This window comes from Nelumbo nucifera, chromosome 3 (genome assembly GCF_055504915.1).
Source record: "Nelumbo nucifera cultivar China Antique chromosome 3, China Antique-T2T, whole genome shotgun sequence".
NCBI lineage: Eukaryota > Viridiplantae > Streptophyta > Magnoliopsida > Proteales > Nelumbonaceae > Nelumbo > Nelumbo nucifera.
The window spans coordinates 44,829,964-44,902,052 of record NC_142651.1 but is presented as its reverse complement, the minus strand read 5'-3'; the positions used below and the strand labels follow the sequence as shown (position 1 = coordinate 44,902,052).

Genomic DNA, 72,089 nt, shown 5'->3' with positions numbered 1-72,089 from the left:
GCACCCGGTAATGCCTCGTGTGTAGGGACGTGGAAATTGGGGTGTTCATTCTTCATTGTACGGTTCAAACCGTAAAACCAAATTGAACCAAATCGAATTTGCGCTTTGGTTCGGTTTCATAATTTTGAAAAATAGGGTTTATGGTTTCGATTTGGTTTATTAAATTTTATAAACCAAATCAAACCATAAACCGTTTTAATATAATATAATACTATATACATCGAATATTTTAGAATTTAAATTATAAATATATAATCAAAGTATTTATTTTAATCATGGTAATGCCTCCATGAATTCACAGGTTAATAACACAAATTTCTCTTGGATTTCTCTACAAATGCATTGCAAACCACAAATATTTGTGTGGAATCCTTGCGCATTTTCTTAAACAACACAATGTTTCAAATGTGTGGTGTTGAGTGCATTTGTAACACATACAACACACTATAATTTTATTATATATGTCATCGTCTGCACGGTGAAACCCAATTTCTTTATGCCATGCCTATCTCTACAAACGACAAGTGTCAATGGCTACGAAACCCTATCAGATGCAAGACATGGCAGTAATATGTACTGATGATACTAGCAGCTGATGTGTTTGTGTTTCTTCTCCTCCGAAGCAGTTTTACCAATTTTTTCAGCCCTCTTTTGAGCAGGCGAACGGTGTGGACCAGTAGAAGAAGGCCCATGAGACTCAACCACACAATGATCCCAATCTTCAACTTACAAAGCATACCATATTCAGATTCCAGTGCCAAGGCATCTAATGACTTAATGTAGGTTAAAGCCATTGCTGTGATGGCGACCCACATGGTCACCATCAGAATCCACACAATAATCCTGTGTCTCATTGGTAATCCACTTATCAGCAGTAGAATTATGCTTAGAGAGGCTATTAATCCTGCTGTGTTAAAGTTGATGAATTCATGGAATACGTCTGAATACATATCAGCCATCACAGAGGTTCCTGCAAGTTGTGATATATCTTCATTGTTTTCTTGCCAAACTCCACCCGGAGGATTAATTCCTGCTTGAAAGGCCATGGTTGCAATAAGCGATGCAACCACCATTAATGTACCCCGCTTCTTTTCCACCCAGTCTTCGTGGTTTTGAGGTTTTTTCCACAATTTGAAATCCTGTTGTCTTTCATGGATTACTTGATCATCATGTTGTGCAGCTAGAGGGATCTGTACTATGGGATGTGTTGATGTGGTGTGATGATGGGTTGTTGGAGGTATATCTCTGAATCTTAGAGCCCCGGCACCTCGAAGAGCCTCTTCCATGTCCATATCCATCAAATCTCTAGGACCATTTGTTAAAACATCCAAGGATGTGAAGGAGTTGTTATTTACAGAGTTCACTTTAATGGCTGCTTTCTCAAGCAAAAACCTTACCATCTGTACTTTTTTTTTTTGGCACACATTCTCATCTTGGACGGGTATTAAAGGTAAGTAAATTTTTTTTGGGTCATTTATTAAAACACCTCCTATAGTTACATGATTTTATTAAAACTTATGCTATAGTTTGTGTTTTACTAAAGCATTCCCTATTTATAGTTTATAATCAATTTACTTAGTCAATCTTCCATTAGATGAAAGTGGAAAATGGCAGTTTTAACCCTAACATCCATTCAAATAAATTTAATCAAAAGAAACTAAAAAATATATCAATTTTGCCCTTGATAAAACATGGATAACCACTATTTTTCTCTATTTGATCAATTTTGCTTTCTATACAAAATTGTGTTAGGGATACTTTTGGAATAAACAACCATCGATCCATACCTTTGAACATTTTCCACTCAATTCAGGGGTGCTTTTGGAATAAATAACCATGGGTCCCTGCCCTTGAACATCTTTCACTTGGTTTAGGTGATCATGTTATTATTTTCAGATGGCAAAACAAATAGTTAGTTTTTAATGAAAACTATAAGTTTAAGTAAAATGTAAAACTATAAGGGATGTTTTAGTAAAATACAAACTATAGGATAGGTTTAAGTAAATTTATAAAATGATATATAAGGAGTGCTTTTTTTTTATATGTTCTGAAGGGTTAGACAATGGGAGGCATAGACCATCTCCCCCAACCCATAACCCACCCCACCCCTAAAAAAAAAAAAAGGGTGGACGCCGGATTCGATCCCAAGTGAGCTGCATAATGTTTGATAAGGACTTGAGTGCTTTTTACATTAGCAAAAGACACGATTACATAGGAAGGAATAAAATTGCTTGACAATTAAATAAGAAAAAAATTGGCATTAATTCTCTTCTTATATTAACCATATTTTTATCGTAAATAAAGAAAAATATAAGGCTACAACTTGGATTGGATTAACCCGAACCCAACCCAAAAAAGTCAAGTTGGGTTGGGTTGCATACCACTATATATACTACTATTTTATAATTAAAATTTATTAATTTCTTTTCCTGAATAATAGGACGGGTAGAATCTTACTTTTGGCTATATAATTTGATTCAATGCACCTAAGCCAAGATTCTTTACGTAGATTTTCTTTCTTAAAACTCTCTCATGTTTCTCTTCTTACTTTTCTCTTTGTTAGTCATGCTGGCGTATGTAAGGGCTCTTCTAGTAGTAATCAAATTTTAGGAAAACTCGAAACTATTTGATTAAGATTTTAAGTGCAAAACCATATTCAATTCTTTAATATATACGGGCTGACTCAAAAATCCACCAGCAACCCGTTATAGGATTTTGGCTAGTGATTCAAAAGAACATTAGAATCTCATTAATTTAAGGCTATATATATGATTGTATAAACTTCTGTTTTTGAATACGCATATATATGACAAGTGTTACTTTGAAAACAAAAATCAAAAACAGTTTTAAGCCCAAAACACAAATCCTTCTTTATGCTTTGTGCTTTGTAGAAAATTTTATACAGAGATCGAGGTCCCTGGTGGTGAGCTACCTGGTGACAAGCTCCCTGGTGGAGAGCTACCTGGTGACGAGCTCCCTGGTGGTGAGCTACCTAGTGACGAGCTCCCTGGTGGTGATCTACCTGGTGACGAGCTCCCTGGTGGTGAGCTACTTGGTGACGAGCTCCCTGGTGGTGAGCTACTTGGTGACGAGCTCCCTGGTGGTGAGCTACCTAGTGACAAGCTCCCTGGTGGTGAGCTACCTAGTGACGAGCTCCCTGGTGGTGAGCTACTTGGTGACGAGCTCCCTGGTGGTGAGCTACCTAGTGATGAGCTGCCTGGTGTAGCGCAACCCGACTGCCCTCTGCATGAGGTGATCTCCTCTCCTTTGCAGGCGGCGGGAGCTGAGGGACCTGTGAGAACTCCATTTTTTCATTCTCTCCCCCTTGTCTTTTGGGGTCGGAGTCCTTATATAGTGGTGTCTGTCAAATCAGGCATAACAGCCTGTCAAGTCAGGCGTAACTGCCTCTGTCTCTCTGTCGCAGCCGTTACTGCCAGAGCTGAGGTGGCGGGTGCAGGTGGCTGTTGTAGAGTATGGCTCTGCCAGTCAAGGGACAACTCTCAGGACTGGCAGGCACGGCGCCACCTAGCGAGGAACGTGGGCGCAGGTCTCCGGATCTGTCAGGTACGGTTGTCAGGCAGGAGATCTTTATGCGATACGCCGAGCTGCCCCTAAGTGGCGAGCTCTTCGTAAGACGCCAGGCTGCTTGCGGAGTGGCCTGCTGCCTGTGGCGAGCTGCCTATGCCGAGCTGGGGAGAGCTATGCTGGGCTCCCTAATGGCGAACTGCCCGGGGGAGAGCTATGCCGAGCTGGGGAGGGCTATGCTGAGCTGTTTGTGGCGAGCTCTGCCGAGCTGCCTGTGACGAGCCATGCCGAGCTGTTTGTAAGTGGCAAGCTCTGCCGAGCTGCTCGAGCTGTTTGTAAGTGGCAAGCTCTGCCGAGCTGCTCGAGCTCCCGAGTTGCCTAGTTGTCAAGAGGCTGCACTTGGTTTGCATGAGGTGCTAGGTGTCACAATTTCACTAGAGGGCCAAATCCGCCCTCATCAGTTTCTTATAATCATAAAAACCTCCCTTATATTTTCACTTTAACAAAAACCTCTCCTGAATTTTAAAAGAATTCGGCAAAAACCTCCCTTCTAGCAATGACCTAGACGGAAAACATCAGACCGGTGCGTCAATTATGTTCTAAATTCCCATTTTACCCTTTTGCAAATTAGTTTGCATACATTTTTACTACAATACCCTTGTTGACCTCTTATCCTCTTTATCTCTCTCGTCAACCTCTTTTATCCTCTATCCTATCCCTGAATTCTATCGTCTAAAGAGGAGGAAAGCGGCATTTCTTTCAATCTTTCATCCAAACCCAAGTGGAACACAACCCTTGCCTTTTCTCCCTGTACAACTTTTTTTGCCGATTTCTTCCTCCTCTTTCAATCTCCCATGAATCTGTAATTTTGTGTTCAATTATGTTTCTCCTATTTATTGCCCTACTTGACTTAGAAAAGAATCTATTTATTGAAGTATAAAATTTAATGTGTTTTGGAGGTATGGACCTGTTAAATGAAAAATCTTCAAACTAGCAGCTGTTTGTGCTAATGGAATGTTGTTTTTAGCACAAAATTAATTAATGTTCACCATTCATTGGCCTGGCCGCTTGGCATTGACAACTCCAAGGTGATGCAAGATACTTATGGTGGGGAACAGGATGATATTGATTATTCGTATGAGGTTTCTGTAGCCAACCATCCACCATTACCAGTCAAGGAAGCTAATGGGAATGAGGGCTCATTCTCATGAGTTTTTTTTTTTTGTACACGGGTTTCCAAATCATAAAGCACATAGTGTGTTGTATATTTTTAGCCCCGAAATTTTCTATATGCAGGTTTCTAAATCATTCTTCTCTATAAATGCATCATTGTAAGTCATGTAAATAGACTTCACTTCTAGGAAGGAAATTCTTTCCAAAATTGGGTCATTTAAATTGAAAAACATCTCATATAGCCATAATCTACTCTCGCAACTGAAGCGTTCTCTCTTCCAAAGTTCTGTGATTCCAAATTTCAACTGAGATAAAGAAAACAAAGCAAGATGAATGATTTGATAACAAAACCCTTCCTTAGTGATAACGTAGACGTCGTCCATGGGCCCATGCATACCTACATAGCCTCCAAGCCCATTTACCAGAACCAAATTCTATGGGCTCTTGTATATAACTAACTAGGATAATCTTATTCCTACCCAAGATAAGAATTATCCTAAACAACCTAGGATAATCCTAATCCTATCCTAGATAAATCACAACGAACCCAAATAAGCTCTATCTCTTGTAATTCTCATCCTATGTAATCCTACTATAACTCAATCTCTATAACTATAAATAGGGCTGGTTCACCCCTCATCAATGCAGGTTAGCCTATTATTCCTTGAGCTTGTTTTCTCTTTGATTTATTGCTGTTATTATTTAATTTTCTTTGTCTATTTTAACTTGGTATCAAAGCCATGTCGACAAAGACAGGCACACATGGTAGCAGCCCAGCAGCCTCCAACAATAGCTCATCCACAAGTAGTGCACTCCCTTCAATCCAGAATGTGACTCATTATCTTCCTATCAAACTTGGAAGTGACAATTATCTATTGTGGCATGCCCAATTCCTTCCCATTCTTCGACACCACCACCTGTTGGAGCTTGTAGAAGGGAAGAAGAAACCATCGCCTAAAGTTATACCCAATCCAAATGGTACAGGGATGATAGTGAACCCTGAATTTGAAAAATGAACTGATATTGACCAGCTTATGTTGAGTTGGCTGATTTCCTCTCTCACTGAAGGAGTTATGGCGCAAGTGGTAAGTTTGTCGACATCATCAGAGGTATGGACTTCCCTTGCTCACAGTTATTCCACCCACTCCCGGTCCAAGGTACTGTAGTTGCGGAGACAACTACAAAATCTTAAGAAATGTTCTTTCTCTATTTCTGCATATATACAAAGTGCAAAGTCTATTGCTGATAGTCTGTCTACAGTACCTGAACCAGTTCCCAAATCCAAATTGGTACTTTACATTTTATCTGGCCTAGGGAGTGAATATGAGTTAGTGGTTACAACACTAACAAATCGGCTAGATACAATAGATCTTGGTATTGTTGATATTATGGGAGCACTTCTAAACCATGAAAGCTGTCTTGAGGACCTAGCTCTTGCGTCAGATCCTCGAAGTGCGAATCTTGTAGGCGTCTCTCCTAAGAAAAATAATTTTCAGAAGCCCCCACAATAGTTTTCACCAAATTTCAACAACAACAGAGGTAAGGGGCGTGGTTGTGGCTCCCCACAATATAATCATCAATCCTTCCAAAATCAGACACAACAATTTTCTGGAGGACGTGGAGGTAAAAATAATATTACTTGTCAGATTTGTAATAAATTTGGACATAATGCCCTATAGTGTAGAAAGGTGAAATACCTGCAATGATTCTTCTGCATTTCATGGAGGGGTAAATACCCTTCATAACCAGTATGAGAATAATTTTGATCCCAACTGGTATCCAGATTCTGAAGCTACTCATCATATGACTCTAGATCTAGACAATCTGCAAAGTCACACTGAGTATACTGGACCAGATCAAGTAAAGGTTGACAATGGTCAAGGTTTGAATATTCATCATACAAGATCTTATTCTATGATTTTTAATCAGCATGCTTTCTCTTTGAGAGATATTTGTCATGTTCCCTCCATTTGCAAGATCTATTATCTGTTAGTCGATTTACCATAGATAATAATTTATTTTTTGAATTTCACTGTGACTGTTGCTATGTGAAGGACTATACGGGGAGAATCATACTTCGAGGAGCTAGTAGAGACGGTCTATATAGCTTTCCTAGGTCAGCCACAATCTCTCCTGAAGCTCTTCTTGGAGAACACACCTCTCTTCATGGTTGGCATCTTCGTCTTGGTCATGCAGCTATGCGTAATGTACGACAAGTTGTTTCAAAGTTTGGTTTTTCATTTATTCGTTCTAGTGTTAATGAGTCTGTTTGTGAGTCCTATCAAAAGGGCAAGAGTCATAGAATGCCCTTGAAATCATCTAGTTCTCAATCTAAGCATCCATTAGATTTAATTTTTTCAGATGTATGGGGACCTGCTCTTGTTAAGTCGAATAATGGATTTTCATATTATGTCCTATTTCTAGATGATTTTTCAAAATTTTCTTGGTTGTATCCTATTGCTCAAAAATCAGATGTATGTGATGTTTTTATTAAATTTAAGACATGTAGAAGTTTTGTTCAATAGCAAAATCAAGGTATTTCAATTAGATTGGGGTGGAGAGTATCGCTCTCTCCCGGTACTTGGACTCACAAGGAATAACACATCATTTTGCATGCCCTCATACACACGAATAGAACGGATCAGCAGAACGAAAAAATAGACTTGTGGTCAAATCTGCCTTGTCTCTACTAACCTCCTCTAAGCTCCCCTTCTCCCTCTGGGCTAATGCAGTAGAAACTACAGTTTTCTTGATAAATCGATTGCCAATAGGGGTATTGCATGGTATGTCTCCTCATGAGAAACTCTTTCAGACTTCACCTGATTATTCTCTACTGCGATGGTTTGGGTGTGCTTGCTATCATTTTCTGCAGCCCTACAACAAAAATAAGTTTCAGTTTCGGTCCCTTCCATGGTACCTCTCACAAAGGGTACCGATGTCTCCATGCTCCTTCAGGGCGTGTTTTCATTGCCCACCATGTTGTATTTGATGAAGATTCACTTCCAGAAATTGCTGAAACAGAACCAAGCCCAACTCCTACTCCTATAGGAACTTTTATTTCAATACCGGCTTTGCTACAAACTACAACTTCAGCCGTATCTCCTGCCTCTCAGTCTCCTTCTGCTCCTGAATTCAGTTCTACTTCAGCAACCACCTCTCTAGTTTCAGGACCATTGGAGCAATCTTCATCTGCTCGGCCACAAAGGTATTGAAGCATTCAAGACTTACTAGAGTCTATAGCACCAATTTCGTAACCAATTTGCACTCACTCCATGCGAGCCTAGTTAATGAGCGGGACCCTCCCCTGGTCTCAACTTGTGACAAGGTACCTAATCCCTTCTGCTCTTGTCTCTCTCCTCCAAGAACAAGAACCTAAACACTTTAATCAAGCTATCAAATCGCCAAAATGGCAAGAGGCCATGCAAAAATAATATCAGGCCCTCGTTAAAAATGACGCCTGGCACTTAGTTCCGTATGATCCTTCCATGAATATTGTTGGAACTAAGTGGATATATAAAATAAAAAAGAAGGCTGATGGAACCATTAACCGTTATAAAGCCAGGTTGGTCGCTCAGGGTTTCAGTCAGGTATCGGCCCTTGATTACTTTGATACTTTCAGTTTGGTTGTAAAACCAGTGACTATACGAACAATCCTCTCTATTGCTCTTGCGCAAAACTGGCCTGTTCATCAATTAGATATTGACAATGCCTTCCTTCATGGCATCATGGATGAAAACATTTATGTTTATCAACCAAAGGGCTTCATTGATCCCATGTGTCCCACTTATATATGCAAATTGAAAAAGGCTCTCTATGGCCTCAAATAAAAACCGCGAACCTGGTATTCACGTTTGAGTTCTATCATCAAACAGATGGGATTTCGCAACTCGGCTGCTGATCCATCTCTTTTTATTTTCTCCTCCAACAAATTCACTCTCCTTCTGCTGGTATATGTGGATGGCATCATTTGGACTGGCACCTCTACTGCCGCCATTAGTAACTTTCTCAAATCACTCTCTATAGTTTTTCCATTGAAGGACTTAGGGTCCTTACACTATTTTTTTGGGAGTTGAACTAAGTTGCAAATAAGACAGTTTGGTTCTCTCACAGCAGCGTTACATCTTGGATTTACTTCGTAGGACCAATCTCGAAGGGGCCAAACCTGCGAGTTCACCCATGTCTACTTCTAGTCATCTGTCCAAAGACTCAGGTGATCCATTACCTAATCCCACGAAGTATCGTAGTATTGTTGGAGCATTATAGTATGTCACCATCACACGTCCAGATATTTCCTTCGTAGTCAACAAAGTTTGCTAGTTCCTTCACTCTCCCACTGATGAGTATTGGACAACTGTCAAACGAATCCTTCTGTATCTCAAAGGAACTCTCACTCACAGTCTCCTTTTTCGAGGGTCCTCATCTTGGCAGTTGACGGCGTACACAGGCACCGATTGGGCTAGTTGTCTAGATGGTCAACGGTCTATAGGAGGGTATGTTGTTTACCTTGGCTCCAACTTGATCTCTTGGAGCTCCAAGAAACAACCCACTATTGCTTGCTCCATCATCGAATCCGAATTCAGGTCTCTTTCCAACACACTCACAAAGTTGTTATGGATTCGGTCTCTGCTACGAGACATTGGCTTTCTAGCCCCTCCCCTATTATATGGTGCGATAATATGGGTGCTACCCACTTGGTCTTCAACCCTGTTTTCCATGCTCGCACAAAACATGTAGAGGTTGACTACCATTTCCTACGAGATTTTGTCACCAAGAAGCAGCTTTAGATTCGGTATATTCCCATAGCAGAGCAGATCACTGACATCTTCACTAAGACACTTTCCACAATCCGTTTTACTTCTCTTCAGGACAAGCTTCTTGTTACCCCATTCAGCTTGTAGAGAGATGATAACGTAGATGTCGTCCATGGGCCCATGCATGGCCCATGCACACCTACGTAGCCTCCAAGCCCATTTACCAGAACCAAATTCTATGGGTTCTTGTATATAACTAACTAAGATAATCTTACTCCTACCCAAGATAAGAATTATCCTAAACAACCTAGGATAATCCTAATCTTATCGTAAGATAAGATCTATCCTAGATAAATAACAACTAACCCAAATAAGCTCTATCTCTTGTAATTCTCATCATGTGTAATCCTACTATAACTCAATGTCTGTAACTATAAATAGGGCTGGTTCACCCCCCATCAATGCAAGTTAGCCATATTATTTCTACAAGAAAATTGACCTTTAGCAACAGTCCAAATATTGTTCTAATATAGAAAAAACTGTTGCCAAATGTTTTACTTACAACTGAACGAGCCGTAGCTAGTGAAGCCGTTGTTAAAAGTGTTTTGCAACAATCATTTGTTGCTAAATATGTTTTTTACAATAGTGAAGCCAATCGTTGGCAAAATTAGTGTTTTGCAACAACCGTTTCCAACCGTTGCCAAATAAATTGTTTTAGCAACAATGTATAAAAACGGTTGCCTATATAGTTTTTTAGCGACGACTGATTACTTATTGCCTAATGGCACCTAACAATTATGTTAACCATTGATAATTGTAAATTTACAACAATTGAATAATTGTGTCTAACAATCATCTTATACAATGATTAAGTTAATTGTCGCCAATTGTAAATTAGTAATAACTGAACAATTGTTTCTTATAAATATTTATGGCAACAATTTTTATGAATTGTTGTTGAATTAACAACAATCTAGCACTTGTTACCTTAAGGTTTCATACACAACAATCAAGTCAATCGTTGCTAATTGTAAAATGGCCACAATTGAATAAATGTTTCTCATAAATATTTGTGAACTGTTGTTGAATTACATCCCAACTACATTTATACATAAATGTGTTAAAAAATATATTACAATTTTCAAATTGCTATCTTAAATAATGCAATTAACACAGAAATTTAGTCCATTGTATCCACCCACATATTTAAGAGAAGACTGGTAACAACAAGGCAATTAATTCATCCATTGCATAGAGAGCAATTCAAATAAAAACGAGCCAAAAAAGGGGGTAAAGAGGAAAATCAAAATGACAGAGAACAAAACACACAAGAGAAAGAAGAAAGAAAAAGGGTGGTCAAATATAACCTCGAAGACTTCTCTTCCATCATCAGCTTTCGACCATCTTTATCGAAACTCATCATATCCTTTTCCTTCTTTTGAATTGAACCCTTTTCTCTATTAGCTATCTAAATTTGTCCATCATAAAAAATTATAAGATGCTCCTCTTTCTAATTTGTCGTAATCTCTCAAGTGCAGTTCTAATATTTGGCTTCTTGGCTTGGGCTGCTCTTAATTTGCATTCATTATTTTTCTATATGAGCTTGTTTAAAATTTATAACTTATGTATATAAAATTTATAGCCGTAAGGAGACAGGAAATACAATCCTAGATACAACCACAAAAACATGATCAGAATAACCAACATGTACAAACATTGTGATACAAGAATCCTGTTTTGGAACAAGATGTTGCTAGCAATAAAACTTATGAAATGGTTTTTCCATGTCACCACAAGCTATATTAATTATAAAAAAGAAAGAAAAATAGAAGTTAAAAGCCAATCAAATTTGTCAAACAGGGTCCAAGGGTGTGGTGAACCATTTCTATTGGAGGCCTAGTTGTCAATATCTTATGATTTATGATAGGATTTATATTTCAAATTGTGAAGACCATGGCTTTCAATTCAAATTTTGTATTTGAAAAAAAAAAACTATTCACAATTAGTTTTTAAATATTATGATCCATTTTACAAGTCTTATGATTTATGAAATTCATGAATTCAAATCAAATCAATTTTTTATTCCTCTGCTTATCTTAATATTCATTTAGGGTCTCTAGTTTTAAAAAATCCTTACTAAAATATGATTTCTTTAGGTTATGTAAGACCCTATTTAAAAACCTTATTGAGTTTATTTTCCATTATTTGTGGGTAATATGAAATTGTTCTAATGCTTCTAATGTATACTTAGTAAACTTGGTTGTATTAAGTGCACATATAATAGCAATGAGTTAAAATAGAGTAAAATTAGTTACCTGTCTATGTATATTTAAATGTTTAATATATGTGTTCCTAATTTTTTGATAAACTTCTAAAAATAATTGTTGGTCTTATCTCTTCTGAATTACAATTTGCGATACAATTAGGTTCTATTCAAAAGGGATATAAAGAGAAAAAATGGAACTTCCTACGAACAAAATCTCTACACGTTAACCTTTGAATTCATTTAGGACAATATCCTAATCCATTAAGAAGCGAAAAATAGCATCCATAGATGCACAATAAAGGCCTAAGGAACCATTGACCGAAAAATAGCATCCATAGGACCTACTAAACCAGATGGTCAAGGAAGAACCCCTTTCCATATCTATAGGAGGAGCAGCTTTAGCATATTCAAATTAGAAAACAATACTTCATGAAAACTAAGTAGTTGGGGGTTTCAGGTGTTATAAGCTGCAGCCATTCATAGCCGTGGGGATAGGTTGTGGTTCAATTTGTTGTCCACATGACATGTTTAGTCACAATCATGTCAAACTATAAATTCAAGATAACAACCTAGTGGCATTACTGATACGATGGCTGATGATGTAGCTTTGATAACTATTCCATCTTTTAGTACCTATTTATTTTGGGGGCCACCACAAGGCTGAGGAATATTATATTTCCTTGAATGCAGCACTCAAAATGATCAAAAAGATAGTAGATCATCTCCAGAAACGTAAGCAACCTTTCATATTAACCCTCTATTTGGATTTTATCTACTTCTCAAATCATCTGGAATTCAATAATGTGGGTTTCTCCTTTGTGCAAATAAAACACCAATAGTAACAATAGGTAGAACATCTATAGACAGACTATTCTCATAAGACAAAAATGACAAAACAAATGCAAAATTGATAGCAGAAAAAAAATACTTAATGTGGAATGCCTGCAAAACCCCCTCCAATTAGAAATGGAATGCTTGCAAAATCCATAGAGTTTCAAGAAAATAAAATACTTTGCTCATCGTTTTCTCCATTTCCAAGAAATAAGCGGTGGAAGACTGAAGGAGTGAACCTTTTATATGACAGTCAAGATGGAAAGCAATACTACAAACTCAGCCTAACTCACTCGACTTGATCTCAAGCTTGGGTTCGAGACCAAATCTTAGGGTGGGGCTTGGGTTGACCACAAACCCAGCCTAACCCACTCGACTTGCACCCCTAATTAGTACCTTTCCTTGGGCAGATTTTGATAATTAAAAATCTAATTTCTTGTAATGTTAATATATAATTGGGGTTGAGGTGGGGTAGGGAATCTTTATCTCCACCAGTGCAATCTCAATTCCCAACCCTACGGGTAGAATCTTACTTTGGCTAATTTGATTTAATTAATTCTGGTAAGCTAAGATTTCTTAAAATTTTCTCATGTTTCTCTTCTTACTCTTCTCTTTGTCAGTCAAGCTGGCGTATGTAAGGGCTCTTCTGGCAGTAATCAAATTTTAGTAAAACTCCAAACCATTTGGTTCAGATTTTAAGTGCAAAACTATATTCAGTTCTTTAATACGGGCTGACTCAAAAATCTACCAGCAACCCGTTCTAGGATTTGGGCTAGTGGTTCAAAAATTATTAGAATATCAATACTTTAAGACTATGATTGTATTAGCTTCTGTTTTTGCACTTTGGGTTGTGGTAAACATATGTGTTATACACATATAATAACAACTGTTACTTTTATAAACAAAAACAAAACAGTTTTAAGCCCATAACACAAATCCTTATTCTTTGTGCTTTGGGGCTTTAAAAATACAAATCCTGAAACTTATCTCCGAACACAACCTAAATTACTATATCCCAAAGATGTTACGCAGCTGGTAAAAGCATTTCCTTTTTTTTTTTGTACTGATCAAAATTCCCACCATCAAGATCTTTTTCTTTTTCATCCCCAAGCTTTACTTTACTATGTTTGGTTTGAAAGAAAAAGTAGGGAAAGGTGGGCAACCACCTTAAAATTTATTAACCATTATCAAAATTAAAAAAAAAAGAAAAGAGGTACTCCAAACCTAAAGTGTACAAAAGGAAGGCCCAAATTATCCTCATGATGAAGAAGCAATCTCACGGTTTAAAATGATTAAAAACTTAGAGCCCATTTGGCGTATTTTTCTGTGCGATCTTTTGGCTGTTTATAAGTCGGGAAGACCGATTTTTGGTATTTGGCACGCAAAAGATCTAGCCATCAAAAGACGAAACACTAAAAAGACGTGAAAAGCCCATTTTAGACTGATTTTGGGAAGCTCCAAACGAAGCTTTTCACGTCTTTCGCGTTTTATTCTCGCACGAAAAAACGCACATCTGCCAAACATACTTTGGACTGCTCAAATTTTCATGCAAAAGCTCAATACATCTTTAGATTGTCAGAACTACCAGAAGATTAATCTTCCCAAAAAAGTGCGCCAAACAGTCCCCTAATTAAATTGGTGCTTTAATTTCAACACCACTGGTATTTTGATTGGTGTGTTCTGTAAATTTTATACAGAGAGGTTTGAACTTAGAAGGTGATCCAACCATCATACCTCAATCTGATTGTTGGCTACTGCAAGATGGAGAATAGCGTTGCCATCATCATCATCCTTAGAGTTCACAAAATCAACATCTCCAATTCCAATTAATCCCAGCAACAACTCCAACACCTTCAATTGCCCATGCTTCACACAGAGATGTAGAGTTGTCCCTCCACAATCCACCAACACCCTCGAGATCACTTCTGGTCTTGCTTGAGCAAGCACCTCCACCACCTCAGCTTGGCCTTTCATGGCTGCCAGATGGAGAGGCGTTTCCCATCTCGATCACGAGCAATACAAACATCTATCATTCCCGTCGGCAGCAGCAACTCCTTCACGACTTCAACCTGGCCTTTTGCTGATGCCAAGTGTAAGGGTGTGTGACCTTGTGATCCATCTGGCCTCAAAGCAAGTTTAGGCTGGTTTGATAGAAGCACTCTAACGAAGTCGACGTGTCCAAGCACCGAGGCTATGTGTAAAGGAGTCTCAGTGATGCAAGCTTCAATACCTCAGTCAAGAATGAGTGGATCCTCTTAAGCGATTGAAGCAAGGAACGTACGTTCCCTCTTAGTGCGGCTTCACTAAGTCTTCTGTCCATTCTCGATCTCAATTATTGATTGTTCAAACAAGTACTACTCTCTTGTTGGTTGTGGGAATTTTTGTTATAATTTAATGCCTTAAATAGATGATTTGTGGAAACGTTACCATCTACATACTAGCGGAGACCCGTGCGATGCACGGCATTTATTAAACGAAAGTTAAATAATGAAAAATATCATTTACTAAAATATTCCTTATAGTTTTATAAATTTATTAAAATTTATCTTATATTTAGCATTTTACTAAAGCACCACTTATAATTTATAATGGATTTAATCAATTTTCCATTAGATGATAGTAGAAAATGACGATATTGATCCTAATATTGATTTAAATAAATTTAATCAAAAGAAAATAAAAATAAAAATACCATTTTCGCCCTTAATAAGATATGGGCAACCACTCTATTGGCTATATTTGGTTAATTTTGTTTTCTGTACATAAAAAAAAAGTGCTAAGGGTATTTTTAGAATAAAAATCATGGGCCTAATGGCAAAACAAAAACTCCTTAATGAAAGGTTGATTAAGTAAATAAGTTGTAAAATATATGGGATGTTTTAGTAAAATGAAAACTATAAAGTACGTTTAAGTAAATGTGTAAAACTATATGGTGTGTTGGAAAGGCAACGTGGCGGGGATCATATTCCTTGTCCCCGACCCCAACCTCGATTTTGATATTAGCCCCGATCCCTGACGGGGATGGGTTCCCCGTGGGGACCCAAATCCCCAAAATGTTTTCAGATAATAGTATTTTTTAAAATAAATAAAAAATTTAAATTGTAAATAATGTTTTAAATATGTTCTGATATATTTGCCATATTTATTAGTCTAAAATGTTTTAGATCCTAAATCTAATTTTTAAATTTATTTTTTAATAATTGCATTGTAATTTTTAAGTGGGTTCGGTTTTCACAAAAGGATAGTCGATTTCAGCTGACCAACTCCCTTACCTGACCAGGTCAAATTGGTTAGCCAAATAGCCTACGACCGAGCCGAACCAATTATTGAAAATATATTGATAAATAACAATAGTTTAATCTCCAATAATTATTGAAAATTTATAGCAAAAATACACAATTATTGAAAATATACTGATAATGAAAATTACAATAATTACAGAAATTACAAAAATACAATAAGTACTAAAAATATATTAACTTAGTAAATAAATAGTATAATCTCAAATAATAGTTTAATTTCTAATAAATATTAATCAATAACAAAAATACAATAAATATAATAAGTACAATAAATTAAATTTAAAATTTTCAATAATAGTAATTTAATCTCCAATAACTATTGAAAGTTTTCTGTTAAATAACAAAACAAAATAAATTTATACATAACCATTGCAAATACATTTATCACAAAAAATGACAAATAATTACTGAAATACAATAAATATTAATTTTAGTATATGTAATTATATAATAAATACATATTAAAAGTTTAAAATTATTATTAATAAATATTAAGTTTGTTGAAAGTTATTTTCTCGAATTATTATTTGAAATAAGTGAACTTAATTATTTACAATATTATGTAAAAATATTAGATTGCTATTAATTTTAATATTATGTTATAATTATTTTTCTACTTTATATATATATTTTTTAAATTTATTACATAATTTATTTATTTTAACTATTTAAAATCTAGTTATGTTAAATATTTTTTTTTTATTTAAAATGTTTAGTTATTTAAATACTTAAATTATATGTAAAATATTTAAATTTCAAAATATTAATTATTTATTGAATTTAATTATCCACAAAATTATAATTTATACTGTTATTACATAATTTCATTATTAATTTTGTAATATATTAAATTCTTATTAATTTCAATATTATGTTATAATTATTTTTCTACTTTGAAGATGTTTTTTTAATTTATTACATAATTTCGTTATTTTAACTATTTAAAATCTAGTTATGATAAATATTTAAATAATTTATAAAATATTTATATTTTTTTGTTATTTGAGTTTTATTTATTTAAATCTATTACATATTATTAAATATTTGAAAAACATCTAAATTGATAATCCAGAAAAACATAATTTAAATTGTTACAACATAATTTCGTGATATATTTTTTAAAAATATAAAATTAGTTTTTTGTGTTTTTAATATATATTTTAAAGTTATTATATAATTTTGTTAGAATATTTAAATAATTCTTAAATTTTTTAATCGAAACTTTCTTTAGATAAATTTAGATAAAAAGTAGGGGAGAGGATAAATAGGAATTAGAGATAATTTAGAAGATAAAAATGAGTTAGAGATAATTTTGAAAAAAGTGGGGGAGGTAGTTTAGGAGAAATTTTAGGATAATAGATTATTTAGGTTATTGGGAAAGTGCATCTCATTGGTTGTTTAAAAAATGAAAAGGAATTAAAAAATAAAAAAAATTCAAAAAAAAGAAAATTTCTAGACTTCCTTGTTTTAATATATATAGATTACATATTTTCATTCTTAATTTTGTAAAAATATTAAATTATTATTAATTTCAACATTATGTTATGATTTTTTACTTGCATAATTTTGTTATTTTAACTATTTAAAATATAGTTATTATTTAAAATATTTAGTTATTTAAATGTTTAAATAATATATAAAATATTTAAAAAATACTCTTTATTTGAATTTAAGATATTTATTTATTAAAATGTTTAAATAATTAAATATTTTTCTATATAATTATTTAGTTATTTTTAGTATTTATTATTTAAGATATTTAGTTATTGAAATAATATTTTATTTTTTAATATTAAGTTTTTATTATTTGAATAACATTTAATTTGAATAATCTGGAAAATCATAATTTGTATTGTTAGTACATAATTTCGTGATAAATTTTGTAGAAATATGAAACTATTAATAATATGAATATTGTTAAGTCTATTATAATTATTTTTTGTGTTTTAATAAATATTTTAAGGTCATTATATAACTTTTTAAAATTTAAAATTTTTAATTGAAACTTTTCTTTATAAAGAAATAGATAAAAAGTGGCAAAGAGGATAAATAGGAATTATAGATAATTTGGAGAGAAATTATCTAGTAAATTAGAGATATGTTAGGAGATAAATAAGATTTGGAGATGATTTTGGAGAAAGTGGGGGAAGTAGTTTAGGATAAATTTTTGGAGAAGAGATTGTTGGGGAAGGAGAGCATCTCATTGGTTTCTTAAAAAATGATATGGAATAAGAAAATTCAAAAATTCAAAAAAATGAGAAAATTTCTTGACCGCTTTGTTTTAATATATATATTTAAAATTATAAAAAAATATTTTTATTTATTATATATGAATTTGTATATAATAACAGTAATTAATTTTTTATTTTGATATTTAAAAAAAAACAAAGTAGAATCGAATTAAATTCGAATCTCATCCGAGTACAATAGGATTCGAATTCGAATCCGAGTAATTCAAATTCGATCGGATTTAAATTTGGATGAAAGCTTTCAACAATCGGATCGGATTCGTATTACGCTGAATCCGATCCGATTACGGCGCTATTCGTTAGTCGGTGCTATGATATAAGTATGGTGAGGCAGCATATATAGTATGACACTGGTGAACTTGTAACCAATGAATCGGTATCATAAAATGATAACAATCAGGTGATATTTTATCAAAATTCAAGGGCGGGATTTTGATTGGTCAAAGCACTTCCGGTATCATGTATTTCCGGCAGCATAGATCCTCTCCCTTTTAGAAATTAGAGGAGGCGAACGATCGTTGCGCTCTCTGCCTCTCGCCATGAAGCTCAGGGTAAGATGTTTAGAATCCAAGGAGACATTTAGGATCGAAACACCGTCTCCTTGCTCTCTGCAAGACCTCAAAAGTGCAATTAGCGAGAAGGTCTCGTCTCTCCCTGAGACGTTACACCTCTCCTTAAACAGGAAGGACAAGATCGATGATTCTTCTCCTCAAGCATCTCTCCAGTCTCTCGGCATCACCTCTGGAGATCTGATCTTCTACACTCTCAACCCCAATGATTTCTCGTCTGAAACCCTAGTTCACACACCAACTACGCGTGGAAGCCCGCAAATTCAGGCAAGTACACCTTCTGATGTCCATCTCGAAGAGAAAACCCTAAAGCATCCAGAAGTTTTGCAATCCCAAATTCATGATATCAATTCCAAAGAAACTCTAACACTACCTGAGGATCATCCACAGCAAGGAGAAGCCATGGATATTTGTGAAAATTTTAATGAAAAACCATTCGATATGGAAGATGTTGATGTCGACGAATCTGTCTTAGTGGGGAATTCTTCTTCTGTTCCTTGCTTTTTGAGAAAGGTCCTTAAAGAGGATGTTGCCAACGCGGAGAGCGGTCGTAAGCTCCTAATTTTGGCCGTTCATGCGGTTTTGTTGGAGTCCGGGTTTGTTTGCTTCGGTTCTGCATCTGCAAAGAAGATTGATGGAGTTCATCTTCCGGAAGGATGGGCATCCATGTCTACTGCTGTGCGTGTACATTACACACTTCCCGATCTCTTGGTTTCTGGATGTGACGTTCTGGAAACCGTTATTTTGAAGTTTCAGACTTTGGGGAAATTTGTTAATGTTTATGGGTCTTTAACCACAAAGGGTTCAGGTGTTTATGGTCTATCTTTGGATGAATCGCGTTTTGTTCCGTCAATGAATTTTGTGTGGACAATTTGCAACTCCCAGAGTGGTGTCATCGACAAAGATGGTTCTTCTAAATCATCTCATGAAAAGGAAGTCTTTGAATTCTGGAAGCTAGTGAAAGATGGGCTTGCATTGCCACTCCTCATTGATCTATGTGATAAGACTGGATTGGATCCTCCACCATGCTTCATGCGCCTTCCGACTGAACTTAAGGTACGGGTATTGGAGTTACTACCTGGTGTTGATGTTGCCAAGTTTGGTTGTGTTTGTTCAGAGATGAAATATCTTTCATCGAATAATAATCTATGGAAGCAGAAGTTCGAGAAAGAGCTTGGACTCGGTGATATGGAGGGAATACAAGGAGGGGGAAATTGGAAAGAGAGGTTTTCTATATGTTGGGAAAGGAGGAGGAAGAGAAAAGGGATTAAAACCATAAGAGAACAGCGCATCGTGCCAGAGAGACCACGTCCATTTGGGTTCCCATACTTCCCTGTGAGGAGAGACCCTGTTCCCTTTGGGGTTCCTCGTATTGTAGGAGGTGATTATGACATGCTCCCAGGTTTCGGTGCTCCTGTTCCTTTTGGATCCGCTCGAGATTTTCCGCGGTTTCCTGCACGGAGAAACTTCTCACCTCATTGTAACTTCCGTGGATTTAATGCTTAATCTAGCACCTTATGGTCTCTTATGCTCTAACTGCGTAATCTCTTCATCCTGTTGAGCTTCTTGTAAGGTGAGGGTGAGAGTTGCTGCCTAGGTACTCTATACCAGTGTCAGATATAGGTATTGATAATTATGTTCTTATCTACTGGATTTTCTACAAGAAAACAGAATGAATCCTACATTTCGATCTGCAATTTTCTATATATATATATATGGATGAGTCATTGAACCCCAACTTAAATGGCAGGATCTGTCTGCTAGTACTGATGGCAATGTAAATATTTTTGAAGCATTTGTTGTTTATAATACATAAATAAGTCACCTTTCCTGGTAATTAAATAGGATTCTTTAAGATGCTACATTGTATTGTGCATATATGTTTTGATTCTTAGCTCTAAATCATTTTCTTGCCAACAGATACAAGTTTGTATGCACAATCTTTTTTTCCTGGGTTCAAATTTCAAATATGGAAATAGATGGCCATTTACACATGTAACTGTTATTTCGTCAATCTAGCAATAGAGATGTCAATTTTTGTGAACAAGATATGGAGTTGCCTTGGAAATTTTGCAATGAATAAGTGCCAAACGATGAAAATTGAAAAATGGATGGAATGGAAATCCAGACCAAGGTTTTCACCTTACTTTCTGAATGCATTAAACTTCAAAACATTCACAGAGTGATCTCTACTTCAATCCTTTTTCTAATATCAAGTATCAACAGAAGACTAAGCTATGATTAGCATTATCGGTTGTCCTGTGATGACTGATGATACCTATACACTTGGCCATTTTATCACCATGCCAGCAGGTTCTGTCGCCACTTCTCCCTTTCTGTATCTAGGTTGTGATCATAGTGACCCAAAATAGGGCCTACTACCAGCAGTATTTCAGCCTGCATGTCCAAGTGCCAAGCTCTCAGTTGACTGGTGATTTCTCTTTCCCTGTGTTCTTTGGTCTTAGGCTCTTAGCTATGATAGAGATACTCAAAAAATAAAGAAATAAATAATAGTTCTGTTTTAAACTCTGAAAGGAATCACAATGGACTATTAACTTTGGCCATCAAATTTTTTAATTTTGTTTCCTTTGCTATTTACATCCAAAAAAAAAAAATGTAAAGGGACGGGAAAACAGTGCTCTTTATCTCTGTATTAAAAGGATCTAAATGATAGCCGAAATATTTCACACACACACAAAAAAAAAAAAAACCTTACATCCAATTTACAGAGAAACAAGCACAGCCTTACTGATAAAAAATGCCCTTTATCTCTCTATTTCTGGAATATGCAGAAATGAGTCGATATTTTAACAACGGCAGTTATCATGTAATGAGTAATGACTTTTCGGAGGTAAAAATTTACATCTTCATAGAGGCATGTTAATTAAGGCTTTGGAGTGACAAATGACAATTCGGAGCTGTAGCAGGAGTTTATATTTTGAATAACTTCAATAGATATATAATTTTGAGTGGGAGACCTGGTGGATTTCTAAACCATCAATTTTGATCATTCCCGCTGCATTTGGGTATGCAAAAGGCCGGTCTTTGTATTATTCCAAGTCACTAAGCTGAATAGTAACTATACTAGCGGAGGGGCCCTGCTTTGCAGGGGCTGGAATGGAACCGTTGATATGTTGATCCGTTGATTCGGTCTTTAGCTAAAAATTGTTGAATCCGTTAATGATCTATTGACCTAACTAGTCGAACTATTGACCCGTTGATCTGTTCAATGGTTTTTGGTTGTTTTTAATTTTTTTAATCGGCCATTTATGCAATCGATTCCGTTTTATCCTAATCTTGGCTCGTAGCAAAAAATCGTTGAATCGTCAACAATCCATTGACCTAGGCAGTCAAACCATTGACCCGTTCAATGGTTTTTGTTTTTTTTTTTATTTTTTTTAATTTTTATTATTAGAATGGGCCATCCATTCAAACTGAAAAGTTAAACCGTTGACTCGAAAACCGATGGATAGAACGATTCCGTTTTCAGGTTGTATAAGTCACACGCTCCAATGACGTAACACGTATGGTAATGCTTAATGGACCTTACACACTCAATATTTTGCATGTAATTTTTGTTGTCAGAATGGGTCATCTGTTTTTTTTATTATTTTTTTAATTGGAAATTGTCTAAGCAACCAGTTTCGTTTTACCCCAATCCTAGTCCCTGGCCAAAAACCATTGAATCGGTCAACGATCCATTGATCTGAATGGTCGAACCATCAACCCATTGACCCATTCAATGGTTTTTGGCAGTTTTTTTTATTATTTTTTTAAATTTTGTTGTTAGAATGGGTCGTTCGTTCATCGGATGGTTGAATCATCGACCCGAAAATCGGTGACCAAAACGGTTCCATTCTTGGGTTGTATGAGTCACACGCTCGAATGACATAACATGTATAATACTGCTCAATGGACCTCACACACTCAATTTTTTGCCTGTAATGTTTGTTGTCGGAATGGACAGTCCGTTTGAATTGGACAATCAAACTGCTGACCTGAAAACCGGTGGCCAAAACGGTTTCACAAATTTTTGCTTATAATTTTTTGTTGTCAGAAGGGGTCGTCCGTTCAAACCGAATGGCTGAATTGTTGATCCAAAAACCGATGGCCAGAAAGGTTTTGTTTTCGGGTTGTATGAGTCATATGCTCAAATGACATAACACGTATGATACTACTTAATGAACCCGAAAACTAGTAACCATAATGGTTCTGTAATTTTTTTACTTGTAATTTTTGTTGTCAAAACGGGCCATCCATTCGAATTGAACGGTCAAACCGTCGGTTGTCAAAACATTACTAACAACATTTATCAATAATAGTAAGTAATTATATTATTTAATTAAATAGTCATTAATGATAGTTTTAATAATATTATTTAGTTATTTTTAATATAACAGTAATTATTAAATTTATGAATAGGATTTATTAACAATATTTATTAAATTTCTAATTACTAAAATTAAATTAAATTAACAGTATTTATTAGTAATAGTCAGTAATTATAATATTTTATTAAATAATCAATAACAATACTTTTAATAACATTTTTAATTATTTTGAATATAACAATAATTACTATATTTATTAACAGTATTTATAATTTTAATTTAAAGTAAGATTTAAGTAAATATATATTTATTAATAATATTTATAATAACAGTAATTATTAATTATAATCACTAATTATATATTTATTAAATTACTGTAATAATCAGTAATTAAATTATTATCAGTAATTAATTACTGTAATTAGTAATTAAAGTAAAATTTAAGTAAATATCTATTTATTAACAATATTTATAATAACAGTAATCATTAATTATAATCACTAATTATATATTTATTAAAATACTGTAATAATCAGTAATTATTATTACAGTAATTAATTACTATAATTAATAAGTAATTATTGTTATTAATTAATAATTAATTACTAGAAATGTATGCATGTTATTACACTATTAATTAATAGTTATTATTATTAGTTAGTAATTAATTAATAATAATTATTATTAATTAATAATTAATTACTGAAAATGGATGCTCGCACGTGGGATATACTCGTACGAATAGATTCCATTTCCTGAGTGCAGAGAGCACCCATATCTTTTAATATATGTATATATGATGATCATTTTTCTCAACTAATATGCGTTTTTTATAACTTTTCTTTGCTTGACTCCGTATACAATATATAGTAAAGTAATATTTCCTTATCACAGAGACCCGTTCAGCAATTTTATTCATTTATTAGTGGGAACCTATGGGCTTTATGTTAAGCAAAGTTGAGGAAGGAATTCTATATATGACATTTCCAATTAGGAACCCATGTAAGACCAATTCAAGCATTATTTATTTATTTATTTTTTGGTTGTGTCTAGTTTATCTTATTGAAATCCTGCTAGTTGCAGTTTAGTGAAAGTCATCAATTTCCTATGTTCTAGATAAATTTGTATTATTTTTTTATTTTTTACTGATAAATAATATTTTATTAACTTTTAAGTTTTATTGACTTATTATTAATTTTGTATTACTTTTAGGTAAAATCATGAAAAAACCTCCTATTATAACAATACTATAAACCTCCCTAACGTTTTGACCCTAACAAAAACCTCCCCTATAATTTTGAAAAAAATGTGAAAATATCTCATGTATCTTGCCTTTTCATTAAAAAAGATGTTGAAATTACCAAGATGTCCTTATCATTGTTAAGGCATTATCATTCACAATTTAATGTTTCAATTTTACCCTTCACTAATTTACTTTGTGTGGCAACTTTCAAAGAGAAATTCTCCCTACTCGGAATCAGGTAAAAAGGCTAAAGTGAAAAAAGAAAAGGAAGTGGGTCTTTTCTTTACAAGGTATTTTAATAAATTTACATTTGAATGAAGTTGGCTAAGGATAACTTTTGTATTTATAAAATAATGCATTACATCAGTGTTTTCTATTTGGAAAAATAACAGAAGGAAGGTATTTTCACTTTTTTTCTAAGCACTAGGAGATGCTTTTGTTAATGTTGAAACACAAGGGAAATTTATAGGGTTGTTAGAAAACCCAAGGGAGTTTTATAATAATTATCCCTATTTTTGAATGGAGTTTATATTGATTTTAAATTAATTGAATTAATTTTAAAATTAATAAATCTGTATTAATCATTTGTTAATTTTTACTAACTTGTATTTTTATTAATCCTTATAAAAATTAGTTAATTTTATTAAGCTTTTATTTTTCAAAGGAATTTTAGTTACTTTTAAATTAATAAAAAATAATTATAAAACAAATAATTGTTATATAATTGTGTATTAATTTTCAACTCAATTTGATTCGGACAGTCGAAGAATTTGAATCATCATCTGGTCCTATTTTTCAATTCTGGATTTCCTAAAACCCGCTATTGTCTCAAAAACTGTGTAGACTTGGTTTAAACCTGTTCGACTTGGGCAATTAAACTGTTGACCTGGTTAACTTGGTCACATGTTCTGATTTTTATAAAAATAGAAATAAATTATACCTAAAATAAAACACACAAACACGAGAGAGAGAGAGAGAGAGAGAGAGAATTAATGGTGAGAGATAAAAAGTCTTAAAGGTGATTAGCCACTTGAGTAATTCTGTTTAATTTTAGAAATAAAAAAGTTCAACAAAATCCACAAAGAAAGATAGATGGCAATTTATACTACCTTGTTTTAATATATAGACTAGAGAATGACCCCTTGTACTATGTACGTGATTAGTATTTGGATATTTTTTATTTATGTATTCTGATAAATTTTATTTGAAACCCATTTTTTTATGTTTTAAATTTAGGTTATTATTTTATTTGATATTTTCATATATAAATTTGCTATTTAATTTAATAGATTAAATCGAGTTTTATTTCTAAATAATAACCTACTTTATGGATCCTATATTATTTGAAATGCTTTTATTTTTTTTCCTCTTAGTGGAGTTAATTATTACTAACATTTTTAAGGGTACATGTAATTACCATTTGATGCTCATAATTATTTGAGAGGATAAACACATCTATGAGAAAAGAAGCTTTTGTTTGGAAGTATTTCTTTTTTGGTAGACACTTTTTCTTGACGTCATCCATGCCCAGAAAGTGAGAGTATCCAATTTTAAGATGCTCTTTCTTGAGAAAATAAGATGACACTTGTTTGAAGGAAAAGTTCTGTAGTATTTATTAATTAATTAATTTATTTTTTATTTTTTTGCAAGCACAATGGGTGGGGGGGGGATTAGCTAAATGCCACACGCTGTCAAGTAGGTTGTGGGAGCAATTGTAAGATTCCTCGTAAGCTTCATTCCCATGTACGAGTGCTTTTAATAGAGATTGATGGGGGTGAGTTAAAATTTTTCATTTGTTTTATTTGACTTTATATTTCGTGTCCTAACCCCTCTTCTTCTCGGGTTCTCCCTTCCTCTTCCACCTCCACTCTCTACTGCACCCTGTTGGTCACCATCAGGAATCCCCTCGCTGGTTGTCTTCAACCTTCACCACCGGTGCCCTCCCTCCCTCCCTCAGTATCTAGTCCTTGGATCTTGTTTGTTTTGCCACAAAGCTCAGGACATACGATCCTATGATGAGTAGTTCATTGGAGCTCAAACTCTTAAAGAGTTTCACACCTAGTCAAAACTTTTCCAAATAGACGGGAAAAGCATGCGATCTATTGTAGAATTCTTGTCACATCTAGACGGGAAAAGGTTCCCTTGAATATATTTTTTTTGGTAGGAAAGTTAAAATTCATAAAACTAAAGCAAAATTGCAATGGGGTTGGAAAATCCACCAAATTTGCTACCAAAGAGGGATCGTACCAGTATAGACACTTGACTCTGTTAGCCATTTTTTTTTCTAGATTGTGATTTTGCATATTACTTTCTAGCCTAGAGAAAGAAAAAGATAAACCCAGTTCCTTAAATCGTCCAAAATATCTTTACAAATAAAAAAGGCATCATGGGGCCCAGGAAGACTCTTTGAAGCCAGGGCTTGCACTAAGAGTTTGTTGTCGCTTTCAATCACAAAAGGACCTTGCAAATTTTCTTTGCTAACTTAATTCCTTTAAGGCAAGCTATAGCTTTAGGTTGAAGAGGTGATGCTACTGCAGAAGGACCAAAGATAATTGCTTCACAACAACCGACATGATTTCTGATTATGGTTCTAAAATCTGCCTTGCCTTCACAAACTAAACTTTCATCCACATTGATCTTCAAAACATTTATCTTTGGGGGCTTCCACAAAAAAACTGGCCTTTCTTCTTTAAGTGCCTGCAAAGAACCTTACCATTTTTTCAGCAAAATCATCATCCTTTCCTTCCAGGCCCTGATAAAGGATACAAGAGTTAAGTGCGGGTTAGGAGTTTCATTTTCAAAAACACATTTATTTATGCTCTTCCAAATTGTCTAAAGTAATAGAGCCTAATAGTTTAGCGGCTCTTCCTTCCTCTCTTTCATTTGACTGCAAATTACAATCCACTCTTCGGACCAACTTTTAAAATCATTTGATGCAAATTCTGAGTTACAGCAAAAAATGGAACCAAACCAAAGTTTCTTGGCATGGTCACATTTGAAAAGAGCATGCATAATTGTTTCTAGTTCCTTGGGACAAATTTGCTATATATTAGAATGTGAAATATTTCTTTTAGCTAAATAAACCTTGATTACTATTGCATTCCACAAGCATTTCCAAATGAAGTACTTGATCTTTGGGTCTATTTTTAGCTTCCATAACTCCTTCCAAGGCACTTTGCTTTGATTGGTGTTTCTAAGAAATGACTGATCTTCAGTTTGCATCTCAAACCTTTCCCTGCTTGCAAGGAAATAGGTTGACTTTATAGTGAATTTTCCAGTTGCACTTCCTTTCGAGATTAGTTTGTCCTCCCAATTACCAAAAGCCAAGGGAATTTTTTTAATTTGATTTTTCAGTTTCTTTTGTGAAGCATTCCCTAATGATATCTATGTTCCAGTATCTTCTTTCTTGATCTATGAGATCCTTTACCCAAGTAGGACCATTACTTCTTGGATTCGGACCCATTAGCCTAAAATCTGGGGAATCCTTTAACCAAGGATCTCCCCAAATTTTAACATTTTCTCCTAAGTTAACTTCCCAAAAAGCCCATTTCTTAAGAATTTCTTTTCCAGCTAAAAGACTTTGCCACCCCTAGGACCCTCTATCAAGCAAGTTATCATTTAGGAAATTTTTTTCCTTTTAAATATTTTGCTTTCATCATTATGCACCACAAGTTGTTTCCTTTTGTACAAAGCCTCCAAGCAAGCTTTGCTAGAAGGGCCTTTAAATCCCAAGCCACCATCATTTTTATTCTTGCTTATGATTCCCCATTTAACCCAATTCGCTTTTTTCTGCTTTGCTTGTGAACCCTATCAAAATTTTCTTTGAGATTTTTCCATCTCATTATAAATAGATTTTTGTTATCAGAAAACAAACATAATATAATTCGGGATGGCAACTACTACAGATTTTAGGACTTCTTTCCCTCCATTTGAAAGAAGAAGTTCATGCGAATTGGATGTTTTGGACTGAGTTCTCGTTGTCAAATGGTTGAATAGATCTTTCTTTGATCTTCCCACAGTTGTGGGTAAACCAAATAGATTTCCAGGATGATCCACCTTTTTGATTTTTAGTCTTCTAGCCAAAAGTTTTTGCTGAAAAAAACCTCAGACTTTGAGAAGTTTACTTATTGGCTAGAAGACTTTTCATATATAGTTTGATTGCCTACACCATATTTTGAATTTTAGATGGGGTTGCCCTCGTGAAGAGATAGCTGTCATCTGCAAAAAAAAAAAAAAGGGGGAAATTATTGGGCAATCGCTGTTTAGTTTCACACCTGAAATCCTTTTCTACAAAACAAGGTGATGAAGGTGAGTAGAGAGTGCTTCAGACACAAAGAGGAATAAATATGGGGATAATGGGTTTCCTTGTCTGATTCCCCTTTCTGGATGAAAGGTTCTACCCAGAGAGCCATCAATCAAGATTTGGTAAGACACTATTGAAATACACTCTAAGATCCAATCTACCCATTTATTGCCAAAACCTAGTTTTCTTAACACCCTCTCTAAGAAGCTCCATTTCACTTTGTCATAGGCCTTAGTCATGTCTAATTTTAGTGCCATCCAAACTTTCTTGCCCCCTGCTTTTCTCATAAAATCAATTATTTTATGGGCAATTAGGATGTTATCATGGATTTGCCTACTTGGGATAAAAGCACTCTGATTTTCACTGATTAATTTGTGCAATAGAGGTTTGACCCTATTAACTAAGATCTTGGCTATGACTTTATAAATAGTGTTGCAAAGGCTGACGGGCCTAAAATGAGTTGCTTCTATAGGGTGTTTGACCTTGGGAATTAAGGCAATGAAGGTCTTGTTAAGGTCTCTATTTAGGTGGGTAGTGCTAAAAAATTCTGAAATAGCTTTGCAAAGATCAGGACCTACAATTTCCCAATGTTTTTGGAAGAAAATATTCTAGAAGCCATATGGACTTGGAGTTTCTAGAGGAGCCATTTGGAACAAAGTTTCTTTGATTTCTTCCTCATTTATTTCCCTCTCTAACCAACTGCTTTCCTCTTCAGATATTTTCCTACTCATAGTTTCTAGGATCTCTTCTGGATCATGTACTGTTGATGATTTGAAAATGCTCTCAAAGTGTTGTGTTAGAGCTTCTTCTATTTGGTCTTCTTCATCAATCCAAACTCTTGGATCTTTTTTAAGACTAAGGATCCTATTCTTGCTTCTCATTTTCATGGTTTGTGCATGGAAAAATTTTAGATTCTTCTCCCCATGTTGCAGCCAATTCACCCTAGATTTTTGAGCCCACATTTGTTCCTCTCTCATGAGCTAAGTTTCCAATTCAGATTCTAGGATTTTGATCTTTATCTCATTCTTTGTGCTTCCTAAGTTCAATTCAGCTTCTATTTATTTTTTCGAACTTTCAATTTTGTGATGGACATTCCCAAAGACCACTTTGTTCCAGTGCATTAAATTTTGTTGCAGGCTTGAGAGATTGCTTTTAAATTTGTCTTGTGTTGACCCATTTGGTTTCTCTACCCTGCTGATTTGGACAATTTCCTTAAAACTCTCATGGGTTAACCACATCTATTCCATTCTAAAAGGCCTCTTCCTTCTTATAATTCCTTCAGTGTTACTAAAATTGGATAATGGTTAGATCCCATGGAGAGAAAGACTTTTACATGGGCTCCTTTGAATTTATTCTTCCAATTTAGATTGCTTACTGCTCTATCCAGTTTTGCTTATACTTTTCCCCTCCTCTCTTATTTTACCATATAAATTTGATTCTATGGATTTTTACTTCTGATGAACCACAACCACTGAGGAAACTCTTGTTAGAATTTAAGAGGGCATAATTACAAGGTTCCCTCCTTCCTTGTCTTGTTTGTTGAAAAAAAAAATTGAGGTCTCCACAACACAGCCAAGGTCCCCTAACTAGAGTGGACAGGAATCCCCCTTCATTCAGAAAAATTCTCCTTTTGTGCCTCTTTGGCTCTCCATAGATAAAAGTACAAAACCATTTGCCTCTCTCCTCACAGATTTTAGCATGAATAAAATGGTTATAATCAGCAAAGAGGATCTTGCTGATGATCCCTTCTTTCCAAAAAAGAACTAAACCCCCTTTTAGCCCCTCTGCATCACTACCCCAACAGCTCCAAGATTTAAAAAAACACAGCTTCTTTCTGCAATTTAAATAGGCCTCAGATAGGGTGATCCATTATATCCTTTTCCATCGTAGGTATATGGAAGTTCTTACTCAACTTTTGCATTAAACAACCAATTCAAACAATATAGAAGGTGTAGAGTTATGCAAACAAGGTACTCCAATTACTAACTTTTTTTTTTCCTGATGATTGCACTATATTTTGCAAAGTAGACTTAACACAAGCCAAAGCCCTGACCCAAGTTCTTAAGCCCTTTGAAGAACTCTCAGGACAGTAGATGAACTATGATAATTCTAGTGTGGTGTTTTGTAGAAATGTCCTTAAAGCAGCACCAAAATTCCTTTGTCAAATCCTTAAAATTAGAAAACCACTGTTGGGATCTAAGTACCTATAATAAATTAACATTGAACACCAAATGCCAACTTTTCCATCAAGAATTGTTGGATTGCATACGGTAATAGTCCTCTGTCAAGTGGTTGCTTTCCTACGGTAATAGTCCATTGTGTCAACTCATTTCTAATCAGCCTATCTAAAAAAAAGCACGACAAAGCTCCCTATGGTGGAAGGAGGGGTTCCAAAACCAAGCAATAGTGCACCTCACCATGTCTTGAACCTCAAAGTAGCAGATTTGCTTCATCTAGATGGATCATGGAATTTGTAAATATTATACCAAGTTTTTGAGACTTCTATACATCATATTACTTGGACACCAATTCGAATGGATAGAAAAAATGACATTGTGGTATGGTCGAGGAATAATTTAGGCACTTACACTGTCACACAGTGAGATCAACATATAAATATTTCTTAAGTGCTTTATTATCTTCATCATATCTACTCATTTCAATTGAAATCTACTATGGAGGCTTAAGATGATTCCCTATTGTTTCCAAGTCTTTACTTGGAAAGCACTATGGGATCGATGGAATATTTAGTTAAAGCAAAATGATCAAAATGGATTCCAATACAAGATCAAGCCTGTTGTCTTTGTAAGTCATAGAGGGAGACTTTTTCCATACCTATTTTTTACATGCATGCCCTTTCACATAGGGGTGATAATTGGACTGGATTTGGTCGAATCCGATCCAATACATCCAATGCGAGTCCATTACAAATGGACATGGTCCAATCCAGTCCGATGAATATTTTGGACCATTTTGGACCGGTCCAGAGATTGTCCAATCTGTTCAAATTCCTGTTAATTTAGATTGGTTTCAACTCAAACCTGGTCCATTAGTTGGCACCTATGTTCTTATCTTCTATCAATGAACCAATGTCTGGTTCTATCCAATATAAATTCATCATGGATGGACCAGGTCCAATCTAATATGTCATATTGGTCCGTCCAAATTGATTTTGACTTGGATGGTGCCCAACCCAAAACCGGTCCATTGACACCCCAACTTTTACATGAGTTGTTTGGTGTAATGCACAAATTGGCATTACAAAACCTCTTCTTTAGTTGGATAGGCTCTTTGAGATCACATTACGGCAAACAAGAGAATGAGAGATCTCCTGCAAAACTCGATCGCCTTCATCCTCCAATGCACTTCCACCAATTTAACCATTGTTAAAGGAGCCATGTTGGGCAGCAGACAGCTATGGTGAGTCTTAGTAAGCGCCTTGGAATTAGCAGCTTCGAATACTAATCTTACCAAGTTGAGCATTCACTCTGACTCTAAAACTTATAAACCTTTTGAATAACAAGAATGATAACTATGACATGGAAAGAGCAACTTCATTGATTTCACATCAACAATCTAATCAAGTATTTCCGATCAATATATAGTTTTTTTCTTTTCATGTTAATAGAACGCAGAACCGAGTTACTCACATTTTTGCTTATTTTAGCTTGTAAGCTACGATTCTGTATTCAACTGTCAATTTGTTCTGTTTTTTAATGAATGAAGATGCTGCTTTTTCTTTGAAAATAAAAACGAGAAGAGTCAATGTCCATAAAACCCCATCAGAAGAAAAACAATACTGCAGTAATATATGTAACTTTTGATTGGGTTTCCTTGCTCATTGGCACAGCTTGCATTGTCTGTAGCGGGTTGGGAGTCGAAACAAGGAGCTTTTACTTTCAAAACATTATGGAAGGATTCCCGTATTACAACACACTAGTGCAAGATGTTTCATTCAACAAACCAACTAATTAGCACACGTAAGACGTACACAGACAACCGAAAAGAAGGGATCAAGGTAGGTAAAAGCAAAAGAGTCACACACCGAAATGCACGCGTTTAGGTTTAGAGGGAGAAACACATGCATAAACCTGCTTGCATAGTTTGTTAAACGTTGATGCTCTGATTTCTTTTCCTCCGAAGCAGTTTTACCAATTTTTTCAGCCCTCTTTTCAGCAAGCGAATGGTGTGGATCAGGAGAAGAAGGACCATGACGCACAACCACACAACAACCACAATAACCAACTTTTTAAACATAGTTTCGTAATCAGATTCTGATGCCAACCCATCTAACGACATAAGGTAGGTTAATGTCATTGCTGTGATGGCGATCCACATGGCCACCATCAGAATCCACACAAAAATCCTGTGCCTCATTGGTAATCCACTTACCAGCAGCAGAATTATGCTCAGAGAGGCAATTAATCCCAATGTGTTGCAGTTGACAAACCTATGGAATGTGTCTGGATACATATCAGCCATCACAGAGGTGCCCGCAGTGTGTGGTGGTGTGATAGCATTGGTGCTATTATCACTACTATCTTGCCAAACTCCACCAGGAGGATTAACTCCTGCTTGAAAGGCCATGGTTGCAATAAGCGATGCAACCACCATTAATGTACCCCGCTTCTTTTCCACCCAGTCTTCGTGGTTTCGAGGCTTTTTCCTCAATTTTGAATCCATTTGTCTTTCATGGATTACTTGATCATGTTGCGCAGCTAGAGAGATCTGTACTACGGGATGCGTTGATGTGGTGTGATGATGGGCTGTTGGAGGTATATCCCTGAATCTTAGAGCTCCGGCACCTCGAAGAGCCTCTTCCATGTCCATATCCATCAAATCTCTCGGACCATTTGTTAAAACATCCAAGGCTGTGAAAGAGTTGTTGTTTACAGAGTTCACTTTGATGGCTGTTTTCTCAAGCAAAAACCTTACCATCTGCACATTTTTTTTCTTTTCCACCATTACATTCTCATCTTGGAAATGTATTAAAAGCATGTATAATGAAGAATTTCTGTCTAAATCATTAGATCTAGGAGAGATGAAAGTTGAACTGCATAACAACATACAGCAGCTGAAAAGATTCACAATATTTGGTAAGGACCTGATTGCTTGTTCCATTAACAAGAGATACGATTACATAGGAAGTAATAAAAATGCATCACAGATTCACAGTTGAGGGAAATTGTCGAAAACTCACTCACCATGACTTCTCAGCATCTCTTAAGTTCACTATAACTTTTCAAAACATCCAGGAAATTAACCCCTTATCAATGAATGAGTTTTTGTTTTGCAAAACTAAACATCCCTTAAAGCACCGTTAGTGTTCATGACCAAACTGCCCCTGAACAGTGAATCAGCCTTATTAAACATATTTTATGACTAAAATGCCCTTAAACACCTAACTGCCTTATATATAAGATTTCTATTCATTGAGAGACGATTTGCTCTCATTGTGCTGCTTGCAAGTATTCTAAGGAAACTAAAAAAATGGGTTTTGAGTCGAATAATAACAGGGATATTTCTAAAATATTAAAAAATGGGTTGAATATAATAAAGGGTAACTGATACAGTTAGTCTGTTTAGAGTGAAGTTAGTGATGACCTGGGGTTCGTTCGACGTTTTGAAGAATTATATATGGTGAGTTTAGAAAAAATGCTGAAAAATCATGGGGAATTTTAAATGATTTTCCTAAATAAAAAAAACTGACATTAATTAATTCTCATCTTATATTAACTATATTTTTAACATAAAAAGGAAAAATATTTTCTAACTGGATTAGTTATAATTTATTCATTAAATTAATATTAAATGGTGTTATTTGCAAAATTATTAATAGAAATTAATGGAATTTTAGGTTGTTGAGTTTTAAAATTAATTTTTGTTAACATAATATGTATGCGTGTAGTGAGCAGTCAACAGACATTGATGTGTATCTGACTTTGAAGATCTTGGCCTCTTGGGCTTGATTTGTAATCACATAACCTCTTAATCTAGAGAATGATAGGACGGTAGAATCTTACTTTTGGCTAATTTGATTTAATTAATTCTGGTAAGCTAAGATTCTTTATGTAAGATTTCTTTTCTTAAAATGCACTCATGTTTCTCTTCTTGCTTTTCTCTTTGTTAGTCATGCTGGCGTATGTAAGGGCTCTTCAGTTCTTCTGGTTGTAATCAAATTTTAGTAAAACTCCAAACCATTTGGTTCAGATTTTAAGTGCAAAACTATATTCAATTCTTTAATACGGGTTGACTCAAAAATCTACCAACAACCCGTTGTAGGATTAATTTTGGCTAGTGGTTCAAAAAATTATTAGAATATCAATAATTTAAGGCTATGATTGTATTAGCTTCTGTTTTTGCGCTTTGGGGTTGTGGTAAACAAATGTGTTATACACATACAATAACAACTGTTACTTTTAAAACAAAAATCAAAACGGTTTTAAGCCCACAAAACAAATCCTTCTTTGTGCTTTGGGGCTTTAAATAAACTTATCTTCGAATACAACCTAAATTACTATCATGGTGTTTTTTGGGACTGATTTTCAAGAAAAAACGCTTATACTTCTAAGACTCATTTTTTAGAAAAAAACGCTTCTATCACGTAGGTAGTGAGTAATACTATGCTGTTTGATAAGGTGATTTTCATCACCCTTTTTTCATGTATGTACTGACAGGTAAGCACCACATAGGATATACATCAGTCAACCGTTGGGAAAAACAATTCACCGATGCATGAAATGCCAAATTTGGCGTTTTATGCAACGGTGGGATTCCGATTTTTGAGGCATGTACCCGATTTTTTAATAATCGGCTGAATTGAGACGCCTATATGGATCCGATGTGACACCATTTTTTTGAAAAATAACCATGGTTCCAAACATCCCCTATATCCAAAAGGTGTTACCCAGCTGGTAAAAGCCTTTCTTTTTTTTTTTTGTATTGATCAAAATTCCCATCATCAAGATGTTTTTTTTCATCCCCAAAGCTTTACTTTAAGCCTAGTGGCTTAAAATTTATTAACCATTATCAAAATTATAAAAAAAAAAAAGTACCCCAAACCTAAAATAAAATGTACAAAAGGAAGGCCCAAATTATCCTCATGATGAAGAAGCAACCTGACATAGTCTAAAACGGTTAAAAACCTAGTTAAATTGGTGCTTTAATTTCAACGCCACAGGTATTTTGATTGGTGTGTTCTGGAAATTTTATACAGAGATCAAGGTTTGAAGTTCGAAGGTGATTCAACCATCATACCTCAATCTGCTTGTTAGCTACTGCAAGATGAAGAACAATGTTGCCATCGCCATCCGTATGGTTCACAAAATCAACATCACCAATTAATCTCAGCAACAACTCCAACACCTCCAATTGGCCATGCTTCACACAGAGATGTAGAATGGTCCCTCCACCATCCACCAACACCCTAGTTACTTCTGGTATTGCTTGAGCAAGCACCTCCACCACCTCAGCTTGGCCTTTCATAGCTGCCAGATGGAGTGGCGTTCTCCCATCTCGATCACGAGAAATACAAACATCTATCATCCCCGTCGGCAGCAGCAACTCCTTCACGACTTCAACATGGCCTTTTGCTGATGCCAAGTGTAAGGGTGTGTGACCTTGTGATTCATCTGGCTTCAAAGCAAGTTTAGGCTTGTTTGATAGAAGCACTCTAACGAAGTGGACGTGTCCAAGCACCGAGGCTATGTGTAAAGGAGTCTCAGTGATGCAAGCTCCAATACCTCTGTCAAGAATGAGTGGGTCCTCTTGAAGCAATTGAAGCAAGGAGCTCACGTTCCCTTGAAGTGCTGCTTCACGAAGTCTACTATCCATTGAGATCTCTCAATTGTTCTAATCAATTGATTTGTTCTAAAACAATGTTGTCACTTCACTTGCCGGAGAATTTTGCTGCCTTAAATAGGCAATTGGCGCCAACCTTAACATGACATCCACTTAATTGCCGTTTTCCTCAAGTTATATCTATTTTTTATTCCTTTTTTGCCCTTGTATTGACTACTTATTACACTATTACGAACGTAGACAGGTCAACGACCAAGTCTATATATTCTTGCACAAATTTGAGATACGTCTCGAGACTCGAGAGCAATGATCCAATGGATGACTAATGAAAATGAAAGGGTGTTAAGCCAAAACCCTCCATTCCTTGCACAGGGAATCTACTAATTCCAACTATCAGTAGGATGATTTTGACTTCTGCATCAAGTTTGTCGCATCGAAGACAATGATTTCTCGCAAGCGCAAGGGAAGAAAAGAACCTTCAATTCTGAATTAGGATGCGAAAAGTCTCAGAAGGGAGCTGTGTTGGAGCTTGGAAGCCTTGAGGTTGAGGATTAGCGAGTGGCGATCTGGTCATGGAGAAGGTACGTACGTAGACAATATATCTCTATATCCCCCGAGAGGCTGAGACATTCCGTTTGGCTGATTATTCAGGACTCCTGGACCTGTCGTCCTCTGAGAGAGTGAGAGGTTAGCCTGCAGGCAGCTGGTCAAGTGCTAGCCCCAGCTGCCAAGTCTTTGGTTTTGTACCCACTCTAGCTCTTGCAAACTCTTAACATTCTTCCCAAACCGAGCCTAAATACCAAATATAAGTGGTCCAACGGAAGGTCTGATGAGCAGCTGCACACAATAGGCGTGTACAAGGGGCTACGGAATCAATAAGAATGATACATCAGTACTGTAGTGTTTCATGCATGGCCCCATTGCACCCGGTAATGCCTCGTGTGTAGGGACGTGGAAATTGGGGTGTTCATTCTTCATTGTACGGTTCAAACCGTAAAACCAAATTGAACCAAATCGAATTTGCGCTTTGGTTCGGTTTCATAATTTTGAAAAATAGGGTTTATGGTTTCGATTTGGTTTATTAAATTTTATAAACCAAATCAAACCATAAACCGTTTTAATATAATATAATACTATATACATCGAATATTTTAGAATTTAAATTATAAATATATAATCAAAGTATTTATTTTAATCATGGTAATGCCTCCATGAATTCACAGGTTAATAACACAAATTTCTCTTGGATTTCTCTACAAATGCATTGCAAACCACAAATATTTGTGTGGAATCCTTGCGCATTTTCTTAAACAACACAATGTTTCAAATGTGTGGTGTTGAGTGCATTTGTAACACATACAACACACTATAATTTTATTATATATGTCATCGTCTGCACGGTGAAACCCAATTTCTTTATGCCATGCCTATCTCTACAAACGACAAGTGTCAATGGCTACGAAACCCTATCAGATGCAAGACATGGCAGTAATATGTACTGATGATACTAGCAGCTGATGTGTTTGTGTTTCTTCTCCTCCGAAGCAGTTTTACCAATTTTTTCAGCCCTCTTTTGAGCAGGCGAACGGTGTGGACCAGTAGAAGAAGGCCCATGAGACTCAACCACACAATGATCCCAATCTTCAACTTACAAAGCATACCATATTCAGATTCCAGTGCCAAGGCATCTAATGACTTAATGTAGGTTAAAGCCATTGCTGTGATGGCGACCCACATGGTCACCATCAGAATCCACACAATAATCCTGTGTCTCATTGGTAATCCACTTATCAGCAGTAGAATTATGCTTAGAGAGGCTATTAATCCTGCTGTGTTAAAGTTGATGAATTCATGGAATACGTCTGAATACATATCAGCCATCACAGAGGTTCCTGCAAGTTGTGATATATCTTCATTGTTTTCTTGCCAAACTCCACCCGGAGGATTAATTCCTGCTTGAAAGGCCATGGTTGCAATAAGCGATGCAACCACCATTAATGTACCCCGCTTCTTTTCCACCCAGTCTTCGTGGTTTTGAGGTTTTTTCCACAATTTGAAATCCTGTTGTCTTTCATGGATTACTTGATCATCATGTTGTGCAGCTAGAGGGATCTGTACTATGGGATGTGTTGATGTGGTGTGATGATGGGTTGTTGGAGGTATATCTCTGAATCTTAGAGCCCCGGCACCTCGAAGAGCCTCTTCCATGTCCATATCCATCAAATCTCTAGGACCATTTGTTAAAACATCCAAGGATGTGAAGGAGTTGTTATTTACAGAGTTCACTTTAATGGCTGCTTTCTCAAGCAAAAACCTTACCATCTGTACTTTTTTTTTTTGGCACACATTCTCATCTTGGACGGGTATTAAAGGTAAGTAAATTTTTTTTGGGTCATTTATTAAAACACCTCCTATAGTTACATGATTTTATTAAAACTTATGCTATAGTTTGTGTTTTACTAAAGCATTCCCTATTTATAGTTTATAATCAATTTACTTAGTCAATCTTCCATTAGATGAAAGTGGAAAATGGCAGTTTTAACCCTAACATCCATTCAAATAAATTTAATCAAAAGAAACTAAAAAATATATCAATTTTGCCCTTGATAAAACATGGATAACCACTATTTTTCTCTATTTGATCAATTTTGCTTTCTATACAAAATTGTGTTAGGGATACTTTTGGAATAAACAACCATCGATCCATACCTTTGAACATTTTCCACTCAATTCAGGGGTGCTTTTGGAATAAATAACCATGGGTCCCTGCCCTTGAACATCTTTCACTTGGTTTAGGTGATCATGTTATTATTTTCAGATGGCAAAACAAATAGTTAGTTTTTAATGAAAACTATAAGTTTAAGTAAAATGTAAAACTATAAGGGATGTTTTAGTAAAATACAAACTATAGGATAGGTTTAAGTAAATTTATAAAATGATATATAAGGAGTGCTTTTTTTTTATATGTTCTGAAGGGTTAGACAATGGGAGGCATAGACCATCTCCCCCAACCCATAACCCACCCCACCCCTAAAAAAAAAAAAAGGGTGGACGCCGGATTCGATCCCAAGTGAGCTGCATAATGTTTGATAAGGACTTGAGTGCTTTTTACATTAGCAAAAGACACGATTACATAGGAAGGAATAAAATTGCTTGACAATTAAATAAGAAAAAAATTGGCATTAATTCTCTTCTTATATTAACCATATTTTTATCGTAAATAAAGAAAAATATAAGGCTACAACTTGGATTGGATTAACCCGAACCCAACCCAAAAAAGTCAAGTTGGGTTGGGTTGCATACCACTATATATACTACTATTTTATAATTAAAATTTATTAATTTCTTTTCCTGAATAATAGGACGGGTAGAATCTTACTTTTGGCTATATAATTTGATTCAATGCACCTAAGCCAAGATTCTTTACGTAGATTTTCTTTCTTAAAACTCTCTCATGTTTCTCTTCTTACTTTTCTCTTTGTTAGTCATGCTGGCGTATGTAAGGGCTCTTCTAGTAGTAATCAAATTTTAGGAAAACTCGAAACTATTTGATTAAGATTTTAAGTGCAAAACCATATTCAATTCTTTAATATATACGGGCTGACTCAAAAATCCACCAGCAACCCGTTATAGGATTTTGGCTAGTGATTCAAAAGAACATTAGAATCTCATTAATTTAAGGCTATATATATGATTGTATAAACTTCTGTTTTTGAATACGCATATATATGACAAGTGTTACTTTGAAAACAAAAATCAAAAACAGTTTTAAGCCCAAAACACAAATCCTTCTTTATGCTTTGTGCTTTGTAGAAAATTTTATACAGAGATCGAGGTCCCTGGTGGTGAGCTACCTGGTGACAAGCTCCCTGGTGGAGAGCTACCTGGTGACGAGCTCCCTGGTGGTGAGCTACCTAGTGACGAGCTCCCTGGTGGTGATCTACCTGGTGACGAGCTCCCTGGTGGTGAGCTACTTGGTGACGAGCTCCCTGGTGGTGAGCTACTTGGTGACGAGCTCCCTGGTGGTGAGCTACCTAGTGACAAGCTCCCTGGTGGTGAGCTACCTAGTGACGAGCTCCCTGGTGGTGAGCTACTTGGTGACGAGCTCCCTGGTGGTGAGCTACCTAGTGATGAGCTGCCTGGTGTAGCGCAACCCGACTGCCCTCTGCATGAGGTGATCTCCTCTCCTTTGCAGGCGGCGGGAGCTGAGGGACCTGTGAGAACTCCATTTTTTCATTCTCTCCCCCTTGTCTTTTGGGGTCGGAGTCCTTATATAGTGGTGTCTGTCAAATCAGGCATAACAGCCTGTCAAGTCAGGCGTAACTGCCTCTGTCTCTCTGTCGCAGCCGTTACTGCCAGAGCTGAGGTGGCGGGTGCAGGTGGCTGTTGTAGAGTATGGCTCTGCCAGTCAAGGGACAACTCTCAGGACTGGCAGGCACGGCGCCACCTAGCGAGGAACGTGGGCGCAGGTCTCCGGATCTGTCAGGTACGGTTGTCAGGCAGGAGATCTTTATGCGATACGCCGAGCTGCCCCTAAGTGGCGAGCTCTTCGTAAGACGCCAGGCTGCTTGCGGAGTGGCCTGCTGCCTGTGGCGAGCTGCCTATGCCGAGCTGGGGAGAGCTATGCTGGGCTCCCTAATGGCGAACTGCCCGGGGGAGAGCTATGCCGAGCTGGGGAGGGCTATGCTGAGCTGTTTGTGGCGAGCTCTGCCGAGCTGCCTGTGACGAGCCATGCCGAGCTGTTTGTAAGTGGCAAGCTCTGCCGAGCTGCTCGAGCTGTTTGTAAGTGGCAAGCTCTGCCGAGCTGCTCGAGCTCCCGAGTTGCCTAGTTGTCAAGAGGCTGCACTTGGTTTGCATGAGGTGCTAGGTGTCACAATTTCACTAGAGGGCCAAATCCGCCCTCATCAGTTTCTTATAATCATAAAAACCTCCCTTATATTTTCACTTTAACAAAAACCTCTCCTGAATTTTAAAAGAATTCGGCAAAAACCTCCCTTCTAGCAATGACCTAGACGGAAAACATCAGACCGGTGCGTCAATTATGTTCTAAATTCCCATTTTACCCTTTTGCAAATTAGTTTGCATACATTTTTACTACAATACCCTTGTTGACCTCTTATCCTCTTTATCTCTCTCGTCAACCTCTTTTATCCTCTATCCTATCCCTGAATTCTATCGTCTAAAGAGGAGGAAAGCGGCATTTCTTTCAATCTTTCATCCAAACCCAAGTGGAACACAACCCTTGCCTTTTCTCCCTGTACAACTTTTTTTGCCGATTTCTTCCTCCTCTTTCAATCTCCCATGAATCTGTAATTTTGTGTTCAATTATGTTTCTCCTATTTATTGCCCTACTTGACTTAGAAAAGAATCTATTTATTGAAGTATAAAATTTAATGTGTTTTGGAGGTATGGACCTGTTAAATGAAAAATCTTCAAACTAGCAGCTGTTTGTGCTAATGGAATGTTGTTTTTAGCACAAAATTAATTAATGTTCACCATTCATTGGCCTGGCCGCTTGGCATTGACAACTCCAAGGTGATGCAAGATACTTATGGTGGGGAACAGGATGATATTGATTATTCGTATGAGGTTTCTGTAGCCAACCATCCACCATTACCAGTCAAGGAAGCTAATGGGAATGAGGGCTCATTCTCATGAGTTTTTTTTTTTTGTACACGGGTTTCCAAATCATAAAGCACATAGTGTGTTGTATATTTTTTAGCCCCGAAATTTTCTATATGCAGGTTTCTAAATCATTCTTCTCTATAAATGCATCATTGTAAGTCATGTAAATAGACTTCACTTCTAGGAAGGAAATTCTTTCCAAAAATTGGGTCATTTAAATTGAAAAACATCTCATATAGCCATAATCTACTCTCGCAACTGAAGCGTTCTCTCTTCCAAAGTTCTGTGATTCCAAATTTCAACTGAGATAAAGAAAACAAAGCAAGATGAATGATTTGATAACAAAACCCTTCCTTAGTGATAACGTAGACGTCGTCCATGGGCCCATGCATACCTACATAGCCTCCAAGCCCATTTACCAGAACCAAATTCTATGGGCTCTTGTATATAACTAACTAGGATAATCTTATTCCTACCCAAGATAAGAATTATCCTAAACAACCTAGGATAATCCTAATCCTATCCTAGATAAATCACAACGAACCCAAATAAGCTCTATCTCTTGTAATTCTCATCCTATGTAATCCTACTATAACTCAATCTCTATAACTATAAATAGGGCTGGTTCACCCCTCATCAATGCAGGTTAGCCTATTATTCCTTGAGCTTGTTTTCTCTTTGATTTATTGCTGTTATTATTTAATTTTCTTTGTCTATTTTAACTTGGTATCAAAGCCATGTCGACAAAGACAGGCACACATGGTAGCAGCCCAGCAGCCTCCAACAATAGCTCATCCACAAGTAGTGCACTCCCTTCAATCCAGAATGTGACTCATTATCTTCCTATCAAACTTGGAAGTGACAATTATCTATTGTGGCATGCCCAATTCCTTCCCATTCTTCGACACCACCACCTGTTGGAGCTTGTAGAAGGGAAGAAGAAACCATCGCCTAAAGTTATACCCAATCCAAATGGTACAGGGATGATAGTGAACCCTGAATTTGAAAAATGAACTGATATTGACCAGCTTATGTTGAGTTGGCTGATTTCCTCTCTCACTGAAGGAGTTATGGCGCAAGTGGTAAGTTTGTCGACATCATCAGAGGTATGGACTTCCCTTGCTCACAGTTATTCCACCCACTCCCGGTCCAAGGTACTGTAGTTGCGGAGACAACTACAAAATCTTAAGAAATGTTCTTTCTCTATTTCTGCATATATACAAAGTGCAAAGTCTATTGCTGATAGTCTGTCTACAGTACCTGAACCAGTTCCCAAATCCAAATTGGTACTTTACATTTTATCTGGCCTAGGGAGTGAATATGAGTTAGTGGTTACAACACTAACAAATCGGCTAGATACAATAGATCTTGGTATTGTTGATATTATGGGAGCACTTCTAAACCATGAAAGCTGTCTTGAGGACCTAGCTCTTGCGTCAGATCCTCGAAGTGCGAATCTTGTAGGCGTCTCTCCTAAGAAAAATAATTTTCAGAAGCCCCCACAATAGTTTTCACCAAATTTCAACAACAACAGAGGTAAGGGGCGTGGTTGTGGCTCCCCACAATATAATCATCAATCCTTCCAAAATCAGACACAACAATTTTCTGGAGGACGTGGAGGTAAAAATAATATTACTTGTCAGATTTGTAATAAATTTGGACATAATGCCCTATAGTGTAGAAAGGTGAAATACCTGCAATGATTCTTCTGCATTTCATGGAGGGGTAAATACCCTTCATAACCAGTATGAGAATAATTTTGATCCCAACTGGTATCCAGATTCTGAAGCTACTCATCATATGACTCTAGATCTAGACAATCTGCAAAGTCACACTGAGTATACTGGACCAGATCAAGTAAAGGTTGACAATGGTCAAGGTTTGAATATTCATCATACAAGATCTTATTCTATGATTTTTAATCAGCATGCTTTCTCTTTGAGAGATATTTGTCATGTTCCCTCCATTTGCAAGATCTATTATCTGTTAGTCGATTTACCATAGATAATAATTTATTTTTTGAATTTCACCGTGACTGTTGCTATGTGAAGGACTATACGGGGAGAATCATACTTCGAGGAGCTAGTAGAGACGGTCTATATAGCTTTCCTAGGTCAGCCACAATCTCTCCTGAAGCTCTTCTTGGAGAACACACCTCTCTTCATGGTTGGCATCTTCGTCTTGGTCATGCAGCTATGCGTAATGTACGACAAGTTGTTTCAAAGTTTGGTTTTTCATTTATTCGTTCTAGTGTTAATGAGTCTGTTTGTGAGTCCTATCAAAAGGGCAAGAGTCATAGAATGCCCTTGAAATCATCTAGTTCTCAATCTAAGCATCCATTAGATTTAATTTTTTCAGATGTATGGGGACCTGCTCTTGTTAAGTCGAATAATGGATTTTCATATTATGTCCTATTTCTAGATGATTTTTCAAAATTTTCTTGGTTGTATCCTATTGCTCAAAAATCAGATGTATGTGATGTTTTTATTAAATTTAAGACATGTAGAAGTTTTGTTCAATAGCAAAATCAAGGTATTTCAATTAGATTGGGGTGGAGAGTATCGCTCTCTCCCGGTACTTGGACTCACAAGGAATAACACATCATTTTGCATGCCCTCATACACACGAATAGAACGGATCAGCAGAACGAAAGCATAGACTTGTGGTCAAATCTGCCTTGTCTCTACTAACCTCCTCTAAGCTCCCCTTCTCCCTCTGGGCTAATGCAGTAGAAACTACAGTTTTCTTGATAAATCGATTGCCAATAGGGGTATTGCATGGTATGTCTCCTCATGAGAAACTCTTTCAGACTTCACCCGATTATTCTCTACTGCGATGGTTTGGGTGTGCTTGCTATCATTTTCTGCAGCCCTACAACAAAAATAAGTTTCAGTTTCGGTCCCTTCCATGTTTTTTTATTGGATATAGTACCTCTCACAAAGGGTACCGATGTCTCCATGCTCCTTCAGGGCGTGTTTTCATTGCCCACCATGTTGTATTTGATGAAGATTCACTTCCAGAAATTGCTGAAACAGAACCAAGCCCAACTCCTACTCCTATAGGAACTTTTATTTCAATACCGGCTTTGCTACAAACTACAACTTCAGCCGTATCTCCCGCCTCTCGGTCTCCTTCTGCTCCTGAATTCAGTTCTACTTCAGCAACCACCTCTCTAGTTTCAGGACCATTGGAGCAATCTTCATCTGCTCGGCCACAAAGGTATTGAAGCATTCAAGACTTACTAGAGTCTATAGCACCAATTTCGTAACCAATTTGCACTCACTCCCATGCGAGCCTAGTTAATGAGCGGGACCCTCCCCTGGTCTCAACTTGTGACAAGGTACCTAATCCCTTCTGCTCTTGTCTCTCTCCTCCAAGAACAAGAACCTAAACACTTTAATCAAGCTATCAAATCGCCAAAATGGCAAGAGGCCATGCAAAAATAATATCAGGCCCTCGTTTAAAAATGACGCCTGGCACTTAGTTTCCGTATGATCCTTCCATGAATATTGTTGGAACTAAGTGGATATATAAAATAAAAAAGAAGGCTGATGGAACCATTAACCGTTATAAAGCCAGGTTGGTCGCTCAGGGTTTTCAGTCAGGTATCGGCCCCTTGATTACTTTGATACTTTCAGTTTGGTTTGTAAAACCAGTGACTATACGAACAATCCTCTCTATTGCTCTTGCGCAAAACTGGCCCTGTTCATCAATTAGATATTGACAATGCCCTTCCTTCATGGCATCATGGATGAAAACATTTATGTTTATCAACCAAAGGGCTTCATTGATCCCATGTGTCCCACTTATATATGCAAATTGAAAAAAGGCTCTCTATGGCCTCAAATAAAAACCGCGAACCTGGTATTCACGTTTGAGTTCTATCATCAAACAGATGGGATTTCGCAACTCGGCTGCTGATCCATCTCTTTTTATTTTCTCCTCCAACAAATTCACTCTCCTTCTGCTGGTATATGTGGATGGCATCATTTGGACTGGCACCTCTACTGCCGCCATTAGTAACTTTCTCAAATCACTCTCTATAGTTTTTCCATTGAAGGACTTAGGGTCCTTACACTATTTTTTTGGGAGTTGAACTAAGTTGCAAATAAGGACAGTTTGGTTCTCTCACAGCAGCGTTACATCTTGGATTTACTTCGTAGGACCAATCTCGAAGGGGCCAAACCTGCGAGTTCACCCATGTCTACTTCTAGTCATCTGTCCAAAGACTCAGGTGATCCATTACCTAATCCCACGAAGTATCGTAGTATTGTTGGAGCATTATAGTATGTCACCATCACACGTCCAGATATTTCCTTCGTAGTCAACAAAGTTTGCTAGTTCCTTCACTCTCCCACTGATGAGTATTGGACAACTGTCAAACGAATCCTTCTGTATCTCAAAGGAACTCTCACTCACAGTCTCCTTTTTCGAGGGTCCTCATCTTGGCAGTTGACGGCGTACACAGGCACCGATTGGGCTAGTTGTCTAGATGGTCAACGGTCTATAGGAGGGTATGTTGTTTACCTTGGCTCCAACTTGATCTCTTGGAGCTCCAAGAAACAACCCACTATTGCTTGCTCCATCATCGAATCCGAATTCAGGTCTCTTTCCAACACACTCACAAAGTTGTTATGGATTCGGTCTCTGCTACGAGACATTGGCTTTCTAGCCCCTCCCCCTATTATATGGTGCGATAATATGGGTGCTACCCACTTGGTCTTCAACCCTGTTTTCCATGCTCGCACAAAACATGTAGAGGTTGACTACCATTTCCTACGAGATTTTGTCACCAAGAAGCAGCTTTAGATTCGGTATATTCCCATAGCAGAGCAGATCACTGACATCTTCACTAAGACACTTTCCACAATCCGTTTTACTTCTCTTCAGGACAAGCTTCTTGTTACCCCATTCAGCTTGTAGAGAGATGATAACGTAGATGTCGTCCATGGGCCCATGCATGGCCCATGCACACCTACGTAGCCTCCAAGCCCATTTACCAGAACCAAATTCTATGGGTTCTTGTATATAACTAACTAAGATAATCTTACTCCTACCCAAGATAAGAATTATCCTAAACAACCTAGGATAATCCTAATCTTATCGTAAGATAAGATCTATCCTAGATAAATAACAACTAACCCAAATAAGCTCTATCTCTTGTAATTCTCATCATGTGTAATCCTACTATAACTCAATGTCTGTAACTATAAATAGGGCTGGTTCACCCCCCATCAATGCAAGTTAGCCATATTATTTCTACAAGAAAATTGACCTTTAGCAACAGTCCAAATATTGTTCTAATATAGAAAAAACTGTTGCCAAATGTTTTACTTACAACTGAACGAGCCGTAGCTAGTGAAGCCGTTGTTAAAAGTGTTTTGCAACAATCATTTGTTGCTAAATATGTTTTTTACAATAGTGAAGCCAATCGTTGGCAAAATTAGTGTTTTGCAACAACCGTTTCCAACCGTTGCCAAATAAATTGTTTTAGCAACAATGTATAAAAACGGTTGCCTATATAGTTTTTTAGCGACGACTGATTACTTATTGCCTAATGGCACCTAACAATTATGTTAACCATTGATAATTGTAAATTTACAACAATTGAATAATTGTGTCTAACAATCATCTTATACAATGATTAAGTTAATTGTCGCCAATTGTAAATTAGTAATAACTGAACAATTGTTTCTTATAAATATTTATGGCAACAATTTTTATGAATTGTTGTTGAATTAACAACAATCTAGCACTTGTTACCTTAAGGTTTCATACACAACAATCAAGTCAATCGTTGCTAATTGTAAAATGGCCACAATTGAATAAATGTTTCTCATAAATATTTGTGAACTGTTGTTGAATTACATCCCAACTACATTTATACATAAATGTGTTAAAAAATATATTACAATTTTCAAATTGCTATCTTAAATAATGCAATTAACACAGAAATTTAGTCCATTGTATCCACCCACATATTTAAGAGAAGACTGGTAACAACAAGGCAATTAATTCATCCATTGCATAGAGAGCAATTCAAATAAAAACGAGCCAAAAAAGGGGGTAAAGAGGAAAATCAAAATGACAGAGAACAAAACACACAAGAGAAAGAAGAAAGAAAAAGGGTGGTCAAATATAACCTCGAAGACTTCTCTTCCATCATCAGCTTTCGACCATCTTTATCGAAACTCATCATATCCTTTTCCTTCTTTTGAATTGAACCCTTTTCTCTATTAGCTATCTAAATTTGTCCATCATAAAAAATTATAAGATGCTCCTCTTTCTAATTTGTCGTAATCTCTCAAGTGCAGTTCTAATATTTGGCTTCTTGGCTTGGGCTGCTCTTAATTTGCATTCATTATTTTTCTATATGAGCTTGTTTAAAATTTATAACTTATGTATATAAAAATTTATAGCCGTAAGGAGACAGGAAATACAATCCTAGATACAACCACAAAAACATGATCAGAATAACCAACATGTACAAACATTGTGATACAAGAATCCTGTTTTGGAACAAGATGTTGCTAGCAATAAAACTTATGAAATGGTTTTTCCATGTCACCACAAGCTATATTAATTATAAAAAAGAAAGAAAAATAGAAGTTAAAAGCCAATCAAATTTGTCAAACAGGGTCCAAGGGTGTGGTGAACCATTTCTATTGGAGGCCTAGTTGTCAATATCTTATGATTTATGATAGGATTTATATTTCAAATTGTGAAGACCATGGCTTTCAATTCAAATTTTGTATTTGAAAAAAAAAAAACTATTCACAATTAGTTTTTAAATATTATGATCCATTTTACAAGTCTTATGATTTATGAAATTCATGAATTCAAATCAAATCAATTTTTTATTCCTCTGCTTATCTTAATATTCATTTAGGGTCTCTAGTTTTAAAAAATCCTTACTAAAATATGATTTCTTTAGGTTATGTAAGACCCTATTTAAAAACCTTATTGAGTTTATTTTCCATTATTTGTGGGTAATATGAAATTGTTCTAATGCTTCTAATGTATACTTAGTAAACTTGGTTGTATTAAGTGCACATATAATAGCAATGAGTTAAAATAGAGTAAAATTAGTTACCTGTCTATGTATATTTAAATGTTTAATATATGTGTTCCTAATTTTTTGATAAACTTCTAAAAATAATTGTTGGTCTTATCTCTTCTGAATTACAATTTGCGATACAATTAGGTTCTATTCAAAAGGGATATAAAGAGAAAAAATGGAACTTCCTACGAACAAAATCTCTACACGTTAACCTTTGAATTCATTTAGGACAATATCCTAATCCATTAAGAAGCGAAAAATAGCATCCATAGATGCACAATAAAGGCCTAAGGAACCATTGACCGAAAAATAGCATCCATAGGACCTACTAAACCAGATGGTCAAGGAAGAACCCCTTTCCATATCTATAGGAGGAGCAGCTTTAGCATATTCAAATTAGAAAACAATACTTCATGAAAACTAAGTAGTTGGGGGTTTCAGGTGTTATAAGCTGCAGCCATTCATAGCCGTGGGGATAGGTTGTGGTTCAATTTGTTGTCCACATGACATGTTTAGTCACAATCATGTCAAACTATAAATTCAAGATAACAACCTAGTGGCATTACTGATACGATGGCTGATGATGTAGCTTTGATAACTATTCCATCTTTTAGTACCTATTTATTTTGGGGGCCACCACAAGGCTGAGGAATATTATATTTCCTTGAATGCAGCACTCAAAATGATCAAAAAGATAGTAGATCATCTCCAGAAACGTAAGCAACCTTTCATATTAACCCTCTATTTGGATTTTATCTACTTCTCAAATCATCTGGAATTCAATAATGTGGGTTTCTCCTTTGTGCAAATAAAACACCAATAGTAACAATAGGTAGAACATCTATAGACAGACTATTCTCATAAGACAAAAATGACAAAACAAATGCAAAATTGATAGCAGAAAAAAAATACTTAATGTGGAATGCCTGCAAAACCCCCTCCAATTAGAAATGGAATGCTTGCAAAATCCATAGAGTTTCAAGAAAATAAAATACTTTGCTCATCGTTTTCTCCATTTCCAAGAAATAAGCGGTGGAAGACTGAAGGAGTGAACCTTTTATATGACAGTCAAGATGGAAAGCAATACTACAAACTCAGCCTAACTCACTCGACTTGATCTCAAGCTTGGGTTCGAGACCAAATCTTAGGGTGGGGCTTGGGTTGACCACAAACCCAGCCTAACCCACTCGACTTGCACCCCTAATTAGTACCTTTCCTTGGGCAGATTTTGATAATTAAAAATCTAATTTCTTGTAATGTTAATATATAATTGGGGTTGAGGTGGGGTAGGGAATCTTTATCTCCACCAGTGCAATCTCAATTCCCAACCCTACGGGTAGAATCTTACTTTGGCTAATTTGATTTAATTAATTCTGGTAAGCTAAGATTTCTTAAAATTTTCTCATGTTTCTCTTCTTACTCTTCTCTTTGTCAGTCAAGCTGGCGTATGTAAGGGCTCTTCTGGCAGTAATCAAATTTTAGTAAAACTCCAAACCATTTGGTTCAGATTTTAAGTGCAAAACTATATTCAGTTCTTTAATACGGGCTGACTCAAAAATCTACCAGCAACCCGTTCTAGGATTTGGGCTAGTGGTTCAAAAATTATTAGAATATCAATACTTTAAGACTATGATTGTATTAGCTTCTGTTTTTGCACTTTGGGTTGTGGTAAACATATGTGTTATACACATATAATAACAACTGTTACTTTTATAAACAAAAACAAAACAGTTTTAAGCCCATAACACAAATCCTTATTCTTTGTGCTTTGGGGCTTTAAAAATACAAATCCTGAAACTTATCTCCGAACACAACCTAAATTACTATATCCCAAAGATGTTACGCAGCTGGTAAAAGCATTTCCTTTTTTTTTTTGTACTGATCAAAATTCCCACCATCAAGATCTTTTTCTTTTTCATCCCCAAGCTTTACTTTACTATGTTTGGTTTGAAAGAAAAAGTAGGGAAAGGTGGGCAACCACCTTAAAATTTATTAACCATTATCAAAATTAAAAAAAAAAGAAAAGAGGTACTCCAAACCTAAAGTGTACAAAAGGAAGGCCCAAATTATCCTCATGATGAAGAAGCAATCTCACGGTTTAAAATGATTAAAAACTTAGAGCCCATTTGGCGTATTTTTCTGTGCGATCTTTTGGCTGTTTATAAGTCGGGAAGACCGATTTTTGGTATTTGGCACGCAAAAGATCTAGCCATCAAAAGACGAAACACTAAAAAGACGTGAAAAGCCCATTTTAGACTGATTTTGGGAAGCTCCAAACGAAGCTTTTCACGTCTTTCGCGTTTTATTCTCGCACGAAAAAACGCACATCTGCCAAACATACTTTGGACTGCTCAAATTTTCATGCAAAAGCTCAATACATCTTTAGATTGTCAGAACTACCAGAAGATTAATCTTCCCAAAAAAGTGCGCCAAACAGTCCCCTAATTAAATTGGTGCTTTAATTTCAACACCACTGGTATTTTGATTGGTGTGTTCTGTAAATTTTATACAGAGAGGTTTGAACTTAGAAGGTGATCCAACCATCATACCTCAATCTGATTGTTGGCTACTGCAAGATGGAGAATAGCGTTGCCATCATCATCATCCTTAGAGTTCACAAAATCAACATCTCCAATTCCAATTAATCCCAGCAACAACTCCAACACCTTCAATTGCCCATGCTTCACACAGAGATGTAGAGTTGTCCCTCCACAATCCACCAACACCCTCGAGATCACTTCTGGTCTTGCTTGAGCAAGCACCTCCACCACCTCAGCTTGGCCTTTCATGGCTGCCAGATGGAGAGGCGTTTCCCATCTCGATCACGAGCAATACAAACATCTATCATTCCCGTCGGCAGCAGCAACTCCTTCACGACTTCAACCTGGCCTTTTGCTGATGCCAAGTGTAAGGGTGTGTGACCTTGTGATCCATCTGGCCTCAAAGCAAGTTTAGGCTGGTTTGATAGAAGCACTCTAACGAAGTCGACGTGTCCAAGCACCGAGGCTATGTGTAAAGGAGTCTCAGTGATGCAAGCTTCAATACCTCAGTCAAGAATGAGTGGATCCTCTTAAGCGATTGAAGCAAGGAACGTACGTTCCCTCTTAGTGCGGCTTCACTAAGTCTTCTGTCCATTCTCGATCTCAATTATTGATTGTTCAAACAAGTACTACTCTCTTGTTGGTTGTGGGAATTTTTGTTATAATTTAATGCCTTAAATAGATGATTTGTGGAAACGTTACCATCTACATACTAGCGGAGACCCGTGCGATGCACGGCATTTATTAAACGAAAGTTAAATAATGAAAAATATCATTTACTAAAATATTCCTTATAGTTTTATAAATTTATTAAAATTTATCTTATATTTAGCATTTTACTAAAGCACCACTTATAATTTATAATGGATTTAATCAATTTTCCATTAGATGATAGTAGAAAATGACGATATTGATCCTAATATTGATTTAAATAAATTTAATCAAAAGAAAATAAAAATAAAAATACCATTTTCGCCCTTAATAAGATATGGGCAACCACTCTATTGGCTATATTTGGTTAATTTTGTTTTCTGTACATAAAAAAAAAGTGCTAAGGGTATTTTTAGAATAAAAATCATGGGCCTAATGGCAAAACAAAAACTCCTTAATGAAAGGTTGATTAAGTAAATAAGTTGTAAAATATATGGGATGTTTTAGTAAAATGAAAACTATAAAGTACGTTTAAGTAAATGTGTAAAACTATATGGTGTGTTGGAAAGGCAACGTGGCGGGGATCATATTCCTTGTCCCCGACCCCAACCTCGATTTTGATATTAGCCCCGATCCCTGACGGGGATGGGTTCCCCGTGGGGACCCAAATCCCCAAAATGTTTTCAGATAATAGTATTTTTTAAAATAAATAAAAAATTTAAATTGTAAATAATGTTTTAAATATGTTCTGATATATTTGCCATATTTATTAGTCTAAAATGTTTTAGATCCTAAATCTAATTTTTAAATTTATTTTTTAATAATTGCATTGTAATTTTTAAGTGGGTTCGGTTTTCACAAAAGGATAGTCGATTTCAGCTGACCAACTCCCTTACCTGACCAGGTCAAATTGGTTAGCCAAATAGCCTACGACCGAGCCGAACCAATTATTGAAAATATATTGATAAATAACAATAGTTTAATCTCCAATAATTATTGAAAATTTATAGCAAAAATACACAATTATTGAAAATATACTGATAATGAAAATTACAATAATTACAGAAATTACAAAAATACAATAAGTACTAAAAATATATTAACTTAGTAAATAAATAGTATAATCTCAAATAATAGTTTAATTTCTAATAAATATTAATCAATAACAAAAATACAATAAATATAATAAGTACAATAAATTAAATTTAAAATTTTCAATAATAGTAATTTAATCTCCAATAACTATTGAAAGTTTTCTGTTAAATAACAAAACAAAATAAATTTATACATAACCATTGCAAATACATTTATCACAAAAAATGACAAATAATTACTGAAATACAATAAATATTAATTTTAGTATATGTAATTATATAATAAATACATATTAAAAGTTTAAAATTATTATTAATAAATATTAAGTTTGTTGAAAGTTATTTTCTCGAATTATTATTTGAAATAAGTGAACTTAATTATTTACAATATTATGTAAAAATATTAGATTGCTATTAATTTTAATATTATGTTATAATTATTTTTCTACTTTATATATATATTTTTTAAATTTATTACATAATTTATTTATTTTAACTATTTAAAATCTAGTTATGTTAAATATTTTTTTTTTATTTAAAATGTTTAGTTATTTAAATACTTAAATTATATGTAAAATATTTAAATTTCAAAATATTAATTATTTATTGAATTTAATTATCCACAAAATTATAATTTATACTGTTATTACATAATTTCATTATTAATTTTGTAATATATTAAATTCTTATTAATTTCAATATTATGTTATAATTATTTTTCTACTTTGAAGATGTTTTTTTAATTTATTACATAATTTCGTTATTTTAACTATTTAAAATCTAGTTATGATAAATATTTAAATAATTTATAAAATATTTATATTTTTTTGTTATTTGAGTTTTATTTATTTAAATCTATTACATATTATTAAATATTTGAAAAACATCTAAATTGATAATCCAGAAAAACATAATTTAAATTGTTACAACATAATTTCGTGATATATTTTTTAAAAATATAAAATTAGTTTTTTGTGTTTTTAATATATATTTTAAAGTTATTATATAATTTTGTTAGAATATTTAAATAATTCTTAAATTTTTTAATCGAAACTTTCTTTAGATAAATTTAGATAAAAAGTAGGGGAGAGGATAAATAGGAATTAGAGATAATTTAGAAGATAAAAATGAGTTAGAGATAATTTTGAAAAAAGTGGGGGAGGTAGTTTAGGAGAAATTTTAGGATAATAGATTATTTAGGTTATTGGGAAAGTGCATCTCATTGGTTGTTTAAAAAATGAAAAGGAATTAAAAAATAAAAAAAATTCAAAAAAAAGAAAATTTCTAGACTTCCTTGTTTTAATATATATAGATTACATATTTTCATTCTTAATTTTGTAAAAATATTAAATTATTATTAATTTCAACATTATGTTATGATTTTTTACTTGCATAATTTTGTTATTTTAACTATTTAAAATATAGTTATTATTTAAAATATTTAGTTATTTAAATGTTTAAATAATATATAAAATATTTAAAAAATACTCTTTATTTGAATTTAAGATATTTATTTATTAAAATGTTTAAATAATTAAATATTTTTCTATATAATTATTTAGTTATTTTTAGTATTTATTATTTAAGATATTTAGTTATTGAAATAATATTTTATTTTTTAATATTAAGTTTTTATTATTTGAATAACATTTAATTTGAATAATCTGGAAAATCATAATTTGTATTGTTAGTACATAATTTCGTGATAAATTTTGTAGAAATATGAAACTATTAATAATATGAATATTGTTAAGTCTATTATAATTATTTTTTGTGTTTTAATAAATATTTTAAGGTCATTATATAACTTTTTAAAATTTAAAATTTTTAATTGAAACTTTTCTTTATAAAGAAATAGATAAAAAGTGGCAAAGAGGATAAATAGGAATTATAGATAATTTGGAGAGAAATTATCTAGTAAATTAGAGATATGTTAGGAGATAAATAAGATTTGGAGATGATTTTGGAGAAAGTGGGGGAAGTAGTTTAGGATAAATTTTTGGAGAAGAGATTGTTGGGGAAGGAGAGCATCTCATTGGTTTCTTAAAAAATGATATGGAATAAGAAAATTCAAAAATTCAAAAAAATGAGAAAATTTCTTGACCGCTTTGTTTTAATATATATATTTAAAATTATAAAAAAATATTTTTATTTATTATATATGAATTTGTATATAATAACAGTAATTAATTTTTTATTTTGATATTTAAAAAAAAACAAAGTAGAATCGAATTAAATTCGAATCTCATCCGAGTACAATAGGATTCGAATTCGAATCCGAGTAATTCAAATTCGATCGGATTTAAATTTGGATGAAAGCTTTCAACAATCGGATCGGATTCGTATTACGCTGAATCCGATCCGATTACGGCGCTATTCGTTAGTCGGTGCTATGATATAAGTATGGTGAGGCAGCATATATAGTATGACACTGGTGAACTTGTAACCAATGAATCGGTATCATAAAATGATAACAATCAGGTGATATTTTATCAAAATTCAAGGGCGGGATTTTGATTGGTCAAAGCACTTCCGGTATCATGTATTTCCGGCAGCATAGATCCTCTCCCTTTTAGAAATTAGAGGAGGCGAACGATCGTTGCGCTCTCTGCCTCTCGCCATGAAGCTCAGGGTAAGATGTTTAGAATCCAAGGAGACATTTAGGATCGAAACACCGTCTCCTTGCTCTCTGCAAGACCTCAAAAGTGCAATTAGCGAGAAGGTCTCGTCTCTCCCTGAGACGTTACACCTCTCCTTAAACAGGAAGGACAAGATCGATGATTCTTCTCCTCAAGCATCTCTCCAGTCTCTCGGCATCACCTCTGGAGATCTGATCTTCTACACTCTCAACCCCAATGATTTCTCGTCTGAAACCCTAGTTCACACACCAACTACGCGTGGAAGCCCGCAAATTCAGGCAAGTACACCTTCTGATGTCCATCTCGAAGAGAAAACCCTAAAGCATCCAGAAGTTTTGCAATCCCAAATTCATGATATCAATTCCAAAGAAACTCTAACACTACCTGAGGATCATCCACAGCAAGGAGAAGCCATGGATATTTGTGAAAATTTTAATGAAAAACCATTCGATATGGAAGATGTTGATGTCGACGAATCTGTCTTAGTGGGGAATTCTTCTTCTGTTCCTTGCTTTTTGAGAAAGGTCCTTAAAGAGGATGTTGCCAACGCGGAGAGCGGTCGTAAGCTCCTAATTTTGGCCGTTCATGCGGTTTTGTTGGAGTCCGGGTTTGTTTGCTTCGGTTCTGCATCTGCAAAGAAGATTGATGGAGTTCATCTTCCGGAAGGATGGGCATCCATGTCTACTGCTGTGCGTGTACATTACACACTTCCCGATCTCTTGGTTTCTGGATGTGACGTTCTGGAAACCGTTATTTTGAAGTTTCAGACTTTGGGGAAATTTGTTAATGTTTATGGGTCTTTAACCACAAAGGGTTCAGGTGTTTATGGTCTATCTTTGGATGAATCGCGTTTTGTTCCGTCAATGAATTTTGTGTGGACAATTTGCAACTCCCAGAGTGGTGTCATCGACAAAGATGGTTCTTCTAAATCATCTCATGAAAAGGAAGTCTTTGAATTCTGGAAGCTAGTGAAAGATGGGCTTGCATTGCCACTCCTCATTGATCTATGTGATAAGACTGGATTGGATCCTCCACCATGCTTCATGCGCCTTCCGACTGAACTTAAGGTACGGGTATTGGAGTTACTACCTGGTGTTGATGTTGCCAAGTTTGGTTGTGTTTGTTCAGAGATGAAATATCTTTCATCGAATAATAATCTATGGAAGCAGAAGTTCGAGAAAGAGCTTGGACTCGGTGATATGGAGGGAATACAAGGAGGGGGAAATTGGAAAGAGAGGTTTTCTATATGTTGGGAAAGGAGGAGGAAGAGAAAAGGGATTAAAACCATAAGAGAACAGCGCATCGTGCCAGAGAGACCACGTCCATTTGGGTTCCCATACTTCCCTGTGAGGAGAGACCCTGTTCCCTTTGGGGTTCCTCGTATTGTAGGAGGTGATTATGACATGCTCCCAGGTTTCGGTGCTCCTGTTCCTTTTGGATCCGCTCGAGATTTTCCGCGGTTTCCTGCACGGAGAAACTTCTCACCTCATTGTAACTTCCGTGGATTTAATGCTTAATCTAGCACCTTATGGTCTCTTATGCTCTAACTGCGTAATCTCTTCATCCTGTTGAGCTTCTTGTAAGGTGAGGGTGAGAGTTGCTGCCTAGGTACTCTATACCAGTGTCAGATATAGGTATTGATAATTATGTTCTTATCTACTGGATTTTCTACAAGAAAACAGAATGAATCCTACATTTCGATCTGCAATTTTCTATATATATATATATGGATGAGTCATTGAACCCCAACTTAAATGGCAGGATCTGTCTGCTAGTACTGATGGCAATGTAAATATTTTTGAAGCATTTGTTGTTTATAATACATAAATAAGTCACCTTTCCTGGTAATTAAATAGGATTCTTTAAGATGCTACATTGTATTGTGCATATATGTTTTGATTCTTAGCTCTAAATCATTTTCTTGCCAACAGATACAAGTTTGTATGCACAATCTTTTTTTCCTGGGTTCAAATTTCAAATATGGAAATAGATGGCCATTTACACATGTAACTGTTATTTCGTCAATCTAGCAATAGAGATGTCAATTTTTGTGAACAAGATATGGAGTTGCCTTGGAAATTTTGCAATGAATAAGTGCCAAACGATGAAAATTGAAAAATGGATGGAATGGAAATCCAGACCAAGGTTTTCACCTTACTTTCTGAATGCATTAAACTTCAAAACATTCACAGAGTGATCTCTACTTCAATCCTTTTTCTAATATCAAGTATCAACAGAAGACTAAGCTATGATTAGCATTATCGGTTGTCCTGTGATGACTGATGATACCTATACACTTGGCCATTTTATCACCATGCCAGCAGGTTCTGTCGCCACTTCTCCCTTTCTGTATCTAGGTTGTGATCATAGTGACCCAAAATAGGGCCTACTACCAGCAGTATTTCAGCCTGCATGTCCAAGTGCCAAGCTCTCAGTTGACTGGTGATTTCTCTTTCCCTGTGTTCTTTGGTCTTAGGCTCTTAGCTATGATAGAGATACTCAAAAAATAAAGAAATAAATAATAGTTCTGTTTTAAACTCTGAAAGGAATCACAATGGACTATTAACTTTGGCCATCAAATTTTTTAATTTTGTTTCCTTTGCTATTTACATCCAAAAAAAAAAAATGTAAAGGGACGGGAAAACAGTGCTCTTTATCTCTGTATTAAAAGGATCTAAATGATAGCCGAAATATTTCACACACACACAAAAAAAAAAAAAAACCTTACATCCAATTTACAGAGAAACAAGCACAGCCTTACTGATAAAAAATGCCCTTTATCTCTCTATTTCTGGAATATGCAGAAATGAGTCGATATTTTAACAACGGCAGTTATCATGTAATGAGTAATGACTTTTCGGAGGTAAAAATTTACATCTTCATAGAGGCATGTTAATTAAGGCTTTGGAGTGACAAATGACAATTCGGAGCTGTAGCAGGAGTTTATATTTTGAATAACTTCAATAGATATATAATTTTGAGTGGGAGACCTGGTGGATTTCTAAACCATCAATTTTGATCATTCCCGCTGCATTTGGGTATGCAAAAGGCCGGTCTTTGTATTATTCCAAGTCACTAAGCTGAATAGTAACTATACTAGCGGAGGGGCCCTGCTTTGCAGGGGCTGGAATGGAACCGTTGATATGTTGATCCGTTGATTCGGTCTTTAGCTAAAAATTGTTGAATCCGTTAATGATCTATTGACCTAACTAGTCGAACTATTGACCCGTTGATCTGTTCAATGGTTTTTGGTTGTTTTTAATTTTTTTAATCGGCCATTTATGCAATCGATTCCGTTTTATCCTAATCTTGGCTCGTAGCAAAAAATCGTTGAATCGTCAACAATCCATTGACCTAGGCAGTCAAACCATTGACCCGTTCAATGGTTTTTGTTTTTTTTTTTATTTTTTTTAATTTTTATTATTAGAATGGGCCATCCATTCAAACTGAAAAGTTAAACCGTTGACTCGAAAACCGATGGATAGAACGATTCCGTTTTCAGGTTGTATAAGTCACACGCTCCAATGACGTAACACGTATGGTAATGCTTAATGGACCTTACACACTCAATATTTTGCATGTAATTTTTGTTGTCAGAATGGGTCATCTGTTTTTTTTATTATTTTTTTAATTGGAAATTGTCTAAGCAACCAGTTTCGTTTTACCCCAATCCTAGTCCCTGGCCAAAAACCATTGAATCGGTCAACGATCCATTGATCTGAATGGTCGAACCATCAACCCATTGACCCATTCAATGGTTTTTGGCAGTTTTTTTTATTATTTTTTTAAATTTTGTTGTTAGAATGGGTCGTTCGTTCATCGGATGGTTGAATCATCGACCCGAAAATCGGTGACCAAAACGGTTCCATTCTTGGGTTGTATGAGTCACACGCTCGAATGACATAACATGTATAATACTGCTCAATGGACCTCACACACTCAATTTTTTGCCTGTAATGTTTGTTGTCGGAATGGACAGTCCGTTTGAATTGGACAATCAAACTGCTGACCTGAAAACCGGTGGCCAAAACGGTTTCACAAATTTTTGCTTATAATTTTTTGTTGTCAGAAGGGGTCGTCCGTTCAAACCGAATGGCTGAATTGTTGATCCAAAAACCGATGGCCAGAAAGGTTTTGTTTTCGGGTTGTATGAGTCATATGCTCAAATGACATAACACGTATGATACTACTTAATGAACCCGAAAACTAGTAACCATAATGGTTCTGTAATTTTTTTACTTGTAATTTTTGTTGTCAAAACGGGCCATCCATTCGAATTGAACGGTCAAACCGTCGGTTGTCAAAACATTACTAACAACATTTATCAATAATAGTAAGTAATTATATTATTTAATTAAATAGTCATTAATGATAGTTTTAATAATATTATTTAGTTATTTTTAATATAACAGTAATTATTAAATTTATGAATAGGATTTATTAACAATATTTATTAAATTTCTAATTACTAAAATTAAATTAAATTAACAGTATTTATTAGTAATAGTCAGTAATTATAATATTTTATTAAATAATCAATAACAATACTTTTAATAACATTTTTAATTATTTTGAATATAACAATAATTACTATATTTATTAACAGTATTTATAATTTTAATTTAAAGTAAGATTTAAGTAAATATATATTTATTAATAATATTTATAATAACAGTAATTATTAATTATAATCACTAATTATATATTTATTAAATTACTGTAATAATCAGTAATTAAATTATTATCAGTAATTAATTACTGTAATTAGTAATTAAAGTAAAATTTAAGTAAATATCTATTTATTAACAATATTTATAATAACAGTAATCATTAATTATAATCACTAATTATATATTTATTAAAATACTGTAATAATCAGTAATTATTATTACAGTAATTAATTACTATAATTAATAAGTAATTATTGTTATTAATTAATAATTAATTACTAGAAATGTATGCATGTTATTACACTATTAATTAATAGTTATTATTATTAGTTAGTAATTAATTAATAATAATTATTATTAATTAATAATTAATTACTGAAAATGGATGCTCGCACGTGGGATATACTCGTACGAATAGATTCCATTTCCTGAGTGCAGAGAGCACCCATATCTTTTAATATATGTATATATGATGATCATTTTTCTCAACTAATATGCGTTTTTTATAACTTTTCTTTGCTTGACTCCGTATACAATATATAGTAAAGTAATATTTCCTTATCACAGAGACCCGTTCAGCAATTTTATTCATTTATTAGTGGGAACCTATGGGCTTTATGTTAAGCAAAGTTGAGGAAGGAATTCTATATATGACATTTCCAATTAGGAACCCATGTAAGACCAATTCAAGCATTATTTATTTATTTATTTTTTGGTTGTGTCTAGTTTATCTTATTGAAATCCTGCTAGTTGCAGTTTAGTGAAAGTCATCAATTTCCTATGTTCTAGATAAATTTGTATTATTTTTTTATTTTTTACTGATAAATAATATTTTATTAACTTTTAAGTTTTATTGACTTATTATTAATTTTGTATTACTTTTAGGTAAAATCATGAAAAAACCTCCTATTATAACAATACTATAAACCTCCCTAACGTTTTGACCCTAACAAAAACCTCCCCTATAATTTTGAAAAAAATGTGAAAATATCTCATGTATCTTGCCTTTTCATTAAAAAAGATGTTGAAATTACCAAGATGTCCTTATCATTGTTAAGGCATTATCATTCACAATTTAATGTTTCAATTTTACCCTTCACTAATTTACTTTGTGTGGCAACTTTCAAAGAGAAATTCTCCCTACTCGGAATCAGGTAAAAAGGCTAAAGTGAAAAAAGAAAAGGAAGTGGGTCTTTTCTTTACAAGGTATTTTAATAAATTTACATTTGAATGAAGTTGGCTAAGGATAACTTTTGTATTTATAAAATAATGCATTACATCAGTGTTTTCTATTTGGAAAAATAACAGAAGGAAGGTATTTTCACTTTTTTTCTAAGCACTAGGAGATGCTTTTGTTAATGTTGAAACACAAGGGAAATTTATAGGGTTGTTAGAAAACCCAAGGGAGTTTTATAATAATTATCCCTATTTTTGAATGGAGTTTATATTGATTTTAAATTAATTGAATTAATTTTAAAATTAATAAATCTGTATTAATCATTTGTTAATTTTTACTAACTTGTATTTTTATTAATCCTTATAAAAATTAGTTAATTTTATTAAGCTTTTATTTTTCAAAGGAATTTTAGTTACTTTTAAATTAATAAAAAATAATTATAAAACAAATAATTGTTATATAATTGTGTATTAATTTTCAACTCAATTTGATTCGGACAGTCGAAGAATTTGAATCATCATCTGGTCCTATTTTTCAATTCTGGATTTCCTAAAACCCGCTATTGTCTCAAAAACTGTGTAGACTTGGTTTAAACCTGTTCGACTTGGGCAATTAAACTGTTGACCTGGTTAACTTGGTCACATGTTCTGATTTTTATAAAAATAGAAATAAATTATACCTAAAATAAAACACACAAACACGAGAGAGAGAGAGAGAGAGAGAGAGAATTAATGGTGAGAGATAAAAAGTCTTAAAGGTGATTAGCCACTTGAGTAATTCTGTTTAATTTTAGAAATAAAAAAGTTCAACAAAATCCACAAAGAAAGATAGATGGCAATTTATACTACCTTGTTTTAATATATAGACTAGAGAATGACCCCTTGTACTATGTACGTGATTAGTATTTGGATATTTTTTATTTATGTATTCTGATAAATTTTATTTGAAACCCATTTTTTTATGTTTTAAATTTAGGTTATTATTTTATTTGATATTTTCATATATAAATTTGCTATTTAATTTAATAGATTAAATCGAGTTTTATTTCTAAATAATAACCTACTTTATGGATCCTATATTATTTGAAATGCTTTTATTTTTTTTCCTCTTAGTGGAGTTAATTATTACTAACATTTTTAAGGGTACATGTAATTACCATTTGATGCTCATAATTATTTGAGAGGATAAACACATCTATGAGAAAAGAAGCTTTTGTTTGGAAGTATTTCTTTTTTGGTAGACACTTTTTCTTGACGTCATCCATGCCCAGAAAGTGAGAGTATCCAATTTTAAGATGCTCTTTCTTGAGAAAATAAGATGACACTTGTTTGAAGGAAAAGTTCTGTAGTATTTATTAATTAATTAATTTATTTTTTATTTTTTTGCAAGCACAATGGGTGGGGGGGGATTAGCTAAATGCCACACGCTGTCAAGTAGGTTGTGGGAGCAATTGTAAGATTCCTCGTAAGCTTCATTCCCATGTACGAGTGCTTTTAATAGAGATTGATGGGGGTGAGTTAAAATTTTTCATTTGTTTTATTTGACTTTATATTTCGTGTCCTAACCCCTCTTCTTCTCGGGTTCTCCCTTCCTCTTCCACCTCCACTCTCTACTGCACCCTGTTGGTCACCATCAGGAATCCCCTCGCTGGTTGTCTTCAACCTTCACCACCGGTGCCCTCCCTCCCTCCCTCAGTATCTAGTCCTTGGATCTTGTTTGTTTTGCCACAAAGCTCAGGACATACGATCCTATGATGAGTAGTTCATTGGAGCTCAAACTCTTAAAGAGTTTCACACCTAGTCAAAACTTTTCCAAATAGACGGGAAAAGCATGCGATCTATTGTAGAATTCTTGTCACATCTAGACGGGAAAAGGTTCCCTTGAATATATTTTTTTTGGTAGGAAAGTTAAAATTCATAAAACTAAAGCAAAATTGCAATGGGGTTGGAAAATCCACCAAATTTGCTACCAAAGAGGGATCGTACCAGTATAGACACTTGACTCTGTTAGCCATTTTTTTTTCTAGATTGTGATTTTGCATATTACTTTCTAGCCTAGAGAAAGAAAAAGATAAACCCAGTTCCTTAAATCGTCCAAAATATCTTTACAAATAAAAAAGGCATCATGGGGCCCAGGAAGACTCTTTGAAGCCAGGGCTTGCACTAAGAGTTTGTTGTCGCTTTCAATCACAAAAGGACCTTGCAAATTTTCTTTGCTAACTTAATTCCTTTAAGGCAAGCTATAGCTTTAGGTTGAAGAGGTGATGCTACTGCAGAAGGACCAAAGATAATTGCTTCACAACAACCGACATGATTTCTGATTATGGTTCTAAAATCTGCCTTGCCTTCACAAACTAAACTTTCATCCACATTGATCTTCAAAACATTTATCTTTGGGGGCTTCCACAAAAAAACTGGCCTTTCTTCTTTAAGTGCCTGCAAAGAACCTTACCATTTTTTCAGCAAAATCATCATCCTTTCCTTCCAGGCCCTGATAAAGGATACAAGAGTTAAGTGCGGGTTAGGAGTTTCATTTTCAAAAACACATTTATTTATGCTCTTCCAAATTGTCTAAAGTAATAGAGCCTAATAGTTTAGCGGCTCTTCCTTCCTCTCTTTCATTTGACTGCAAATTACAATCCACTCTTCGGACCAACTTTTAAAATCATTTGATGCAAATTCTGAGTTACAGCAAAAAATGGAACCAAACCAAAGTTTCTTGGCATGGTCACATTTGAAAAGAGCATGCATAATTGTTTCTAGTTCCTTGGGACAAATTTGCTATATATTAGAATGTGAAATATTTCTTTTAGCTAAATAAACCTTGATTACTATTGCATTCCACAAGCATTTCCAAATGAAGTACTTGATCTTTGGGTCTATTTTTAGCTTCCATAACTCCTTCCAAGGCACTTTGCTTTGATTGGTGTTTCTAAGAAATGACTGATCTTCAGTTTGCATCTCAAACCTTTCCCTGCTTGCAAGGAAATAGGTTGACTTTATAGTGAATTTTCCAGTTGCACTTCCTTTCGAGATTAGTTTGTCCTCCCAATTACCAAAAGCCAAGGGAATTTTTTTAATTTGATTTTTCAGTTTCTTTTGTGAAGCATTCCCTAATGATATCTATGTTCCAGTATCTTCTTTCTTGATCTATGAGATCCTTTACCCAAGTAGGACCATTACTTCTTGGATTCGGACCCATTAGCCTAAAATCTGGGGAATCCTTTAACCAAGGATCTCCCCAAATTTTAACATTTTCTCCTAAGTTAACTTCCCAAAAAGCCCATTTCTTAAGAATTTCTTTTCCAGCTAAAAGACTTTGCCACCCCTAGGACCCTCTATCAAGCAAGTTATCATTTAGGAAATTTTTTTCCTTTTAAATATTTTGCTTTCATCATTATGCACCACAAGTTGTTTCCTTTTGTACAAAGCCTCCAAGCAAGCTTTGCTAGAAGGGCCTTTAAATCCCAAGCCACCATCATTTTTATTCTTGCTTATGATTCCCCATTTAACCCAATTCGCTTTTTTCTGCTTTGCTTGTGAACCCTATCAAAATTTTCTTTGAGATTTTTCCATCTCATTATAAATAGATTTTTGTTATCAGAAAACAAACATAATATAATTCGGGATGGCAACTACTACAGATTTTAGGACTTCTTTCCCTCCATTTGAAAGAAGAAGTTCATGCGAATTGGATGTTTTGGACTGAGTTCTCGTTGTCAAATGGTTGAATAGATCTTTCTTTGATCTTCCCACAGTTGTGGGTAAACCAAATAGATTTCCAGGATGATCCACCTTTTTGATTTTTAGTCTTCTAGCCAAAAGTTTTTGCTGAAAAAAACCTCAGACTTTGAGAAGTTTACTTATTGGCTAGAAGACTTTTCATATATAGTTTGATTGCCTACACCATATTTTGAATTTTAGATGGGGTTGCCCTCGTGAAGAGATAGCTGTCATCTGCAAAAAAAAAAAAAAGGGGGAAATTATTGGGCAATCGCTGTTTAGTTTCACACCTGAAATCCTTTTCTACAAAACAAGGTGATGAAGGTGAGTAGAGAGTGCTTCAGACACAAAGAGGAATAAATATGGGGATAATGGGTTTCCTTGTCTGATTCCCCTTTCTGGATGAAAGGTTCTACCCAGAGAGCCATCAATCAAGATTTGGTAAGACACTATTGAAATACACTCTAAGATCCAATCTACCCATTTATTGCCAAAACCTAGTTTTCTTAACACCCTCTCTAAGAAGCTCCATTTCACTTTGTCATAGGCCTTAGTCATGTCTAATTTTAGTGCCATCCAAACTTTCTTGCCCCCTGCTTTTCTCATAAAATCAATTATTTTATGGGCAATTAGGATGTTATCATGGATTTGCCTACTTGGGATAAAAGCACTCTGATTTTCACTGATTAATTTGTGCAATAGAGGTTTGACCCTATTAACTAAGATCTTGGCTATGACTTTATAAATAGTGTTGCAAAGGCTGACGGGCCTAAAATGAGTTGCTTCTATAGGGTGTTTGACCTTGGGAATTAAGGCAATGAAGGTCTTGTTAAGGTCTCTATTTAGGTGGGTAGTGCTAAAAAATTCTGAAATAGCTTTGCAAAGATCAGGACCTACAATTTCCCAATGTTTTTGGAAGAAAATATTCTAGAAGCCATATGGACTTGGAGTTTCTAGAGGAGCCATTTGGAACAAAGTTTCTTTGATTTCTTCCTCATTTATTTCCCTCTCTAACCAACTGCTTTCCTCTTCAGATATTTTCCTACTCATAGTTTCTAGGATCTCTTCTGGATCATGTACTGTTGATGATTTGAAAATGCTCTCAAAGTGTTGTGTTAGAGCTTCTTCTATTTGGTCTTCTTCATCAATCCAAACTCTTGGATCTTTTTTAAGACTAAGGATCCTATTCTTGCTTCTCATTTTCATGGTTTGTGCATGGAAAAATTTTAGATTCTTCTCCCCATGTTGCAGCCAATTCACCCTAGATTTTTGAGCCCACATTTGTTCCTCTCTCATGAGCTAAGTTTCCAATTCAGATTCTAGGATTTTGATCTTTATCTCATTCTTTGTGCTTCCTAAGTTCAATTCAGCTTCTATTTATTTTTTCGAACTTTCAATTTTGTGATGGACATTCCCAAAGACCACTTTGTTCCAGTGCATTAAATTTTGTTGCAGGCTTGAGAGATTGCTTTTAAATTTGTCTTGTGTTGACCCATTTGGTTTCTCTACCCTGCTGATTTGGACAATTTCCTTAAAACTCTCATGGGTTAACCACATCTATTCCATTCTAAAAGGCCTCTTCCTTCTTATAATTCCTTCAGTGTTACTAAAATTGGATAATGGTTAGATCCCATGGAGAGAAAGACTTTTACATGGGCTCCTTTGAATTTATTCTTCCAATTTAGATTGCTTACTGCTCTATCCAGTTTTGCTTATACTTTTCCCCTCCTCTCTTATTTTACCATATAAATTTGATTCTATGGATTTTTACTTCTGATGAACCACAACCACTGAGGAAACTCTTGTTAGAATTTAAGAGGGCATAATTACAAGGTTCCCTCCTTCCTTGTCTTGTTTGTTGAAAAAAAAAATTGAGGTCTCCACAACACAGCCAAGGTCCCCTAACTAGAGTGGACAGGAATCCCCCTTCATTCAGAAAAATTCTCCTTTTGTGCCTCTTTGGCTCTCCATAGATAAAAGTACAAAACCATTTGCCTCTCTCCTCACAGATTTTAGCATGAATAAAATGGTTATAATCAGCAAAGAGGATCTTGCTGATGATCCCTTCTTTCCAAAAAAGAACTAAACCCCCTTTTAGCCCCTCTGCATCACTACCCCAACAGCTCCAAGATTTAAAAAAACACAGCTTCTTTCTGCAATTTAAATAGGCCTCAGATAGGGTGATCCATTATATCCTTTTCCATCGTAGGTATATGGAAGTTCTTACTCAACTTTTGCATTAAACAACCAATTCAAACAATATAGAAGGTGTAGAGTTATGCAAACAAGGTACTCCAATTACTAACTTTTTTTTTTCCTGATGATTGCACTATATTTTGCAAAGTAGACTTAACACAAGCCAAAGCCCTGACCCAAGTTCTTAAGCCCTTTGAAGAACTCTCAGGACAGTAGATGAACTATGATAATTCTAGTGTGGTGTTTTGTAGAAATGTCCTTAAAGCAGCACCAAAATTCCTTTGTCAAATCCTTAAAATTAGAAAACCACTGTTGGGATCTAAGTACCTATAATAAATTAACATTGAACACCAAATGCCAACTTTTCCATCAAGAATTGTTGGATTGCATACGGTAATAGTCCTCTGTCAAGTGGTTGCTTTCCTACGGTAATAGTCCATTGTGTCAACTCATTTCTAATCAGCCTATCTAAAAAAAAGCACGACAAAGCTCCCTATGGTGGAAGGAGGGGTTCCAAAACCAAGCAATAGTGCACCTCACCATGTCTTGAACCTCAAAGTAGCAGATTTGCTTCATCTAGATGGATCATGGAATTTGTAAATATTATACCAAGTTTTTGAGACTTCTATACATCATATTACTTGGACACCAATTCGAATGGATAGAAAAAATGACATTGTGGTATGGTCGAGGAATAATTTAGGCACTTACACTGTCACACAGTGAGATCAACATATAAATATTTCTTAAGTGCTTTATTATCTTCATCATATCTACTCATTTCAATTGAAATCTACTATGGAGGCTTAAGATGATTCCCTATTGTTTCCAAGTCTTTACTTGGAAAGCACTATGGGATCGATGGAATATTTAGTTAAAGCAAAATGATCAAAATGGATTCCAATACAAGATCAAGCCTGTTGTCTTTGTAAGTCATAGAGGGAGACTTTTTCCATACCTATTTTTTACATGCATGCCCTTTCACATAGGGGTGATAATTGGACTGGATTTGGTCGAATCCGATCCAATACATCCAATGCGAGTCCATTACAAATGGACATGGTCCAATCCAGTCCGATGAATATTTTGGACCATTTTGGACCGGTCCAGAGATTGTCCAATCTGTTCAAATTCCTGTTAATTTAGATTGGTTTCAACTCAAACCTGGTCCATTAGTTGGCACCTATGTTCTTATCTTCTATCAATGAACCAATGTCTGGTTCTATCCAATATAAATTCATCATGGATGGACCAGGTCCAATCTAATATGTCATATTGGTCCGTCCAAATTGATTTTGACTTGGATGGTGCCCAACCCAAAACCGGTCCATTGACACCCCAACTTTTACATGAGTTGTTTGGTGTAATGCACAAATTGGCATTACAAAACCTCTTCTTTAGTTGGATAGGCTCTTTGAGATCACATTACGGCAAACAAGAGAATGAGAGATCTCCTGCAAAACTCGATCGCCTTCATCCTCCAATGCACTTCCACCAATTTAACCATTGTTAAAGGAGCCATGTTGGGCAGCAGACAGCTATGGTGAGTCTTAGTAAGCGCCTTGGAATTAGCAGCTTCGAATACTAATCTTACCAAGTTGAGCATTCACTCTGACTCTAAAACTTATAAACCTTTTGAATAACAAGAATGATAACTATGACATGGAAAGAGCAACTTCATTGATTTCACATCAACAATCTAATCAAGTATTTCCGATCAATATATAGTTTTTTTCTTTTCATGTTAATAGAACGCAGAACCGAGTTACTCACATTTTTGCTTATTTTAGCTTGTAAGCTACGATTCTGTATTCAACTGTCAATTTGTTCTGTTTTTTAATGAATGAAGATGCTGCTTTTTCTTTGAAAATAAAAACGAGAAGAGTCAATGTCCATAAAACCCCATCAGAAGAAAAACAATACTGCAGTAATATATGTAACTTTTGATTGGGTTTCCTTGCTCATTGGCACAGCTTGCATTGTCTGTAGCGGGTTGGGAGTCGAAACAAGGAGCTTTTACTTTCAAAACATTATGGAAGGATTCCCGTATTACAACACACTAGTGCAAGATGTTTCATTCAACAAACCAACTAATTAGCACACGTAAGACGTACACAGACAACCGAAAAGAAGGGATCAAGGTAGGTAAAAGCAAAAGAGTCACACACCGAAATGCACGCGTTTAGGTTTAGAGGGAGAAACACATGCATAAACCTGCTTGCATAGTTTGTTAAACGTTGATGCTCTGATTTCTTTTCCTCCGAAGCAGTTTTACCAATTTTTTCAGCCCTCTTTTCAGCAAGCGAATGGTGTGGATCAGGAGAAGAAGGACCATGACGCACAACCACACAACAACCACAATAACCAACTTTTTAAACATAGTTTCGTAATCAGATTCTGATGCCAACCCATCTAACGACATAAGGTAGGTTAATGTCATTGCTGTGATGGCGATCCACATGGCCACCATCAGAATCCACACAAAAATCCTGTGCCTCATTGGTAATCCACTTACCAGCAGCAGAATTATGCTCAGAGAGGCAATTAATCCCAATGTGTTGCAGTTGACAAACCTATGGAATGTGTCTGGATACATATCAGCCATCACAGAGGTGCCCGCAGTGTGTGGTGGTGTGATAGCATTGGTGCTATTATCACTACTATCTTGCCAAACTCCACCAGGAGGATTAACTCCTGCTTGAAAGGCCATGGTTGCAATAAGCGATGCAACCACCATTAATGTACCCCGCTTCTTTTCCACCCAGTCTTCGTGGTTTCGAGGCTTTTTCCTCAATTTTGAATCCATTTGTCTTTCATGGATTACTTGATCATGTTGCGCAGCTAGAGAGATCTGTACTACGGGATGCGTTGATGTGGTGTGATGATGGGCTGTTGGAGGTATATCCCTGAATCTTAGAGCTCCGGCACCTCGAAGAGCCTCTTCCATGTCCATATCCATCAAATCTCTCGGACCATTTGTTAAAACATCCAAGGCTGTGAAAGAGTTGTTGTTTACAGAGTTCACTTTGATGGCTGTTTTCTCAAGCAAAAACCTTACCATCTGCACATTTTTTTTCTTTTCCACCATTACATTCTCATCTTGGAAATGTATTAAAAGCATGTATAATGAAGAATTTCTGTCTAAATCATTAGATCTAGGAGAGATGAAAGTTGAACTGCATAACAACATACAGCAGCTGAAAAGATTCACAATATTTGGTAAGGACCTGATTGCTTGTTCCATTAACAAGAGATACGATTACATAGGAAGTAATAAAAATGCATCACAGATTCACAGTTGAGGGAAATTGTCGAAAACTCACTCACCATGACTTCTCAGCATCTCTTAAGTTCACTATAACTTTTCAAAACATCCAGGAAATTAACCCCTTATCAATGAATGAGTTTTTGTTTTGCAAAACTAAACATCCCTTAAAGCACCGTTAGTGTTCATGACCAAACTGCCCCTGAACAGTGAATCAGCCTTATTAAACATATTTTATGACTAAAATGCCCTTAAACACCTAACTGCCTTATATATAAGATTTCTATTCATTGAGAGACGATTTGCTCTCATTGTGCTGCTTGCAAGTATTCTAAGGAAACTAAAAAAATGGGTTTTGAGTCGAATAATAACAGGGATATTTCTAAAATATTAAAAAATGGGTTGAATATAATAAAGGGTAACTGATACAGTTAGTCTGTTTAGAGTGAAGTTAGTGATGACCTGGGGTTCGTTCGACGTTTTGAAGAATTATATATGGTGAGTTTAGAAAAAATGCTGAAAAATCATGGGGAATTTTAAATGATTTTCCTAAATAAAAAAAACTGACATTAATTAATTCTCATCTTATATTAACTATATTTTTAACATAAAAAGGAAAAATATTTTCTAACTGGATTAGTTATAATTTATTCATTAAATTAATATTAAATGGTGTTATTTGCAAAATTATTAATAGAAATTAATGGAATTTTAGGTTGTTGAGTTTTAAAATTAATTTTTGTTAACATAATATGTATGCGTGTAGTGAGCAGTCAACAGACATTGATGTGTATCTGACTTTGAAGATCTTGGCCTCTTGGGCTTGATTTGTAATCACATAACCTCTTAATCTAGAGAATGATAGGACGGTAGAATCTTACTTTTGGCTAATTTGATTTAATTAATTCTGGTAAGCTAAGATTCTTTATGTAAGATTTCTTTTCTTAAAATGCACTCATGTTTCTCTTCTTGCTTTTCTCTTTGTTAGTCATGCTGGCGTATGTAAGGGCTCTTCAGTTCTTCTGGTTGTAATCAAATTTTAGTAAAACTCCAAACCATTTGGTTCAGATTTTAAGTGCAAAACTATATTCAATTCTTTAATACGGG

The 72,089-nt window shown here is 35.1% G+C and overlaps 5 protein-coding genes across 5 annotated transcripts in view; 2 read left to right on the top strand and 3 right to left on the bottom strand.

Moving 5' to 3' along the window:
- Positions 1-527: 527 nt before the first annotated feature.
- LOC148801178 (uncharacterized) lies at positions 528-1,400 on the bottom strand. Its single transcript, XM_088900334.1, has one exon. It carries the CDS (start codon positions 1,398-1,400, stop codon positions 528-530), a length of 873 nt encoding a protein of 290 aa, XP_088756460.1.
- Positions 1,401-18,477: 17,077 nt separating this feature from the next.
- On the top strand, positions 18,478-20,508 carry LOC148801177 (F-box protein SKIP22-like). The gene has a single exon (XM_088900000.1). The coding sequence runs from the start codon at positions 18,637-18,639 to the stop codon at positions 20,170-20,172; it is 1,536 nt and encodes a 511-aa protein (XP_088756126.1). The 5' UTR covers positions 18,478-18,636; the 3' UTR covers positions 20,173-20,508.
- An 11,856-nt stretch (positions 20,509-32,364) lies between these two features.
- Positions 32,365-36,441, bottom strand: LOC148801176 (uncharacterized). Its single transcript, XM_088901711.1, has 2 exons — positions 35,801-36,441; positions 32,365-33,481 (listed from the first exon to the last, which is right to left on the bottom strand). The coding sequence occupies exons 1-2, from the start codon at positions 36,374-36,376 to the stop codon at positions 32,651-32,653; spliced, it is 1,407 nt and encodes a 468-aa protein (XP_088757837.1). The 5' UTR covers positions 36,377-36,441; the 3' UTR covers positions 32,365-32,650.
- Positions 36,442-55,774: 19,333 nt separating this feature from the next.
- Positions 55,775-57,805, top strand: LOC148801175 (F-box protein SKIP22-like). Its single transcript, XM_088899922.1, has one exon. It carries the CDS (start codon positions 55,934-55,936, stop codon positions 57,467-57,469), a length of 1,536 nt encoding a protein of 511 aa, XP_088756048.1. The 5' UTR covers positions 55,775-55,933; the 3' UTR covers positions 57,470-57,805.
- An 11,856-nt stretch (positions 57,806-69,661) lies between these two features.
- Positions 69,662-72,089, bottom strand: part of LOC148801174 (uncharacterized) — a 4,077-nt gene continuing 1,649 nt past the window's right edge. Inside the window, exon 2 of the mRNA XM_088901673.1 lies at positions 69,662-70,778. Coding sequence (XP_088757799.1) covers positions 69,948-70,778 — 831 coding nt within the window. The 3' untranslated portion in view covers positions 69,662-69,947. The remainder of the gene's footprint in view (positions 70,779-72,089) is intronic.

Excerpts from the sequence above, each read along its gene's own strand:
- LOC148801178 (XM_088900334.1), bottom strand. The coding sequence starts at position 1,400 with ATGGTAAGGTTTTTGCTTGAGAAAGCAGCCATTAAAGTGAACTCTGTA.
- LOC148801177 (XM_088900000.1), top strand. The coding sequence starts at position 18,637 with ATGAAGCTCAGGGTAAGATGTTTAGAATCCAAGGAGACATTTAGGATC.
- LOC148801176 (XM_088901711.1), bottom strand. The coding sequence starts at position 36,376 with ATGGATAGTAGACTTCGTGAAGCAGCACTTCAAGGGAACGTGAGCTCC. Across the intron at positions 33,482-35,800 it reads TAGCTAACAAGCAGATTGAG|ATGGTAAGGTTTTTGCTTGA; the intron begins GTATGATGGTTG and ends AAAAATGTGCAG.
- LOC148801175 (XM_088899922.1), top strand. The coding sequence starts at position 55,934 with ATGAAGCTCAGGGTAAGATGTTTAGAATCCAAGGAGACATTTAGGATC.